Genomic DNA, 72,089 nt, shown 5'->3' with positions numbered 1-72,089 from the left:
GTGCATTAATTCTACATTTTATCCCATATTCTGTATTTTCATTGTTTTCAAGAATAAATATTTTTATTAATTAATTTTGCATTTTTAGGTTGTAAATAAAGTTTGGATGAATTACGGAGCAAAAAGAGCAGAAAAGTGGTGGAAGCCAAGAGGAATCACACAAGGAAGCCGCGAGGAATGATGTTTGCAAGAGCCGGATCAACTAGAGGTGGGATTGAAGAGGAAGAATTGTCCTTAAAGAAGATATGGGCTTGGCATACCCAAGGCCCAAAACCCTTACCCTTACCCAAATTCATTTCCATATCCATACCAATTTCCATGAGAGCCGTCATATTGGATCCATCACATCATCCAACGGTCGCCTCATCACCGAGCATCAAATCTTGAAGCTCCTGTCAAACATCATAGTACCTAACTCCAATATAAGCCGTCAGAATTGTTGTATCACGCATCCAACGGTCGCTGCAAGACTGTTCCATCTTAGCCGTTCGATTCAATCCAGATGTGATCATCCAACGTATCATCTTCGCTGGACATCGAATTTGCTACAACCGCTCAACACTACAACACCTATACCCATCGCCAAACACTCCCCTCCTTCTTTCCATCGAACCCATCTTCTTCCTCCCACTCCCTCTGCAACTACTCCACTGTCACCACCTTCTCCATCATCGCCACCACTCCCTGACACCACCAAACCACTCTACTCCACCCCAACTACAACCCATCTCCTTTCCCATCATTTCCCTACCTCTCTACCTATCTATTTCATCAATCTCTCTTCTTTTATTTCTCTGAAACCCTAGGAGAGAAATTAATGAATTAGGTCGAGTTAGAAAAGCAATTGGAAGGCATGGAGAGGAGCAGGAGAGTCAGAGAATAAATGGGTCGACCTTCTTGAGTGATTTGTCACGTCAAATTAGGTAAAGTAGAAACCTAATTTCAACTGTTGAATTTGGGAATTTGGGGAAACCCTAAATTGATAAATTGGGTATAAATATGATGTGTAGGTGTATGTTGTAACCATGCCTTGGCTAGCCAGAGCTTCACCCAAGAGGACTGGACTAGCCAGTGCCTCAACTGTGCTGTTTTGATTTGTTCTATCAATGCTCTGTTTAAGTTCAATGTTTCAATTCCAGTTATTTAATGTGTTAAACATGTTCTAGTTTAATTTGCCAGGGTTTAGATGAAACCCTAGCTTAACATTTGTTATTCATGCTCTTTTCAGTAGCCATGAGGTGTTTAAATGCTCATAGTGAAACTCCATCTTAGGGCTTCAACACTAGCCTTTCACATTGGATTTCATGCATCCATTGTAGTTAGAATCATCTAGTGTTGCTGAACTGCAACTCATGCTTAATTTTATATGTTGTTCTTTTGATTAATTGTGCTTTAGCTAGACAGTTAATGCTTAGGAGGAGTACCTTAGTTGTGATAGGAGATTTCATATCAAAATGACCCTTGCTATATAGAGGATTGACATCCCTCTTGCTAGTGGCTATAGAAAAACAAATTTACTATTAGTGATGAATAATCAGTGTGAGTTAGAGGTGGATTCAAAGACCTTGGTATTTTGTTTACATTTGTTTTCAAATTCTTGCTTCACTGTTTGATTCTAAATTCTATACTTCACTGCCTTTGGCTCATTGCCATTGTAACTGTCATTTGCCACTGCCACTCTTTGCTTCATTAGTTCACTGCTCAGAGAATTAGATTAGGAAACATCAACTCACACCCTAGTCTCTGTGGATTCGACCCGTATTTGCACAAGCTACAACCGACACCGTGCACTTGCGGTATAACCATGTAGGCTTCCCTTATTCTCTTATTTTACACACATTCCCAAGCCTACCAGGAGAGCAGAACCGCACGAATACATGGCAAGTGGTTGATGCAAGTGAAGTAGGATACCTGAATTTAATTACCAGATTCACTGAATAAAAAAATATCATAGTCAATTACCTACATTTCTACAATTGGTAATTATATGATCATTTGGAGCTTAATTGCAAGTATGGTATTTTAGCTAAAAGGGAGGCAAAAAAATAGAGAGGAAGCAAGATTCATACTTTATCACACAGTAGTAGGTTCATATGGAATGTGCAGGCCAAAGTCCAATGATCACGGCTGAATTGGTTGCAAAGACAATGCTAGCAACAACAGAACACACCAATGCAGCTGTAAAATTAAGAACAGGAGTATCAGAATGAGAAAAACAATCAAGTCTATGCATAGTGGTGCGGTATTGCGGATGCTTGGGTCTTGTTACCCGCAACAAGGTTGTTATAATAAGGCTACTTAAAATGCTCAAAGATGCAAGAAAAGGAGAAGGCAGAAGGGAATAGGCTTTTTAGTTTAATCGTACAAAGTACCTTTGATAAGACCGAGAACAAAGAGCAATAGGAAGATAGGCACGAAGGATATAAACTTTCATAGCTTCACTCCATCTTTATTATCTTTTTTCGATAGGAGTTAACGAACAGATCACCGGGCGATGACGAATAATAAAAGGATGAGATCAAGAAAATTTCAACATTAACCATTACATTCCGTACCACAATCAAGCCACCAGATCCATGGTAACCCATCAACAAACCCAACCAATTCGAAATCACAGCAACAATTACTAAAACCCATTTCGAATCAAACCCTAGAAACATCACCATTCAATTTCATCTCGTCCATTATCTTCTCTGCAAACCCTAATTTTCGATCTTTGAATTGAGCTCAACTTCACGATCTCTGTCTAACCCATAAAAAAAGACAGTATACACAACATGTTCCCCTCTTCTTATCGAAATTCATCTTCATCCATTCACCACCGTCTTCACAATCCCATCACCAGTATACTCAATCAAGCCACCAGATCCATGGTAACCCATCAACAAATCGTGGATAAAACTGAGAGTGAAGAGGGATGAATTAATAATGGGTAGAGTTAGCAGTTAGAGGTGGAAATGGGAGCTCAACAATTACAGAAAATATGGATTTGGGACTAAGTTTTCCCCCAAAAATGGGTGCGCGCCTGTACTTTTGTGACGTTGGGTTTCTCATGGAAAAAAATTGAAAAATGGGTCTCGTAGTAGTTTTCACATCTGAATTAAATACCAAATAAGTAGCTACGAAAAGGAGACTTTAAGCCCACAACAAAGCCTGGCGGCTCACTACATATACACAGTTTTCTCTCGTCTTCTCATCCTTGCACGGTTGCACCTCTTTTGGCAAGGTTGTCGGTTAAGAAATTTATTTCTATGTAATTACGACAAAACTCTATACAACTCAAAATACTCTTAATTCTACACCATCTCGTTTGGACAAGCCAAGGATATCGTTCACAAAAGAAAGCAAAACAACTTTGGAGTTGAAAGCAAAACAGAGATATTGAAATGGCTTCGAAATAGTGCACTCATCAATAAAGGCCATAACTTCAGCTATAAAATTTGAAGTTATACCTAAATCACCAGCTGAGGCACCCACAAATGTACCTCTATGATCCCTTGTCACAAAATCAAATCCTCTCATTCCATGATTACTTCTAAAAGCCTAATAAGAATTGGATTCAAGGAAGAAAATTGGAAATTTACCTCTTTGATAGAAACGATGTGAACTCTTCTACTACTTATATTAAAAAAATGAAGAATTTGCAAATCATACTAATACTATTCCTCGATCACATTTCTTAGTAAAATGTTAAATTTTTAACTTTCTTACAAGATACGATCTATCTTACAAAAACAAATGTGTTTTGCCAAATCTGATGGTTCTAAATGGACCTTCAACACTGATCGACGGCTTCCATTGCTCTCAAAATGTGGAAAAGTGAAGGACATAAATCGTGGCTCAGAATGCACCATTTACCTACGCCCTTATCCAACGTCACAGATTGCCTTTGACCAAAAATTCAATGACATTGCGTCAACAAGGGAAGGGGAATTGAATGTATTGTAGAATAACTGTTGCGAATCCTAGGCAGGGGAAGAGGAATTGAATGTATCAGTTACTTATTAAGAAGCCTAATATAAGAAGAAATGGACCTCTCTGGGGTTTTTTCAAGTTTCGCTGGAGGCTGAACATGGAAAATCTTCGGTGATTGTTCATAAAATGATCCAGATGATTCATGCCATCATAATTTGATTTTTCTTTTGTTCATCATAGGGTTTTCTACCTAATCGGCGACAGCTCCAGGTAGAAAATGCAGAAGATTTGGTTGTGTAAGTAAATATTTACCAGGATTAGTTTGATATTTTCTTTGGTCAATCACGGGGTTTCCATTCATTGGTTGGTATGTATCTCATTTTGAATCAGTGTTGATATTTTATCCCGTTCACCCAAGGCATATTACCTAGATTAGAGGTACCCAGTGCAAGCAAATAAGAAATGAATTCCATTCTGTTTCTGAGGTCGGTCCACTGCACAACGTACCCTTTATGTTTCTATGTTCTTCATATTGTTTTATTATTTTGAGATAATCTTTTGCACTAATAATCATCATTTTTTCTCCTTTAAAATGCAACATTAGGGACCGTCCCCATTTGCTCTTAATCTCATGGTCCTTAGTAATGCAGGAAGTAACAATGGCATCACACATCAGCTTTCGGCTTAGTAATGTAATATAATTTATCAGGTAAGAGTTAAAGTCAATACACGCTGATTTTTTTTTGATAGACCTTCAATATTGTAAACAACATGAATCCTGTAAGTGATGATCTACTAAGTGTTAGTTCAGTTGCAGTAATTGATATATACTTAGTCTTTTTTCTTCAAACAATGGCATCCCTATCGTTTGTAGTTGTTCGGTTCGTACCATTATCATATTTGTTTCTTTTTAACTTTACTCAACAATTTCGATTGTTTTTTCTTGTAGATTTTATCATTTGGTGGAAATTACAGTCGTTTGGTGGGAATTTAGCTATTTGCAGAGTAGCGTTAAAGGTTTCTACTAATTCAATCTTCTTTCGAGCATGCATGGGTGATCCTTCTACTGGGTACTGCCTAAAGTTGAAGGTCTGAATTCATGTCTTCTTCTTCCATTACCAATTTATCCTGACATTTTATTTTATGTTATTAATAACTCATATGGCAAAATTTCATGAGCCTAACTCACACAAATTTGAAATAAAAAAGATATGAGCAGTAGCCAGTTATACTTAACAAAAATATCTATCAGCATGCTTAATCTGTTTGATTTGGATGATTTTTTTGGCCTTTAGTCTACATCCATGGTGGTTGTATTTAGGTTGAGTTCGATTTTCTTTCATTTACATAAACATAAGCATAGGACGGTTGTAAACTTTTTTTTTTCCCAATTTAAAATGGTTTTTAATTTTTCTGTCGTAGGATAGTGAGCCTGAAGTAATTGATAGTGTAGGTGCTGAAACAGAGGTCTAATACAAATTACACTTGGTGGTGGAAATGGTATATCGAGCGAGGCAAGTGAGGACCGAATTAAATGGGTAGTACTTCCCGTGATTTTGTGGTGATGATTGTCCGTGAAATATTTGTATTTACTTGCCAGAATATTAATAAATCAGCGGGGCATGGTTGTTCTTCTAGAGCTGTCTTCTAGAAGTTTGAATTTTTGTTGATCATCCTGCCTAATTGTTTGTTAAAAACCTTGGGTGTATCACACCTTTCAGAAAATACTCTATCAGAGTACTCAGTTTTAGTCTAAATAGACTAAATGGACTTTGAGGCAGTGAAGACCACTCAAAAATAACATTGCTAATTTAACTTTGGGTGACCAATAATTCACATTGGTGCACACGTTTTGATATTCATATTTAAATAAGAATATGATCAATCAGTTCTTCCTGTAACTTCTCTTGAAGATCAAGAGAAAATATTGGTGTGGCCACCAGTTTGATTGCTGCTTCGCCACCAGTTTTGCACATACCCCTTTTTTCAGTGGATAAAAGTTCAGCAAATCCCAATGATACCAGATTGTGCATGGTGGCTCTGTATGACCTGTCACATGACAGACATGATTAAATCATAATTGAAGATTAACAACGACTCACAAAATGGTGAAAATGTACAAAAAAAAAGTACATGAGTCAGAGACTCAGAGTCGGAGGAACCCGATACATACCTGCAAAAGAAAGAAGAACGACAACGACATCAATATTTATCTGTGGAGATGGATCGATGATGTACTTGCGAGTGGGAATAAGGAATAATGAGTGGGTTATATACTCAAAAATTTGGTTGAGCGTTTCAAAAACCATAAGAATTGATTCCTAATGAATGAGGAGTAATGAGTGGTAAATGGCTTTGAATTGTGATTTTTGCTTCGTAACGGAAAATAAATGTATGCTTGAATTACTAGACGCCGCCAGATTGGGGCTTAAAAAGGGCTTGATTCCCGGCCATGATTTATGTTTTCCATTCTAAGAAGAATAAGAGTCGTTGATGGATCTAAAAGGTACTTTTACAACCGTTAAATGGTTACAAAACCATTTGTTTTTGTAAGATTCTCCAACAGTAACATTCTCATCGTGACCAAACATGTAAAAAATTTCAAAGATAAAAATTTTGAAGCATTGGTTATTTATGATACCTTTACCTTTTTTTTTTAATTTTCAAAGGTAAAAATTTAGATAAAAGGAAACATCCGACAACATAAAAATATGTGGTGCTTATTATTAATGATTTGTCAACTAAATAAGGGTATGAACTATGTTGACCAATATTGCTAACAAAAAAACATTGCCACAAAAATTTATCTTTTTTCAAATAACTCAGCAAGGCCAAACTGTACAAAAAATTAATAATTCTAACACATTGAAAATCCGGATCGTTACCGCAGTCATACCCTAATGTATTTAATAAGCGCAAACAAATCCTTAATGGCTAAATGGTTATGGAGATATGAAAATGAAAAACAAGCATTGTGGAGGAAGATTTTAGCTGAGAAGAGCAACATAGAAACAAAAGTTTTGGTTCCAGATGAGATTAAGTGTACCACTGGAAGAAGTATGTGGAAGATGATTTTGAGCTCTAGAGTTGATTTTCAAGAGTATATGGAGATTAAGGTAATGGGTGGGCATGAGACGCGGTTCTGACATGACCGGTGGTTTCAAAAATATACCCTAAAAAGAAAATACCCGAGATTATGTAAGATCGGTCTTCAAAAACAAAGTATTATGGCTGAGGTTATGGTTGATGCTTGGATCTTATCGTTTAGCAGAGTTTTAGACCCTGCAGAGAGAGTTGATTTTTTTGAGCTGCAAGATGATTTGAATACGGTAGTGTTTGTAGCCAGAAATATTTACAGGAACAGAACACAATCGATTTGGTGATGATGATGAAAACCAGGGTTTTAATAAAACAAACATAAATAAGAAAGACACGAATTTAACGTGCTTACATCCACGGATGAATCCCGTTGGGAGAGATATTTTATTGATGTGATTGATAATTGATTTCGGAGCCCTTTTAGGGTTTGCTGGTGCATTTTCATGTATCACGCATCCCCCCTTTTAGGGTTGAGATTCCTCAATATTCATACAATTGAATATATGAGCTTAACTCTAATTTCGAGATAAACTTCATATGGAAGCAACTTGGTCAGCAAGTCATCCGGAAACTTCTAGAACCTTCATCTAGGGTATTTGCATCGTGTAGGTGGAAACGGGCCAAATTGACATGGGCTAGCGGTTCGACCAACGACCTTGACTTTGACTGGAATGGTTGACTTTGTTAGATTGACTGCGATTGTCTATCTTTGACTGGCAGACTAGCTTGATTGGAAACATGACTGGGGACTGGATGGCTGGTAACATGGATGGAGGCTGGCTGACAGCACTATTGGCAACATGGCTGAAATCAGGATGGCAGCGCCATTGGCAACATGGATGGAAACAAGCTGGCAGCGTGGCTGGAAACTGGCTGGTAGTGTGGCTGGAAACTTGGAGGGAAACATGAATGGCAACGAGGCTTCGACAGCTGACCAGCGGTTGGCCATACATTTACTTTTACGTTTGTCCGATCCTTGACATTGGCGGTTGACTGGTCGTTGACTTTGACCATTGACCGGCCGCTAGACTCGGTTAGCCTGTATACTGAGTTGGTTGGATGAATGGAAACTCTGAACGAGACCCAAATGGTGGTTCAAGTAGCAATCTAGCCCAATATGTAGCATTTTTACTCATGATATACAAAGGACCCAGAAGTTAGGGTTGCCAATGGGTACCCATTACACGGAAACGGAACCAGACCCAGTGAATTAGAGTCCGGTTCAGGTTCCTAGAATTGGACGCATTTACAATATAGGACCCGACGGGTATTGGTTACCCGGTATTTCACTCTTTAATTCACCAATTCTGCGAAATTTTAAATATTTTGCTAGTTTCGGGCTTCATTTTTTTTTAATTTTTCATTTTCACCTTATATTTAATATTTATTTAGAATATTAATAGAGAAATCATGATAAACTTTTATAACAATAGTTAGCATTCAATACAAAAAAAGAAAGATTATGATGTTTTGAGATTTTTTTATAGCATTTTCAATACCCAAGAGGTACCCGAACCGATGGGTAACCGGTATTATCATAGGGTCTGGTTCTGTGTCCACTAATTTAGGAACTGGACCCTGAGCCGTTAAGAACCGTACCCGACTATTATAAGTAGGGTCCGGGTCTGGATCCAATGATACCCGGGAGGATCCGATCCCATTGACACCTCCAGTATAAAGTTTTACAGGAAGGAGAAGATGTTTAAGAATGGGGCTTCTCTTCTAAGAAGTTATATGAGAAGTGCTACAGAGAAAAAGCTAATTGGGAATTTGCAGGATTGTTAGGTAGTGAAGCATATCCCACCAAAGGTGGTCTTTCTGTGTTGGGCTGGTTTTCACGATTCAATACCTATCAAAATGATGCTTGAGCATTGCTAGGAGGGTACATGTGCACGGTATTTCTTGTGTCTTCTGCAATATCGAACAGGAATCGCAACACCATATGTTTATTCACTGTCCATGGGTAGTTGATATTTGGACTTACTTCATTAACTCCTACAAAATAAGTTGGGTGATGCTTGGTTCTTTTCATGGCCTCTTACAGGCTAGGAATTGCTGCAAGTTTTAGGATATTAGAAAAGACTTATGGAAACTAATTCATACGGGAGATTTGGATAGAAAGAAATGCTAGAATTCATGGGAGAAGACTAAAATATAAGGATGAGATCAAAACAGTTATCAAGCAGACAATTCGTATCTGGACTTATAACATGAAGACATTTAGTTCTTATTCGTTAAAGACATTAAGTTCTTATTCGTTAAATCAGGTTTTGTTTCAATGGGAGACCATACTTAATATGTAGTTTGTCGGTCTTTATTTCATAGCTTATTTGGCTTCTGCCTTGTACATTCTGTAAATATCTCTTTTTCTTCTTAATATAAATATATCCTTTCATTATCTTAAAAAAAAAAGCAGAAACAAAAGCTTTGTAATTTCTTTCCTCTCAAGACCATATGGTCCTTGTGTCGGACAATATTCTCTGCACAATAAATTACCAATCAATATCACCTGGTTAAAAAGCTTGTGACATATTTTCCATATACTCCTACTAAGGTGGTTAAATTGGGAAATCTTGTTCTAAATGAGTTCTTTCAAATATCCCTATTAGCGCCACAAAAATTATTACTGTAACAACAAGTATATATCCTGTTATAAACCATTGTTTATTTACTAAGATGTCCTTCGTGTCTAAGTTTAGGTTTTACATATCTTGGGCACCAAGTCTTCTATCTATATAAATAGAGGCTAGACATTGTATTTTATACATACACTAGAAATAAAACCCGTGTCGTAACGGCACGGCATGAAACGATATAATTTTTGGTTATACTAATTTAAATAAATACTATAAACTATGATAAGACTTATTTTGACCCATGAGAACTTTTAGTTATGAAAATCTTAGATAATTGTCATCCAAATATCGGAACTGCCTTGATTTGATCTATGATAAATGTATAAGTGTTTGTTACATTACAATGCAGTTTCATAAAAAAACTACCATATGTTTCCTCTTCCATTTGAAGATCCTAATTGTGGTTTTGATAAGGACATAATTTGTGATTTTATTTACTACGTAGAATTTAAATAAATTTTTACCCTCATCAACTGTGATTTTATAGAACAGGTAAAAATCTGGAACTTGGCAAGGTTTAAAATTTTAGTACTAACAAAATCCTTTGGGTTTAATATGAACTCATCTACTCTAGGATGCGTGCACGATAATTATGACACCTAAAAGTTCCTCAAAAGTTTCCACTAAACATTTAATACATGAGTTTGTCAAATAAAAACCGACACAGGAACAGAAAAAGGTACTCAACCATATTCTTTGTGCACCGTTATTTCAGAAGTACGGTTAGTTTACACACTTGTTCAACACTAATTAGACTCTATTAGAATCAACATGCATGCACATTATTGTTCAAATTTTCGCTTGATGGTACCTTATCGTATTTCACTGGTTACCAAATGAAAAATAATTTCTTTTTTGATAAAGATTTTAATGTTGTTCATTCTTTATAGTTTGATGAAGGATGACAAATTTATTACTAACTATAATATTAACTATTACTAACTCCAAGAGATATTAATGATGATCTTTTTTTTATTTTTTGGCACATTTAATGTTTATTTATGATCATAATGATGAGGAAATCTAATCAATGTATATTATAATTCAAGGAGGTTACAAATCTTACATCCGTCAGATGTCTTCGGTTGGGATGAGACTGTGATGGTCGGATGCAACGTTTGTCTCTCAAAATATTATCCGACCGTTTAAGTTCAAAAACCCATTATATTTTGTATTATAGATAATGAATAAGAATCTCTCTCTTTTCTCTCTTTTTCTGTCTCCTTCTCCTTTTACAGCACGTCATCAGCATGCTCTCTACAGAGCTACGTTAATCATAACAGACTTACCATTGATCAAAAATCGAAAATCGAAGCCGAAACCCAAGTGACGGAAAAAGAAGAATTAAAAAAAATTGTGATCACAAGAAAAAAAATGAACTGATCAAATGAATACTAGGATTTGACGTGTCCACTTCCTTCGTATATGCATATTAAATATTATTAAATTTACGTTTACATTTACATTTCCTCGTTTATGATATACAGGATGCATGATCAAGTTTTTATCAAACTTGTTAGAATACAGGCATCCAACTCACAACCAATTGGCAATAAGTGGAGTAGCTCCTTCACACCTTATATAGACCGTTGTATGGTTGTCCTGCTTTCTTGGGTCTTACTGGGTCTCACGTCTCATACAGGGCTTGGCTGTGATAACATATTAGAATACGGGGATCCAATTCACACCCAATTGGCAATAAGTGGAGTAGCTCCACACCTTATATGGACCGTTATATGGTTATCATGCCTTCTTGGGTCTTACTGGGTCTCACGTCTCATACAGGGCTTGGCTGTGATACGGGCATCCAACTCACAACCAATTGGCAATGAGTGGAGAGGCTCTTCTATATTATATTTTAAGTTTATTAAGGGGACATTAACAGTGTGGCACTATTATCCTCAACACGTCCCTCACGTGTAGCCTCGTTGGGTCTAACACATGGACCTACGTTGTGTGGTGACCGTTGGGTCTACTCACATACGGGCCTAGATCTGATACCATGTTAGAATACATGGCATCCAACTCACAACCAATTGGCAATAAGTGGAGTAGTTCCTCCACACCTTATATGGACCGTTGTATGGTTGCCCTGCCTTCTTGGGTCTTACTGGGTATCACGTCTCATACAAGGCTTGGCTGTGATAACATATTAGAATACGGGCATCCAACTCACAACCAATTGGAAATAAGTGGAGTAGCTCCACACCTTATATGGACCGCTATATGGTTGCCCTGTCTTCTTGGGTCTTACTGGGTCTCACGTCTCATACAGGGCTTGGTTGTGATACGAACATCCAACTCACAACCAATTGACAATGAGTGGAGAGGCTCTTCTATATTATATTTTAAGTTTATTAAGAGGACATTATTAGCGTGGGACTATTATTCTGAAAATAAGTAGATACTTATTTTTGTCTTTATGTTTATTGATCAGGGACTGGGAAAATAATCCATCTTCGGTGTAAGGACTATGGTTACACTATTTCATGTATGTATACATGACTAAAGGACGCCAACAATACTCCTCAAAACTTGGTATAGTGAACTCCGATTCTGAGTACGTTTTTAATTAACAGTAATCTTCTAAATAGTTCTTTATTTTTCTTTATATTATTGGAGGGAGGAATTATTTTTATTATTTATATATAAAGAGGGGTGATCGATTTTGAGTACGTTTTTCTTTTCTTCTCTAATCCCTTTCATAGAGAATGAAAAAGAAATCCATCAAAAGATGATACATAGTTTCTATCTTTCTTAATGAAACTGTAATTACTTGGTGTTATTCTTTCAGTTTTGATTACCTTTTGCCATAACGAATCATATGCATGGTTGAAAAACCTCCGATCAATTAAATTTGGTATCTTCCTCTTTTAAAGGAAGATCATGTGATTTTTTATCCGGTTTCTATTCCCTTACAAGAAACTATTCGTCTAACCGCGAAGTAGATTTTTTCTTTGCGATGACTAGTAAGAAAACATTTTTATTAACTGATTTTGCGATACGATTTTCATGAATCGCACAATCGAACTAGTATCTCTGTCGCCTATATGAGATGCCAATATAGTTTGTTTGTTAATATCGTAAGGTTTCTATTTCTTACCGGAAATCATGGATTTTTCTAAATTCAATAACAAAAATGATTTCTTTATTTTTCTTAAAAAGAATCATATTGTATAAGCCAATTGATTTGGTTTTTCCCTATAAATCCTAAAGGGATAAAGTATAATTATTATGATATTAAAAGAGGAATTGATGCATATTCTTAAGGGATATTGAAGAGAAAAAAATCCTTATGGTAAATCTCCAAATTTTTTGAAGTCGTTCCACTTGTAGTTGGAATACGGTCGGACACTATAGATCAATTGGTGCGCACCCGGCTAGTTAGTCCAAATCATTAATTAGTCCTCGTAGTAACTATTTTATCTTAATATTGATTTCTTTGAATGAAATAAAGTGTCTATAATTTCATTCTTAGGTGAATGAATATCTCGTCGGCCTTATAGGTCATTGGAGATTTATGTTTTCTTGCTATACCAACGAATCCATGGTTGATTTTAAATTTGTACGTCAAGTGGACTACAATTTTATTTATTTATTTGGACATTTCTTTTATGGTTTTTGAAGTCATTATATATCAACGGTCCAACTGGTATTGCTAAAATTTAGATACTATTACGAGTATATGTCCTCGATTTAATCGAATAATACTCTGTGAACTTGTTTTCGTATATGAGATGATTATATTTCCTCCATAATCAGGGGGAGACTTTACATTAACAGACGTTTCTCTCCCATTTTGATCAAATCGAAAAAGGTTGTCTACTAGGCGTGAAATTATCTCATCTAGCTTCTATACAAGATTCTGCCGTTTGAAAAGGCAAACTCAATCACATCTAGCAAGAAAGTAGCATTTTTATATAGCCTACAGATAGCTCCAACAGAGTCTATCATAATACAATTCACATTCTCAAAATTCATATCTCCTCATTTTAATAGTAGGAGGTTATCATGCCCGTGGGCACTCGTACCAGTAAATTTTGGATTTTTCAAAGTATGCATACACTGGAAGTTGTGTGAGTTCGTGATAAGCTAATATGATTGTCGAATATTCTAGTTGCTACTAAAATAATAAAGATGGTGGTAGTTAACCTATTTGCAGAGGAATATTGACATATGTGATTGGTTGGCATACAATCCAAATTAGATTGGATTAATTTCTCGATTAACACAATTTTGGATCCAAGATTTAACACCTTAAAATTGCCAAGATGGTGTAGTCATAATGTGTCATACGAGAAATATGTTCGTTGTAAAACGATTTCAGGGCACTAATCTTAGATCCTAGGATCGTTTCAATAAATTTTTGTTCTCCATGCATGATGTCTTTGGCGTGGTAGTCCTTGAAGGACTCATATTGTATTTACACAATATATGTGGTCGGGAACATATTCGAATTTGTGATCCTTGTAGGATTCTAATTATATTCAGACAGTCACCTGACTCGATTATGTCAGGTTTAACAATCCTTTATGTGTTTTTAGAAATTTTGTACAAAACCAAAAATCTGGATTAGTTGATTGGTGATATCAACTTTATAGGTCTTTTGAGGAGTCCTTAAAAACACCAAAATCCACGCTTTTGCAGCATAAATTCTATTTTCTTTTCTTTCATAAATCTGCAGTAAGAATTATGCTAGCATAAAATCGTCTTTGAGATAGACTAGAATTTTGATGCTCATTTCTGTAATACTCATATAGTTGAGTTGTACTCTTTTCCATTCGTTTCAGGTTTTGTCCCATTTGGTTTTCCTAACAAGGTTTTAACGAGGCAACATCTCGTTGACGTTTAATTTTCTTTCAAAATGTTGATATTTGTGCTCTTTTTCCTTCGTCCAAACTTTTTCCCATTGGGTTTTATTGGCAAGGTTTTAGTGGGGCAATTTAATTCAACATGATGGTCATCCAAGGGGGAGTTGTATCAATTTTGGTTGTTTAGTGGATGCCCACATTTGATTAAACCAAATCAACTTACTCAGATCTCCTGAGAATTTGGATTTCCTTCTCACAAATACAATTTTAGTTTAAATAAGTTATTCATATCTTGGCACTTTGTTGAAGAAACTACATCAACTATTTCTGCAAATCATCTTCGAGAATCTAGCAACCCAAGACACAAGTCGTCAATGTATTTAGAGAAGCATGGAGGCGCGAGAAACCTACTATTAGAAGACCAACACTAAAGAACACTTCATCAAGTTGCAATTTTCTCCACGAAAGAACAATAATCATCTGCATTCAAGAAATTCGTTCATCAAATTGGGAATCGCGACTCAAAGATTTGCAAGCCGAGATTTAACTGAAATGCTCATTAGCGGGAGCACCATCATCAAAGGTGCATTTACTGGACTTATCCTGTTGTACTCTTTTTCCTTCGTCAAGGTTTTGTCCCTCTGGGTTTTCCTTGTCAAGGTTTTAACGAGGCAACATATGTATGTCCAATATTGTTTTAAGTCTTTACATGCTTATACAATTTCAGTTTTTTCTCTTTTGAGTTTTCATGATATCTTTGCATTGACTTAGCCACAGTGGTCATCAGGGGGAGTGTTATAAACCATTATTTATTTACTAAAACGTCCTTCGTGTCTTAGTTTAGGGTTTACATATCTTGGACACCAAGTCTTCTATCTATATAAATAGAGGCTAAACATTGTATTCTATATAGACATAATGAATAAGAATCTCCCTCTTTTTCAGTATCCTTCTCCTTTTACAACATATTTTATGTAAATTTTTGCAAGGATTGTCGTGTTACACGACATTTTACAATTTTATAAAGGGATAAGGAGGAGCCATAATGAGATCCTCGTGTAAATAGAATCAAATATAATTGTGCATTTTCCACCATCCATTGCCACACATTACAAATGCGTCGATAGAAGTAGAGTCCAAATATCCAATAATGAAGTGATCTTGCTGGAAATATCTTCGTTGTCTCTCTCACATTACAGATGCGGAAGAAGAGTTAACAAATAACAACGTGCCCACCAAAAAAAATAGACTAAAAGAAAATCAAGCTTCTTCTTCTTCTGCTACTTTACCGCCTTTCTCTCTTCATCATTTCACCCATCTTCTCCGTTCATTATTACTAAAAAGTTCCTCAAAAGTCAAACACTTCTGAGCCAACAATGTCGGACCCAGAAATCCATCAAACCACACTACTCAAAGAAATAACTGTTGATTACACTCCAGAAGTATGTACTCATACATTAGAAACAAACGAAATCACAGTTCTTTACGACGAAAGAGGTGGATCACGATGGAGAACAAAGACTCGTTACCAGTACGGAACATTTGGAGCTAAGATGAAATGTCCTGATGGCAATACAAACGGTTTGAACTTCAATCTCTATCTTTCGTCATTAGAAGGTGATAAATCACAAGATGAGATTGATTTTGAATTCCTAGGTAATAATAAAGGAGTTGTACAGACTAATCATTATACTGGTGGTAGTGGTAGTAAAGAGCAAATTCATGATCTAGGATTTGATTGTAGTGATGGGTTTCATGATTATGAGATTAAATGGTCTAAAGATTATATTGAATGGTCAATCGATGGGAAGATTATGTTGGAATATTTTCAACACCGCTTACCAAAGGGGGGTCCTGGGGGGCATCGCCTGTTCGAAGAATTTTTTGAACTGACGGTTTTATTTGGCCGATAAAAGCCTGTTCGAAAATTTCGAATCCAAAAGACACCATTGATGTCTGTTGATGAAGGAACCCGACGTTTCGTGAATAGAAACCTGTTGGCGAATAAAAACCTATTCCCAACAGGTGCAAAACCCTTTATAAATAGCTTCTCCCAGTTTCGTTTAAAAAAATAAGAAAAAATCAATCTGTTTTCTCTGTTTCAAAAAGCATCATCAGAAATCAGAAATCTCTTTGTGTGTTCTTGATTGAATCAAGGGGTACAAACCTTGAATTCAGTTTTCGTTGCAGGGCTTTCATTGTATCCTGAAGGCAATATTTCGCATACCTGTTGTAATCGCCAATTGTTATTGGGAGGGTAGAAATATTTGTCTAAAAGAAATTTATACAAGCCTTGAAAGTTTTGGAGTGCAACACTTTCTTCTCTGATTCATTCATCCTTTGTGAAACCCAATTTTTTCCAACAGATTATTAGAAGAGATGATAATGAAGACGGTGCTGAGTTTCCTGGGAAAGCTATGTATTTGTATGCTTCAGTTTGGGATGCTAGTGGTATTAATGAAGGGGAATGGACTGGGATTTATGAAGGAGATGATGCACCGTATGCTTGTATGTATAAGGATGTTCGTGTTCCGTTGTTAACTGCGGTGGTGGAGGCATCTGAGGATAGGGATGGGGTGAGTTGTTTTTCTATGTTTTGCTGCTTTTAGCTTCTAAGGTGTACTCTGTATTTGTATGTGTGTGTCTGTGATTTATTTAGCTGAATTATCTGTTTGTTTGTTTGTTTGTTGCACTAAGAATTCTGTAATTGTTGAACCTTAATTTTCCAATTGTTGTTGTGTTTTTGTGTCAAATGGAGTTTCAGTGAAGAATTGAGGATTTTGTTTTGAATTAAAATGTACCCGTAGTATATTGACTAACCAAAATGCTGTTTGAACTAACAAAGAGAGATAAAAATGATTGATCGCAGAAGTTACAGTTCTCGACAGTGTTGATGGGCGTGTAGTTCCATAGCTTAATAGAAATTGTGGCCGTGTCGGACAGTTGGTTAAAAAGCTTGTTTTATGTGTGATAAGTCCATTCTTTTTCTACTTGCTTACCCACTCCCAAGCAAAGAGGTTTGCCACTTTAGGTCTCTTACTTTACAAGTTCTTTCAGGCTTCCACTACCACAAACACTGTACTACCAATACTTAAAGGAGATCATAACTTGACTTCACTCTCAGCCAACCTAATAGTTACTTTTAGACCATGACTTAACTAGACTTGAACTTTAGAAACCACCCGACATTATTATGAAGTTGGAGTTGATTCTTGTTATATATTTTAGTTGCCGCGTTACTGACTTGAGTCAGAATGACGATGAGTGGGAAATTTTTTACCGGTAAAAAGAAAACTTTATATTTCAAAAAAGAAACAAGGGGAAAATGTCCCCGCTTACAACCATCCAGGAAAGGACCCAAAATGGATCAGAACAACCACCAAATTTTTTAATTGCCATCCGCGTAACTGACTTGAGTCAGGTTGAAGAAAGGTGAGGAATTGCCAATCACGTTTAACGTGCGAGCGTGACACAGCGGATTCTTCCTGGTTAAGGTATTCCATAGATGGATAAACTTCCACCGGCCGCGTCAACTTCAAATCATTTAACCGAAGTCAAGAACGTGTATTTATTTTTTTAAAGAAAATAGCTCCATTTAAATACATCTCTAATCACTCTTCTCTTTTCATAATCATCATCTACAATTTCATCACAAAAAGAAAAGAAAAAAAAAGTTAAAACATTCAGAGAAATTAATGGCAGATCAAGAAACTCAAAAAATCCATCAAGCCGTACTACTCAAAGAGATATATGTTGAGTTCAATCCAGAAGCATGTACTCACAAAATGGAAGCAGAAACAAATGAAATCAGTGTAGTCTTCGACGAAAGATGTGGCTCAAATTGGAGATCAAAAGCTGAATATCGGTATGGTACGTTCGGAGCTAAAATCAAGTGCCCCACTGGCGACACAACTGGTTTGAACTTCAATTTTCGTGTTGCTTCACCTATGCATTATAGACCTATACATTCGATCGGTTTCAACTTTTTAGGTAATAATAAGAGAAGTATTCGAACTAATGCATATGTTACTGCGACTGACAATAGTCGAGAACAAGTTCATGAATTAGGATTTGATTGCAGTGAAGGATTTCACAATTACGAAATCAAATGGTCTAAAGATTTGATTGAATGGTTAATTGATGGCAAAGTCATTAGAAGATATGCGAGAGAAGAGAATCCAAACAAGTTTCCAAGAAAAGTCATGTCTTTGCGTGGGATGGTGTGGAATGCTAGTAGGGTGCAAGCGGGGAAATGGGCTGGTTATTATACTGGTAATGATGTACCTTATGTTTATACCATGAAGGATGTTCGTGTTCCGTTATTAACTGAAGTGCCTGATTCTTCAGACGATTCCGAAGAGGAATGGATGGTTTATAAGTTGCTGGAGGATTAATCATTTTCCAATTTTCTTCATTTGTGTGTCTCATGTTTGATGTATAACTAGTATTATTTTTGATTGTTGGTGCTGTATCTAGGACGTTATTCTAATCTATCTCTTAAATTACTGTAGAGAAATTCATGTTTGTTGGTCAAGGGAAGAGCCGGTCGGGGGCAATTGCCTCATTTGTTTCTGGCTGTCAAAGCCCTTTTATGTTTTTCTTCCCAAAAAAATCTAAATCGAGCTTTTTATTCATTATATGCTTTTAAAAATTTGCCTCCACATAATGGGAAACTTGCCGTCCGTTTCTGACCTATCTTGGCTCAGGCTCTACCATATTATTGCTATTAAAGTCCGCGGGCATCCAACTCAAATTCAATTGATAATGAGTGGAGTGGCCCTAAAAGATTATAAACCGCAGGATCTTAGATGCCCAGACAATGTGGGACTAATAATTTCGACACGCCTCCTCACATGTAGCCTCGTTGGGTCTAACACGTGGACAATTAAATCGGGTGACGCGGAATAAAGGCGCGGTCAATGACTCGATGCAAATAGCGTGCTCTGATACCATGTTAGAATATGGGCATCCAACTCAAAACCAATTGGCAATGAGTGGAGAGGCCCTAAGGATTATAAACCGGAGGATCTTAGATTGCCCAACAAAGTGGGACTAATAATCTCAACACTTGTCAAGATTATTAGTCCCACATTGTCTGGGCATCTAAGATCCTGCGGTTTATAATCTCTTAGGGCCTCTCCACTCATTGCCAATTGGTTTTGAGTTGGATGCCCGCGGACTTTAACATGGTATCAGAGCAGACTATTTGCGACGAGTCATTAGACCGCGCCTTTACTCCGCGTCACCCGATTTAATTGTCCACGTGTTAGACCCAACGAGGCTACACGTGAGACGGCGTGTTGAGATTATTAGTCCCATCTTATTGGGCAATCTAAAATCTTGCAATTTATAATCTTTGGGGCCTCTCCACTCATTGCCAATTAGTTTTGAGTTGATGCTCGTATTCTAACAATTACGCCCTAACAATTACGCCCTACTTGTTTCAAAGAACTAGCCGGTTTACAATGTGCGCTACCCAGGTTGTATATATTGTTCTTCCGAATTTGATTTATTGAGCTAATTACTTGTAGCATGTTAGGGGATGAAAGACCAATGAAAAATCGGGTTGTGGCCCTTTTAGGTGCACAAATGCATCAGTTAGTCCTAAAAAAATAAAGAATGTCTAGTTTTGTGGCTAAGAACATGATGAACATCCATAATCCAAGCCAGATAAGGCATATGAATCATGAGAATATAAGTGGTCAATCAATTTTAACGTGCAAATGTGCAATGTCAGATTCTAGTTGGTGCAATTATTGATGGTATTAAAAATTGCAGCATTATTGAGAACAAATGAGATCCACCAGTAGTTTTTAAAACCTAACTTCAATAGCTTCAATTATTAGCCTCAAGTAGATGGGTTATTCTTTCTCACTCCCACATTGTGCAAATTCCACAAATTCAGCATCTATGACTTGCTATTGGTTCAGCCGACCCCGAATAAACTAATGGTTCAGCCTACCCTGAAAAGTAAAGGGGTTAAGGAGTCTCCATATCTTGAACCAATTTCTTTGTATCGACCGAGTTGCCGGTTATAAGGGCTCCAAACTTTTTTAATTCTTTTTTGAAGAGAAGGAAAGGAGACTGAAGAAAAAAATATTTGAGTACGGGCGCGAAGTATTTAGGGTTACGTTTCGTCTTGATTTTTATTTCTGTGGTTTTCTTCTCAGATTCAGGAGGTATTCAAATATGGAAGCATCAATATCATCATCACCTCGCTAGTTACTCTTGTTCCTTGTTACTTATTGATACCCAGGACTAGGGTTTGCAATGCTTTTTTTTCTTTTGATATCCGAGGCATCAACACCGCCTTCAACTTAGACACCACTATATCGCCATTAGGGTATTCCTGCAAAAACAAAAATATATTACAATTTCATAGTGTTTCCTGGTGTGGATTATGAAGGGAACATTGTCTGTTAAATTCTGTGTATCTTAAGTTTTCTATGTTGTTTTGTGATGAATGAATAGTGTCTCTTTTATTTTTTCAATTCGTTGTTCGGATCTCATGCTTAGTTTCCTTTTGGATGATAAAACCAGCAACATATGCTCCCATTATTCAAGTGCTAGACACCGGGGATGAAGCAAGCATGAAATCCATGAATACAACTGAAGATTTCAGAGGAGGCTAATAGTCAGCAGGATGTTGAGACCAAAGCGAAGAAGGTGATTGACGAAAATGATGGCTTGAGATTGGATGTTAAGGATAAAGTTGATAGAAGCAAAGAGACTGGTAAGTGCACTTGCCTTCAATTGAAGTTTTTTTTTTCCTTCCTTCATTTGAATGAATTATTATGGGAGTTTTCGTTTCTGAACGTGGAGGGTGGATGAAGCTAGTTGATGGTTTGTTCTATCCATTATTTTTGAATGGTTTTTTGGAGACCATCCTTTTTTGGGGACCATTGTTTTATTTTGGGTAAGACATTAGAAGTAATTCTAGGTCACCCCTTATCTAAATATTTATATTAAATACCAAAATTACCATCCTGACTATTTTTGTATAATGATTAGTTAGTGTGATTAATCATTGATTAAGATTAAATTAATAGATTATTTTTTTTAAAGTAGAATTATTGAGTGACTAAAGTGATAGAAGAACAAGAAGAAGATGGAGAAAAAAATTATTTTGAGATGGGTGAATATGGAGAATAAACATCCTCTGGGTACCGAAGTATGTTTGTAACTTAGTGAATGTTGTTATGAATGGCCTAAAATATCTTCAAAATCAAAATTGTAACAAAAAAATTTCAACCAGGTCAACAAAGTTCGGTTAGATTATATGAAGAACATGTAACCGAACTTTTTTGCAAATGCAGTTCGGTTAATAAATCCAAAATCACAGGCAACCGAACTAGAGCTTTAATGGAGTTTTTGATTGTTTGGCTAGCTGATGAAAAATCAAATGTAACCGAACTACTATGCTTGAGTTTACAGAGTTTGTTCGGTTCAGTCGAATCGACCACATTGTAACCGAACTTTAAACAACAGAGTTCGGTAAGTTTGCAAAAAAAAATTTTTTTTGCGATTAAACCGAACTCAACATTTGGCTATACAGAGAAGAGTTCGGTTTTGAAATTATTTTTGCGAGTTAACCGAACTCATTATATAGGTTTTCTGAGTAAAGTTCGGTTAGGATTTTTTTTTTGCAATTAAACCGAACTCAACATTTGGTTATATAGAGAAGAGTTCGGTTTTGAAATTATTTTTGCGACTCAACCGAACTCAGGTGTTCGGTTAGGTAAAAAAAAATTCTTAGCCGAACTGTTCTTCGTGTTCTTCATTTTTAAAAGTTCGGTTGTAAAACTAGAGTTTTTTTCAAAATTATCCTAACCGAACTTACTACTGTAACCTCCAAATTCAACATATTTTGATGATTACGGCTCAAAATTTCAATCAAAAACGAATTAGAAGTAATGGGTTTGTGGGAAAATATTTATGGATAGGTTTGTTTATAAAAGATTGATTAATCGACGATGAAAACTCAATGAATCGACGACGATGAAAATTTGATGATTTTGATTAGATTTGTATACGATCAGGTTTAGATGATCATATATTGATGAAGAAGAGAAGAATAAAAATTGTAGAATAGAGGAAGAAGAAGTTGTAGATTAGTTATAATTTTAATTAGGTAAAAGGGTAAACTAGTCATCTCCACCTTTTAGAACGCCCCTTATAATTATAGGGAAGGTGGCCTAATCAAATCATGGTCCCCTCAGAAAACCCATGGTCCCCAAGAAACAGTTCTTATTTTTTATTACAACATGGACGTATCATATGCTAAAGGGAAATTTAGGCGGAGGCCCAAAAAAATAATATTCTTATTGTCAAGCCCACAATTAATTTTTAGTTCCGTGACACCCATAATTATATGAAATTATACGGATTATGCATCCGCATGACAGGTTATGCATTAGGGGTATAATTGGCAGCGCAACTTGGATATAACATATCTAAAACTCCGCGCCTTGGAATTTTACAAATTTTATATCGTTGGAAATCTTTTTAAGAGATCTACGCAACGAGTACAAACAAGAATATCAAAATTTTGTTTTTCACGAAAAAAATCGGAGGTGATCATCATTTTAAGCAAAATTTTCGAAAACTTGATACATAACCATTATGCAACCACCAAAAAAATGCATAACACATTCTGCAGACGCATAACAAATTATGCAACCATTTTCTCCACTGCATAACAAATTATGCCTCTGCATAACAAAGTTATGCATCTATAACAAGTTATGTAGCCATTGTATTAGTGCGTAACTACATAAAAGATTGTGCAACAATTTTCTTGATGCATAATGCAGTATGCATCCATATTTTCGGATGCATAATAGGTTATGCATCCATTTTCGCGTCTGCATAACATGTTATGCAGATATTATTGTAGGTGCATGAAAAGTTGTGCAGTCTTTTTTATTGCTGGTTTCAATACTAACAAATAAGCTGATGTATAATGTGTTATGCGACCATTTTCTGAACTGCATAACAAGTTATGCAACAACATTTGTAGATGCATAATGGATTATGCATCCATTTTTGCAACTGCATATATAACAGGTTATTCCCTGACCTTCTCATGTGAATTAATATCCGTTGCCCGTAAACTGAGAGAACAAAAGCTCCTTCGACTGAAATCAACCCACAGACTAGATATCTGCACAACACCACCAGTTCGATCGATTACATGGATGCATAATAGGAATGCTACTCTCATATAGTCATACTTGTATAAAGTGTAAACAAAAATCAATGTGAGTATGTGATGTGCCCATTCCCACCACCAACACTGACTGATTTTAGCCGTTTCCTCAACCCCAACCCCATCTGGCCATCACCCTCCAAAAAGCAGTAACATGTCATCAGCTAAAGAAACCATTAAAAGTGAGCATCAAACAATGAGTCATTCCCAATGGATGCTTTGGTAATTCAAAAGTATGGACAGAAAACATTCTTCACACAAAGGAAAGGTTGGAATCTACTTAATTCCCAACGTACATGATTTTCCAAGTTTCCAGAATTTTGATTTAAAAGGAACCCATTTGCCATCTTTAACCAACACGTTCAGTAACTATTATCACAGAACATGAACCATCCCTTTCATAGAACACCTAAACAAACCATTTCTAAACAAAAACATAACTAGTTGTCTACTACATTTTACCATGACATCTCCCCACATATCATTATCCTAGCGTTATGACACTTACCGTTCCAATGAAATTCACTTGGTCATCTCAGCAACAATAAGAACAAGAAAATCAAAGATCGACTTGCACTTCTGAAAAAGCTTCAAGGAATTAAGAAACTTGAGCAATATAATAATGAAAAGTTTTCAAATCCAAATCTCCAGAAGTTAAACAAACAACCAATGGCATAAACATATTTCTTTCTTATATTTATCCATTTTTTTTGGGTTGTTCCTTCATCTTCACTTGTTTTAGTTGTAACACCCATATTATCCAATCTTGACGACGATGATGATGTCGAGAGTAATAATAAAAGTTTTATCGATTGTGTAGAGCTCATTCACGTTAATCTCTAAATGCATAAACCTAAAAAATGTTAAAACTAAGAAACGCAAAAGCTAAATCGAGATGAATTTTGAAACAATGAAACAGAAACCAAAAACAGAAATGCTTACAAATCAAAACCTAAAATCTATGTCGATTTGATTATATATTGCCTGAAATCGACCAAGTCGTTCCAGATTTGGAAGAATATGAATTGATTTTTAATTATTTAGCTTGAAACATAACAGATTTGAAAGAATATGAATCGATTTCGGCTGTAACCTTTTCTTTCTCTCTTTCTGCTGCTCCAAAACTAAAAAAAATAAATAAATTTAACTTAGCCTTGAAACAAAGAAAACAAAATTTTAGAAAAGAGATGGGCCTGGGAAGAATTTTCACCGATATATTGGGTGCGCGCCAGAGGTTCTGCGCCCGTGAATTTCACGGTAGGAAAAATCTGAAAAATGGGTTTGACTGTAGTTTTCACTATACTAAATAGATGCCCAACATAAGGGTTAGTAGCCAGGCCTAACTTTTGAGTTCTTTTCTATAGTGGCTTTTCCAGAATTTGATCTGTTAAGGTCAATAGTTATCTACATTGATTCACACCCCTATGGATATTTTGCTCTCAGCTGGACACCTTTCTTGAATTTGGTGATTGTTAGGGTCTGGTTGCCATTACACAAGGGAAATGATATGCTTTTGTTGTTTCTCAAGTGATTCTGAAAGTATTACATCTATCTTTCATGTTATGTTTAGTATGCGGAGCTCAGTTTGTGAACTGAAAGTTCTTTGATGATTCTGGGGTAAGTAAGACGACGTGGGTCTAGTTGGAATAATAAAACGTCAAAAAATATCAAATTCTTTTCTTTTATTATGTTAATATGCTTCAATATAAATACATCAAGACGTTTTGAACGGTCTGATGTGGAGTTAATAGGTTGTGTTAGATACTTGGCTGATTATAATTGGATTATGTGTAGTCAGTGACTCGGTCAAGCTACGTGGTTGGGGTCGCTGGGCTCGGGGATCGGCCCCCAGACGGTCCAAAGTAGATCCCCAGCCCGTACAGCATTGGTTTAGGGCTAGGGAGGAGGCCAGCAGAAACTCCCAAGAAGAGCCACCACTCAAAGAAGAAGAAGTTAGAGGAAGGAGTCAGAGTAAACAAACCTATTTCTTTCGATTTGACAGAGTTCTGTAAGTGCATGCTGTTGACTACTACATATTGTTTTCTTTTTACACGGGTCGTTCTTTCTCATCATTCTTTCTGGTCCTTGCTCTATTATTTTGTGAAAATTGCAGTGGCAAAACATGCTGAAAGAATGGCAGATGGAACAGCAGCCCATCAGTTTGATTATATGTCCCCTAAACCTTGGTTTCCTGAGACAATTGTGGTATGTTTCACTTGTTGGCTAATATTGATGTCCCTTTGGAAAATATATCTAAACCGGGTAAACTGATCAATTGTGATATCGTTTTGCAGAATCCTTACGAAGCTTGCATTAAATGGTAGTGAGGGCAGCTAAAGAAAGTCTGAGAATCTGGGGAGTTAGTCTTGTAATGTAGGTTCTTAAATTATCTATGTGCTATCTGAAGGAGACTTTGTAATGGTTTAGTACGTCTTTCCAGAATGGTTTAAGAAAAAATTAAAAGAATGCATTTTGATTTTCTAGAAAACAGAAAGTGTTTGTTGTAAACCCAAAATGACTGGACCTGGGTGATAATGTCCTTGTGGAGAGGTATTTTTGTAAATTATTATATAGAATGTTTAATGATGGGTGTTGCGGAAATCAGAATTGTGGAGTATGATGGAACCTGGACTGCATTCTAAGCTCAGATGTTAAACTAAAAACATTTGGATTTGGAGTATATTTTTAGAGTATTTGAGTATGCGCAAACAAATGCTTTGTAATTTCCTTTCCAAGAACAAACGGCCCTTCAAGTGAGTTGGTACTGATGGGCGTGTGGTTCCGTAGCTTAACGGAAATTGGGTTACCGGCGAGTACTCTCTGCAAGATAATCTTTTTTTTAACGTGGGCGTGTAGTTCCAAAGACAAAGTATCTCTGGCTCTGTGGCTAAGGACGGTTCCTATGAGTATAGCAAACTGGCCAGTTTGCCAGTTTTATACCCACTATGGAGCTGGCAAACTAGCAAACTGATCTGGTTAGGTGGTAAATTTTCCACTTAGTCAGGTGGTAAATTTACCACTTAGTCAGGTCAGCTCGAGACCCTACCGAACGGTGGAGTCTCGACCGGGCGGTGCAGTCTTGACAGGGCGGTGTAAACTAGACCTCTAGCAGTCTAACTTCCCCCGCTAAATAGTTATGTATTATTTTCAAAATTCTTCTCTCCTATTTTTTCTTATTTTAACATTACTTTTACTTTGTACGGGTCTCACCAAATATATTAAAACCTTATAAATATCTCACATATACACACAGAGAATACTTTTACTAACAAGGGTCCTACTTATCATATCAAATATATTATTTTATCTAGGATTTGCCAGTTTTACCTAGTATTTGCCGAGTGCGAATTCTTGCACATTCTTTAACGAGTGTATATTTCACATTTCAATCTCTACCTTTGATTTAATTTAGGGAGTTATGTAACGAGGGTCGTGATTCTAAACATGGAGGATAATGGGGCCATCAATTAAATAATCAACCAATCAGAAGAATATGTGAAATATACACTCGTTACAGGAGTGTGAACAGATTTGGACTCGTATTTGCCAGTTTTCCCACACTGGAGAAACGGATTTGCCAAAACAACTTTTATGCCATACCCGATAGAAATCGGCCTAAGAACATCCATATTCATGAGAGAAAGAAGTCGTCTATCGATTGTAACGTGCAAACGTACAGTGTCAGATTCTAGGTGGTTACAATTATTGATGGTATTGAAAAATATTGCATTATTGAGAAGAAATGAGATCCACGAGTAGTTTTTTTAATTTGTTCTAAAGAAAAAAAAATGCACAAGTAGTATTAGGAGTCGTGGGAAATTTCAATTATTGTTGAAATTTCTCTCTTGTTTACACTGGTTGAGGCCTGGCCGATCATTTTCAACCAGCAAATGCGACATAGCAGATTCTAACATTTTACACTATACGCTGAGTATTTTAAAAAGAAAAATGCACGAAGTGGTACACAAGTTGTTTATTGTTATGTGTGTTTCGCGTGTTTAACCCCTGCTTGTCTTGCTTCGAGGATTTTACAAATTCCTATGGATGTTATTAAATTCCACCAAGATTACCGATCAGTTGTCGGAATTATTTTGTTTTATACTTCCTCTGTTTCAAAAAAGTGTTACTTTCACTTTTCCCGAAACGGAAGTAGTTTCAAATCGATGGGTTCAAACTCACGTGCAGCAAATTCCACAAATTCAGCATATATGATTACCGTCTATTGGCTCAGCCTACTTGCCCTGAATACATTGGTAAATATCCATGATAGTTGAAATTGAGTCGCACACCATTGTGTCTAGCCTATCCATGTTGCCAAATGCCTTTTCCGTATCAATCTTGCAAACCACACTAGGTATATTAGATTTCAGTCTTGACTCTTGAGTCGATACACTCACCGAGTCGCCGATTAGAAAGACTCCCAGTTGCAATGTTGATGGATAGATAAAATTAGCACATACTATTTCACTTCATTCCAGTAATTGATTAAATTGAAAAAAAAAATAGAGAATCCTTAATGAAAAAAAAGAAGAAGAAAGGAAAATCAACCAACTCTAATTATACAACAACAAACAGGTACGCCCACAAATACAAAACAAAATAGGTAATCAATAGATCAACACACTAAATCCTCAGAATCCTCCTCCGGCAGCGCAGTTAACAGCGGAACACGGACATCCTTATACATACAAGTATAAGGTGCATCAGATCCCTCGTAAATACCAGTCCATCCTCCTTCGTTAATACCACTAGCATCCCATATTGAAGCATACAAAAACATAGCTTTCCCAGGAAACTCAGCACTGTCTTCGTTATCATCTCTTCTAATAATCTTCCCATCAACTGACCATTCAATGTAATCTTTGGACCATTTAATCTCATAGTCATGAAACCCATCACTACAATCAAATCCTAGATCATGGATTTGCTCTTTATTCCCAGTACCATCAGTATAATGATTCGTCTGTACAACTCCTTTATTATTACCTAGGAATTCAAAATCAATTTCATCTTGTGCTTTATCACCTTCTAGTGAAGAAAGATAAAGATTGAAATTCAAACCGTTTGTATTGCCATCAGGACACTTAATATTAGCTCCAAATGTGCCGTATTGGTAGCGAGTCTTTGTTCTCCATCTTGATCCACCTCTTTCGTCGTAAAGAACAGTGATTTCATTTGTGTCTAGTGTGTGCGTACATACTTCTGGAGTGTAATCAACAGCTATTTCTTTGAGTAGCAGAGTTTGATGAATAAGATGTTCTGGATGAAATTCTCGGTCCGCCTGCAAAGAAAAAGTTACTTAGAATATTGTTGGAAGGGACCATGTAGAAATAGAATTATACTAAAAGCTATAAAAAGGTACCGGAAAGGTTAATATTTTCGAGACAGTGTCCTGTAGGAGACAATCTTAATCTAATATCTTCCCTTGATAACTAGTCCCCATTGGGTCCTTCAAGCATGCCATTTAGTTTACAAAAAAACTGCCAACCAAATCCCAATGTGAATAACATGTCTAACTTTCAAGCAACAACAAGGTAACCAGCTGCAAACCGTAGCAGTTTTGAGAAAACATTTTTCCTGACACATTCTTCCGGCAGGTATTCAATCAACCAACTCTAATCCTCAATCCCAACATTGAGACTGTTCCTATGCTAGAGAGAGCATAGCAGAATACTAACCTTCTATATCCGAACAGCATAACTCTGGAACTTGTAGAAAGAATAATTCTCAATGAGAATGAGAACTTTCCAAAATGAACAAATTGAACAGAAATTTGCCCCTCGGTGGGAAGCATAAACAACATACAAAACAAACAATCTAGTTCATTCTCCAACTATAGTTGAAATGCATATAACAGTTTATAGTTTTGAAGTTCATATCTGTTCTGCGACTATGCGTGAAGTATCCAGTCTCATTCTCTATCAGTTTATCAATCAAAACAGTGAGAACCTAATAACATAAATCAAACTGTGCACTCAAAACAGCGGACTCAAAACAAAGAGAGGCCACAAGGACGACGTGATGCAGTACGACTTATCAGATCCTAAACATGTAGCGCAGAAAACCACATTTAACAGATATGATACTTTTTGATCTTTCTCTTTTGCTAACTCAAATAGCATTCTGGTTACTCAATCAACTATACTACTAACACATTTTAATTCAAAACGAGAACCCCAATTCACTACAACTGCATCAAATAAAGTAAGAATGTTCTCAACTGAATATAAGAACCAACAATCAAAAAGGTTTACCAAAATCTTAGAATCAAAAATCAACTTACCACATCCACGGAAGTCAACAGGGGAACACGAACATCCTTATAGACACAAGCATAAGGTGCATCACCCCCTTCATAGATCCCGGACCATTCCCCTTCAGCAATAGCACTAGCATCCCAAACCGACGCATACAAAAACATTGCCTTCTCAGGAAACTCAACCCCATCTTCTCTATCAACCCTCCTAATACATTTCCCATCAATTGACCATTCAATAAACTCCTTCTCCCATTTAATCTCATAATCATGAAACCCATCACTACAATCAAATCCCAAATCATTAATCTGTTCGCTACCATTCGCAGTACCAGCAGTCATATAATTAGTCTGTACAATCCCCTTATTATTCCCTAAAAACTCAAAATGAATCGCATCTTGTGATTTATCACCTTCTAATGAAGACAAATAAAGATTAAAATTCAAACCATTTGTATTACCATCAGGACACTTGATGTTAGCTCCAAAAGTTCCATACTGGTAACGATTTTTTGTTCTCCACCTTGATCCACCTCTTTCGTCGAAAAGAACTGTGATTTCATTTGTTTCTGATGAATGGGTACATAGTTCTGGAGTGTAATCAACAGTGATTTCTTGGAGTGTTACAGTTTGATGAATTGATATTGTTTCGGGGTCCGCCATGGATGGTTCAGAAGTGGTTGACTTTGGAGGAACTTTTTGTATGTAATGGTGGCTGGAAAAGATGGTGATGATGATGAGAGAAAGGTGGTATAAAGTAGTAGTTGAAGAAGTAGGAAGTTTGATTTTCATTTTCTCTATATCTAATGGGGCCACGTGGTGAACACGTCCTCTGCATCTAAAATGTGGGAGTGACAACGAAGATGGAGATGGTGAAGAAAATTCCAGCAAGATTAGATCAACTACTCACTCATTATTATTTGGACAGAAGTCTCTGGTTGTGTCGATCGGATCGGATCATGTCGACTGTTTTGTAGTGGGTGGTGGAAAACTGACTACAAAGTTAAGAATCACTGGGGTTACTTTACTGGGCCGACTTTGTAAACACCCATCAATGTGGTATAATCTTTTTTGTCGTTCACACTTCACACACGGTAAGCATCTCCAATAAGGGATCAGGGTCTTAAAATTATACGACACATTGACACCTAAGATTTAATACATTTTTCGCTAAAGTTTCATCTCTGGTGTAATTGTGAAGGTCATAAAAAACGATGACATGACTAAATGGGGTAAAGGAGAGAGTCTAGGTTAGACGTGCTCTACGATTTTGGGTCTTAAGTCTACATCATTATTTGTTTTTAAATTTAAACAAAGTTTGTTAGATATGATCCTAGAGATTGGAGATAAATTTTAGGTAAAATTTTATCAGTTTTGTTTTTATCTTATAGCAATGACTCACTAAAAGAAAGTGTTTATAAGACCTCCATATAGGATGACCTTGACCTAAAGTATTGGAAATGCCCTTAAGCGATTTTATTTTCTTTTCATGGATTTTAACGAGATATGTCAAATGAATATTTTCCCAAACATCATCCTCTTTTATAGAAGAAAAAATCGGTTATATCGTAGGTATGGACTATATGTGGGGGACTTAGGATTATTAAAGATAATCACTATTAGGAGGTTGGAATTGGGATAAAATAATGATATGGACTAATAGACGGTTCCTGATGCTACATCTCCGATTTCAAAACAGGGAACCATTATAGATGATAAGCATAAGGTAGTTGATCTAACAAATACCCAAGGTGAATGCAATTTAGGGGTTACTTTACTGAGATATAATTTTTTGCCGACTTTGTAAATGTTAGAGCTCTGCTCGGTCGAACTCGCAAGCATTGGTATCTCAAGCTTGTTTGTCAAGTTAAGTTGCCAAAACTATAAGTCTTGATTTCTAGTCTACTTATAGCTAAGTCTCGGATTAGGATAGAAAGTGTAGTCGAGCTTTAGCTTCAAGGTGTTCATCGATTGAAGACGAAGAACTACTAAGGAGAGCTTGTGGAACTTCAGCAACAAAAGGTATGTGGAGACTTGAACTCATCTATCAATGAGAAGTATATTTACTTTATCTCCTATTTGAGACAAACCGATTATACACATTTGATATTTCGACCTGGGTTTAACTCGCTGAAAAGGCGAGGGTACCCAAATATACCTCAAGCTAAAACTTTTCCTACCTATAAGTCCTTTCTCTGAAAGTGATAGTCTATGGACTGAGTCGAGACAATACAACTAATCCGTTCACACTTCGTGTGATCGTCTATGGATACGATATCGAGACAATACAACAACGAAGTATGTTTACTTGATACAAATGTTCGGACTTAGCCAAACACAATAGGATTGCTTATCAAGTAAATAGGAATTAATATTTGTGTGATTTACTTTAATTATAATAAAACAATTATAATGCGGAATATAAAAGTAAATGACACAGCAAAGATTTTGTTAACGAGGAAACCGCAAATGCAGAAAACCCCCGGGACCTAGTCCAGAATTGAATACTCTCGGGATTAAGCCGCTACACAAAATTACACCTAACTTCGTATAGTTGAGACCAAGTAACTAACCCTATAGTTCACTTAGTTCCGTCTGTATTCCCACGCCTCCGACTTGTGAATAAGTACTTTGAACAATCCCTTTGGTTCGTATTCCAAACATTAAAGGAACAAGAAATTTGTTTGGTATCAACTCTATTCAACTAAGTGATATGAGTCGGACAAAGGCTCTTCCGTTTATCTTAACATAAACTCCTTCGTCGGGTCTAGATATATCTTATGTTCAATCACCCAAAGGTAATCGTTAAGATTAATCCAACAACACCTTTAATCCGAAGAACCGTGTTGATGCCGATCTACTCAATTAATCAATCCAATCTACCACAAGGATAAACCGATTATTAATTGGATCCTCTTTTACCGAAACAAGTATTGTGCACACCAAAGATTATAAAACCCAAGTCATATCTTCAATATCTTATTTGTCTTCAAATCTTCTTAAATCTTCAATAAAAACCTGCACACAATCACTTGAATCTCTTGTGATCAATCACGCACAGAATGGAGTCTGTTAACAATGGATTATCACAATATCGTCTTTAGAACTAACAACAGTCTAAAGATCCCTGTCAAAACTCTGAATTAGTTTGAGTGAATCTTATATCAGAAGAGAAGATTCTCAAAAATAAACAAACTAGGTGCAATCAGATTTCAACCACCGTTAGTCAATCAAATCAATCGAAAACAAAGATAAACCGCAATTATCTAGTTTCCCACCAACGGGTCACGCTAGAAGTTCAGCCTATCACCCACAATCAGATGGCCAGACTGAGGTAACAAATAAAACTCTTGAATGTTATCTTCGTTGCTTTGCTATTATTAAACCACTTGAGTGGTCTAAGTGGTTGTCGTGGGCTGGGTGGTGGTACAACACCAGTCATTATTCATCCATCAATATGACACCATATGAAGCATTATATAGTCGACCTCCTCCAACCATTTCAAGTTATCTACCTGGTTCCATAGCTGTTCATAATGTTGATCTCAATTTACGAGCTAGAGATCGTGTTTTGAAACTCTTAAAATTTCATCTTCAAGCTGCGCAAACTCTAATGAAGACTTTTGTTGATAAGCATCGAACTGAAAGAAGCTTGTTATTAATCACTGGGTATATCTGCGTCTCCATCCTTATGGACAATCAACTGTATCCAATCAATCTTTCTCAAAGCTTTCTCCAAAATTCTATGGACCATTCCGTATTATTGGAAAGATAGGAGAAGTTGCGTATAAGCTACAACTGCCTGCCGCAAGTAGGATTCATCCAGTTTTTCATGTTTCTCAGTTGAAACTTAAACTTGGTTCTTCTGTTGTTACGTTCCTAGGCTTCGGTCTGGATTAGCAGGTTCCTCAACTGAAGTGGATGCCCTTGAAAGGGATGGTGATACTGGACTAAAAGAAAGGGTTCTTAACAATCGTGCTATAAAATAGACTAAAAGAGTCTTAGTCCCAAGTTTTCATCCCTTCTAAGATGACAGGTCATTCTCGTGAATCTTGCTTTTGTTTTGTCTGTATTGAAGTTTTTCTTCTCTTATGAGTTTACTGAATGAAGACTTAGATCAACAAGAAAGAAAAAGGAGATATAGCAGCTCGGTCCAGACCTATCATTGAATCGTTCCCAGTAAGAGAAAACTCTTCTACTTTGTTTCGTTGAATGGAACTTATACCTTTTTTCAAGACAATTTTACCCAATATTATTGACTATGATAAATGGGAACCTGGGGATATTTTGGATAGACGCATGTAAAAAAAAGGGACTCAAGATGGCACCAAATGGTTAATTAAGTGGAAAGATCACACTACTGAAGAAGCAACATGGGAGGATGCAGATGAGTTAATCTTGCGTTTTCCAGAACTCAATGCTTGAGGACAAGCAATTTTTCAACCAGGGAGGGATGCTGCGACACCAACTCTCTCAGTGGTTTACTTAAATTAGAACTATCATATTTAGTTAATGTTTATTAGTTTAAGATAGCTTCCTTTAATTCAGTTATTATTACGTGTTTATCAAGCAAAGTAGAACTATAAATACTTTCTTTAATTTTGCTTTACAACACAAGTTTAATCAATACAAATTCAGTTTAACTGTTTTTCTTCTCTTAATCTTTGAAGTAGAGGTTGCTAACCCCAAAACAAAAGGGTTCTATCTAGGGTTCTTGTCTTCTTTCTAGGATTCTAACTGTTGTTTGGTCAAGCACCCTAACATCGTTCGTCGAAAAGAACTGTGATTTTATTTGTTTCTGATGAATGGGTACATAGTTCTGAAGTGTAATCAACAATGATTTCTTTGAGGAGTAGTGTTTGATGAATTGATATTGTTTCTGGGTCCGCCATGGATGGTTCATAAGTGGTTGACTTTTGAGAAACTTTTTGTATGTAATGCCAGAGATAAGTAGTGGTTATCTTCCCACTACTTATTTTGGTTTACCTTTAGGAGATAGATGTGGTGAAGTTGCTAAATGGGATAAGATCATTGAGAAATTTATTCTCAAGCTTGCAGGTTGGAAAAAACCTCTTCTTTCTAGAGCTGGTAAGATAACACTTATTAATATTGTTTTAGCAAGTCTTCCTGTGTATTATATGTCTTTATTTGTAATGCAAAACTCTGTTGCTAAGAAGATTGAGAATATTATGAAGGATTTTCTCTAGCATGACAATAAGGGTAGGAGGAAATTGCATTTGGTCAAGTGTTTAGGATAGGCGGGGTGATCATGGGCCGGTATGGACCGGTTTTTGCCTCATACGCATCCAATCCATTGCACTACGGATTTGCATCTATTGGATGCACGGATGGACGGATTGGATGCGGATAATCCAATGGATTTGTTTTAGTTAAAATTTATAGGAAAGAAAATAAGCTGACACAAATGACTCCTTATAAAACCTACATATCCTACATATGTATACAAATATAAATATGTCATGTCCAACACCCCAAGCAAACATCTTAAAAATTTCTAAGTGTTTCATAGTGTTAATACCCAAATTTCGGTTAAGGTTCTACCCGTCCTAGATACTACACATGACCCCACAATACCAATAATAGTAAGAGAGAGAGTTTTCTTTCCATTGTACCTTGTCCTTTCTTTTATAGACTTTCCTAAAAGCCCCTCTTTTACTACCTTATGACACATGTCCTAATACCTCTTAATTACTTTTAATGCCATTCTTTAGTCATAACCCCTTCCTTCCTCGTTAATTCCTTCTTTATCCTCCCATCCTTCATGGGTATCTCCTGTTTGGACTTGGGCTTAGTCCCCAAGTCCCCATACTTAAACTCGGGCTCACCTTCATTCTTAGAGGCACTCCCAATTTACTAAGGGGATATTTTTTCATGTATCAACACATAGTATTTTCTAGAACTATAGAAATTCCCTTAATTTGATGGATATAGATGTCCAACGAATTTTCAAGGTTGCATCCGGGCCCGATCTGTTGTCCGTTGTATTTCAAAAATACCATCTACATCCAACCCAATTAACGAATGGTTCGGGCATCCATCCGCAAATGTACGGTTGGTCCCGGTTAAATCCGCGGATTACGGGCCAAATGCTCACCCCTATGGTTAGCTCTATCAAGGAAGAAAAAGGCTGGTGGATTGGGTATTAAAAATCTTAAGCAGGTTAATCATGTTCTTATCACAAAATGGTCTTGGAGGTATGTTGTAGAAGATAAAGCCTTACGGAGACAGATTGTTGAAGAAAAATAGCTTCTGGAGAGGTAGTTTAGGCCTCTAAAGTACCTACTTGCACTAATGGGAAGTCAGTTTGGAGAGCAATAATGAAGTTTCATCCTACTTTCTTGAAGCATATTAAAATCAAGGTTAACAATGACATTATGTGTAGGTTTTGGGATGATAATTGGCTTTATCAAAATCCAATTAAAATTTGTTATCCAAACTTGTATGGTATTTATAGAGCAAAGAATATAACAGTGCCTGAGGTGGGTTCTTTGGTTGATAATGAAGTGGTTTGGAATCTGCACATTCCCAAGAGACTAAGTGATGTTGTTAGAGTGGAGTTGAGGCTTTTAAATAATGCTAATTTGCATAATGTTAGATTCAACTATAATCAAGACGATGAGCTGCAATGGTCCCTTACAAAGAATCACAACTTTTCAGTCAGTTCTGTTTATGAAATTCTGACAGAACAAGACACTTCTCTGTCATCAGGTCCAATTTTCCATTTCATTTGGAAGCTGAAATGTCCTCCAAAAATAGGGTTCTTTCTTTGGATGCTTGCTTACAACAGACTTCCTACCAGGGATTTACTCAGAAAAAGAAATATTGATGTGCCTATAGACTTTCTTTTCTGTAATGAGACTGAATCTAGTTCTCATCTTCTGCTACATTGCAGTTTTGCTAGACAAATCTGGAGTGACTTTATGAGACATCTAAACTGGTTTTTCTCCATGCCTGCTGATATTGTGTCTATGCTTCATGCTTGGGGCTTATTGTAGAGTAACAATGTTGTGAATGCAGTGTGGAACTTAATACCTGCTGCGATTATGTGGAGTATCTGGAAAGAGAGGAATGCTAGAGAATTCTCTGACAAAGGGAGCAATGCTAGGGCTGTAATCAAGAAGGAAATTTATAATCTGTTTTCATGGTCTTTGGCTCTAAAGGATTTTGAGAATGTCGACTCTGCTGAAGTGGTAGCCTATTACTTTTTATGCTTCTTTTTGTTCCTTTTCTTTTCTCTTGTACTTAGGGTGGTATAATCCTTTTATACCCTCTCCTTTTTTGATCAACATATTTCTTCTTTGCCGATCAAAAAACAAATGGTGGCTGGAAAAGATTGGGATGACGAAGAGGGAAAGGTGATGTAAAGTACCAGTTGGACAAGTAGGAAGGCCCGTTTTTTTTTTCATTTTTCTATGTTTAATGGGCCACCTGGTGAACATCTTCTGCACAAGGTTTGAAAAACGACCGTAATCTTCGGGAAAAAAACGGCTGTTAAAACGGTCACGCCTATGTAGCGTGTCCGTGAGAATCGCCAACACCCATATTTATATATTACCGATAAATAGAAAATAACGGTGTTATTTAGAATCGTTATAATCGTTTTCACGCATGTTGTAACTGTTTTTCTAAAATTAAATTTTACGTTTTTTCCTTCTAAATAACATTTTAACACAAGTTTTTTAGACCATTTTTCCGGTTTTCACGTCAGTTATAACTGTTTCTTAAGAAAAAGGAATATCAAAATATTTTCTTTATATTTTAAATTAAAAATTAAAATATTACAATTAATATTTTAAAAATAAAAAAAATATATAGAAAACGTTATAACAACGTTATTAGACCCGTTATAACTGTTTTCATGCACATTGTAACCGTCAGATAGGAATTTCAAACCATAATTCTTTTTTGTTTTCTATTTAACCGTTATAACGCCCGTTATTTTAGAATAACATATAAAAAAACGCATTTTTCGTAAGTAACGCATTTTTTGCCAGAAACGTGTTCACACCGTCAAAACATGTTATAACGGTCATCTCAGTGGCCGCGACCTGAGCCCTGGCCTGTTTTTCAAACCTTGCTTCTGCACTAGTAACGTGGGAGTGACAACGAAGATGGAGATGGTGAAGAAATTTCCAGCAAGATCAGATCAACTACTCACTCATTATTGTTTGGATGGAATGGTTGTGTCGATCGGAGCAGATCGGATCATGTCGACTGTTTTGTAGTGGGTGGCAATGGGTGGTGGAAAACTGACTACAAAGTTAAGAATCACTGGGTTTAGTGTTTGTCGAATTGGTAAACTCCCCTCAGTTTGTTATTCCCTTCGTCCCTAAATAAATGACATATTTATTTTTAAATTTTTAAAGTGACATATTTTTTTAAAATTATGTTTTTTAATCGATTGTCGTTGGTATAAGAAATATGTATGTATATATATATATATATATATATATTTCTTGAAGGTAAAAAAAAATGTAGAAAGCCAACAAAAAGAATAAGAAACTACAAAGTAGAGGAAAACTCATTAGACAAGTGATACACGAAGGAGGATACAGAAACCACTGATTAGACAGATGGTTTTGAACAGCATAAACTGCTAAGGAGTGAGCCAGGAAATTGACCTCCTTTTTGATAAAGCTAAACTTAACAAAAGAAAAATGGCTCAACTTATCCTTGATTATGCCAATAGTATTCTTTGTACGTCCAGGGAATTGGTTTAGAGTAACAGTATCTTCAAGCATACTAATCTTTTCGCGCTGTAGAATAGTTTCTTGAACAAGATTTTCGATATTGTTAGAAAAGTACTCAATAATGCTATAGAGTTCAGGTTCCCTATCAAGGGACTTCTCAAGTTCATCAGTAAACTGAGCAATTTTATTTTCAAGAGAACTAACTTTAGACACTTGAACATCAAAAATCTCAGCAGCTCTTTTTAAGGTTCTGGTGAGCTTCATCTCAGATTCTTAGATAGTGTCAACTGTCACATTAGAGGGAATGTTATCAGAGTCTGATATCACGAAATTTCTACCTCGGGATTCGGAAGAATACATTAAGGAGTTATCCTTTGAGGTAAGCCCAAGATACTTGGTAAAATCAAAATCTTTTGAAGTCATTTCTATGTGCGTAAATTTGAGATAAATGCCTATCCACAGAATATGATTTCTACAAACACATACTTATGGGGTCTTTAACGTATTTGCCTGCTCTGATACCAATAGAAAAAGCGGAGGGTACAACAACCACACCAAATATTTTTTTGGCAATATGTATGGACTAACTCCAGTATAATTCCAAGAGAATCAACTAGACAGTCAGACTCAATCAACAAAAATATATCCCAGAGTTATATCTTTGTTTCTCAATGCAATCAGCAAATCAAACAGATAGGAATCCGTAAGCCTGATTATTATGAGAAACAACTTGAACGATATCAAAGACCAATGTTCAAGTGTCAATCAATTTCAATCAACAACCAAAGGTCGGATTTACCAATTGTTTGAACTGCGCACAACTTGTGGTATTTCAATTATATAAACAAATATAATGCGGAAAAGAAATAACACAGACACCCGAAGTTTTGTTAACAAGGAAACCGCAAATGCAGAAAAATCCCGGGACCTAGTCCAGATTTGAACACCACACTGTATTAAGCCGCTACAGAATCTAGACAACTACAAGATAACTTCGGACTAGAATGTAGTTGAGCCCTAACCAAGTCTCACACCGATTAAGGTACAATCACTTTCCTTATGCCTCTGAATCCCAGCATGACTATACACACTTAATTCCCTTAGTTGATCTCACCCACAACTAATTAATACTTGCAACAACCCAAAAGACTTTATAAACAAATTTGTCTCCCACAGAAAAGTCTATTCTGATAGATAAATCTATCTCCCACAGAAATACCTACGATGTTTTTGTTTCGTCTTTTGATAAATCAAGATGAACAGGAACCAATTGATAATACGATCTTATATTCCCAATAAAAATCCTAAAAATATCAATTACCTCACAATAACTTAACTATATGGTACTAGAACAAGTTATTGTGGAATCACAAAGAACAAGACGAAGAGCTTTGTGATTACTTTTTATATCTTACCTATCGGAGATAAACCTCGAGCAAACCTTATAGAAGATTGTACTCAATACGATAGAACAAGTAAGATCAGAACACGCAACTACAGAGAAAATAGTTGGGTCTGGCTTCATAATCCCAATGAAGTTTTTAAGTTGTTAACCTATAATGGTTTTAGGAAAAACCTAGGTTAAAAGATAATTGACTCTAGTCGCAACTAGTATCACACATGAGGTGTGGGGATTAGGTTTTCCAGTTGATAGAGTTCTCCCTTATATAGTCTTCAAATCAGTGTTTGATAGCTTTAAAATAAAGCAATCAATATTCACTGTTAGATGAAATCCTGATTTAAGATTCAAGCTGAGTTTGCTTAAAACCAAAGAAATGTCTCCCACCGTTAGATGGATTTAGCTTGTTACACATAAATGAATTATACTTTTATTTATATATGGGTAACCGTACCTAAACGTGTATATTGAGTTGGATCAACAATAGTTAACCGAAGTTAGCCATATGAACACTTTTATATTAACCACATTCATCTTAACACTTCTAGATCAAATGATAACCAAATGAATCTAATTGTGTTACTCATAGAGTTATTCAATTGTTTATATTCTCATAGAAGATTTAGACACGGCTTGCAAAGATTGCATTCCTTAATATATAAATTTATTTTTCATGAATATGAAATCATACTTAGCCGATTTTAGAACTTAAACCAACTCGATTTTCAAACGGGTACGCAAACTTAAGTTCCGGACTTTGTTCATGTCCGACAGTTAGAAAACGGGTGCGCATACTGTCGTTCCGGACGTAACTCAGGTAAAACAGTTCGCAAACGGGTATGCAAACTTAGTTCCAGGACTTTCATTGTTAAAACCGCTCGCATACTGGTACGTAAAATTGGTTCCCCGACTTGAATCATTCTACAATAGTTCGCATACTAGTATGCATACTGTGTTATATCCAGACATTATGTTAATTATTCTAAACTCCCATTTTAATCATTGAAACATCCTTAAAAGACGACAATATCTGTCTCACACAAACTATTAGATTTTAAGTAATTTTCAAGTGATCGAATGATCAATACAAAATATTCTGAGTCTACATCAAATGACTGTCTCACCCAATTCATGTAAGATGTTTCAAGGCAATTTCACATGATCATATTTGGACTCATTATTTAGTTTCCAACAAATAAATTGTTTCCAACTAAACTCTTCATGAATAATGATGAAGGTACCTAAAGAAAAAAGCTTTCCAACACATATTTCGAGAAAGATACAAGCGAGTTAAACTCATCTCAAAATATCAAATGTGTATAATATAAAAGCATATATAGTTATATGACTTAGTCTCAATAGGAGATAAAATAGAATAGAATAGAGTGATAGATAAGTTTTAATCTCCACATACCTTTTGTTGATGAATTTCCTTCAAGCTTTCCTCAGTAGATCTTCGTCTTCAATCGATAAACGCCGTGAAGTCTAAAGCTCAACTACATATTCTATCCTAATATAAGTAGACTAGAAATCAATAATTATAGTTTTGATCACCTAAACTTAACAAACAAGCTTGAGATAGCAACACTTGCGAGTTCGACCAAGCACTGCTCTAACAGATATGGAGGTACACTAGGGAGAAAATGGCATTGTGGAGAAGAATTGTGTAACAAAAAATCAACAATAATCTTGAGGTTCTAATTCCAAGTGATTATTTCAATCCAATGGGTAGGAGTGTGTGGAAGAATATTCTTAATTCGATCTTCATCTTTTTTGCAGGAGCATCTATACTTTAAATTGAATAATGGTAAATCATTAAGATTCTAGTGGGATAATTGGACTACAAGGTATATACTTAAAGATAGATTTCCTGCAATCTACAAGGCGTGCAACACAAAGCTGTCTTCTGTGGCTGACATGATACATAATGGAATAATATTTTGTAGCTGAAGAAGGAGTCTTCAGTTGAACAGTGGGAGTGGGATATGTCGTGCAATGAATTGGGGCCGGTGCATGGATTGAATGAAGATGAAGACACAATGGATTTATTTGGAGGATTTAATGTCAATAAGCATTATGAAGTGCAACTGCAAGAAGAACCAGTTGGGGACTTTAATAATTTTTTATGAAAGAAGAATGTTCCATCAAAGGTAAGCTTTATGTTATGGGCTTATTTTCATCATTATTTTTCTACTGGTTTTATGCTTACTCACAAGATAATTGAGGTTGAAAGTGAGAATTGTTTGTTTTATGGAAATGAGTTGGAGACTGCAAATCATATGTTGTTGCAATGTGATTTTTCATATAAGGTGTGGTTTATATTTTTAGAGGGTTTTAATTTTGCATGGGTTGCTCCAGGTTCATTATTGAATCAGTTTGAAGCATGGCTTAATAATTTGCAAGGCAGGGAAAAAGGATATTTGGTGGAAAGTAATATATGCAGTAATTTGACATTTGTGAAAGGAGAGGAATTCAAGAGTTCATGGAGGGAGAGCTAAGGATGTGGAAGGTCTTTGTATTGTTATTAAATAGTTAATTGTGCTGTGGTTATCAGAGACAACTGTTTTTAAATACATTCTTGTAGGCTATGTCTTATTTAACTGGAGTATTGTCATAAACATGTAATGTATGTTTAAGACTTATTCTGAGGCTGTAATTTTGTATAGCTTTTTTATTTAATATAACCTTGTTTTTTAAAAATAAAAAACGATATAGATACGAAATTAGTACCATTGGATACATCTCCAAAAGTTATGTGAAATGGGATACTCGAGCGTGTCATTCGGATACCGGGCGAAGAAGAAATCATCATAATAGTGAGAAGGGAAAAATAGTCTTTTTGCAGGTAACCGATTCGACTTCCCTTATCCTATAGTTGGGTGCTTTAATAAAGATATTTTCCCTTATATATATTTATCAAAGAGACATTCATTTATTCTCTTTTCTTCTTCTTTCTTCTCATTCTTTTTTCTCTTCAGTTCCTCTGCTATTTTGCTTCCGTTCGATGTGGGTGGTTCGAGTGAGACTTTGATTTGAGAGAATCATTTGATGATGATGTGTAGATGATGAAGGGGATGTTGTAGATGTGAATCATGATGAAGAACACTTAGGGTTTGAATCTGAGAAGATCAAAATTAGGATTTACGGATTCGATTATTACTCTGAAGATTTGGAAAATAAGATATAAAGTTATGGCTAGTTGTGAAAAATCGAGGGTACAACAACAACACCCAATATTTCGTTTCGACAATCTGTATGGACTAACTCCAATAAAATTCTAAGTGAATCAAAAAGACAGTCAGACTCAATCAAGGAAAATATATCCAAGATTTATATCTCTGTTTCTCAATGTTATCAGCAAATCGAATACATGGAATTTGTGAGCATGATTATTATGAGAAACAACTTGAACGGTACCAAACACCAATGTTCAAGTGTCAATCAATTGCAATGAACAACCAAAGGTTGGATTTACCAATTGATTGAACTACGCACAACCTGTGATATTTCAATTATATAAACAAATATAATGCGGAAAATAAATAACGCAGACACCAGAAGTTTTGTTAACGAGGAACCTCAAATGCAGAAAAACCGTGGGACCTAGTCCAGATTTGAACACTACATTATATTAAGCCACTTCAGACTCTAGCCTACTATTAGAGCATAGCTCGGTCAACCTCACATGCGTTGTTATATCAAGCATGTTTGTCAATGTTAGTGATCAAAACTATAAGTCTTGATTTCTAGCCTATTAGCTAAGTCTCGGACTAGGATAGGAAAAGTGTAGTTGAGTTCAAGGACTTCATGGCGATTCAACGACAACGACGAAGATCTACACAAGGAACAGTGGAGATTCATCAACAAAAAGGTATGTGAAGACTTGAACTTATCTATCACTCAAAAGTCTATCTATACTATCTCCTACTTCTTATGAGACAAAAGTCGTATCTATATAGACTAGATCATGCACACTTGATATTTCGAGCTGAGTATTTATTGCTTATCTTTTACTCGAAATCATGTGTTGGTAAAGCGTTTCACTTTGATCAGGTTTATCTTCACCTAGTGACGAAAGTCATGAAAAGTTTCAATCACTATTTGAGAATTGCTCTGACGTGAATCGGTCTGTGAATAACGGCTACATAGCGTCCTCTGAGAATGTCTCAATGGTTGAAATGAGAGTTTAGATTATATAACCATGTATTCCTTAAACCGAAGTTTTCGAACTTTGTTGATCAAGGGTAATCGGAAGGATTGTGGAATTTGCTTGCCAAGTCCGGCTAGGCTATCCAGTGTCCATCTAGGTTAATAATTAATTGAATAATTAGGAAAGTGATAATGCTTTTGAGCTGGATGAAATAATTCCAGTATACGACCTTTGTCATAGAAAGCCTTATTGTGAAGGTTTACAATATGAACGAGCTAAAGCTTTTTATTACATTTCATTCAAAAAATGAATCACTTTCATTCTATTTCTCTACAGAGTGTTCTGCATTTTAAGTGTTGCTTTAGATCCAAATCGACGACAGGCAGAAAGCTTTGGAAAAGAAGTTTGCAACCGCTACATAGTGATCACCTATAAGTTCCGCTTTGGATATTTGTGATGCCTTAAAAGAGATTCTGGTAGTATGGGGATTCATGTAACGTTCTTGTAGTCGTAAGTTTCCTTACAACCACAATCCACTTAAACTAATCCATCAATTAAGTGATCATTACGAATTTTTACTTGATTAATTGAGTATTGAGAATGTTTACAAGATAGATTCCAGTATTACAATAATTTTACTTACAACCTAGATTCACTTTCTCTCTCTCTCCCTGTCTCTTGATCAAGACTTACCTTAGAATCCCTCCAGAAGCAATGACCTCTCCCCTTTATATAGCGATTTACATAGTGGGTGACAGCTAAGAAACCCATTATTTTCGGGATCACTATGCGACATATTCGCTCATATACAATCGCTCACCTTCGCATAATTCTTCACGCTTTACCCGTGACTTTGCTGACATCATCTGGTGCGTCGTCTCAACTTTGCTGTGTGCGACTCTCTTCGTTTAGGTTGTATTTACTTCGCGTAATTATTAACGTGTGTGATATTTAACTCCTACACTTGCCTCTTCTCATATTGCTTATTCTTCAGAGTGAGCGATATGAGAAATTCCCCTCTTGCAAATCGCACATGCTTGTCTTTTTTCATTTTACTTTGCCGATAATTTTCCCTACTTCAAGTTCTCCTTATGTATGTGTGTCCTTTTAACCACTCATCTTTCGACACGTCTTTTTTAACCGTATGTTTTTATCCGTTCATTTCTTCGAATTGATGAGAACAAATCTTGAAAAACGAGTCACTCTTTCCTATATATTCTCTTCTACCTTACTCCCTTTATTTCTTTCATTCTTCTTCACCTTGTCTGCAAATTTATACTCTTCATTCCCGTTCTTTAATGGATCCTGCTGGTAAAAAGATGGAGATTGAATTTAACAGATTAAAAACTGACTTCAATCAGAGGAGTTACGAACTCTCTCTTCCTCCTTCATATAATTTCGTATCCAAACTTAATCTTGATCTAATCAAATCTGATCAATGGAATAATGGAAAAATCATCGTTGCGTTAGGTCAACTTCAATTTCTACCAATTCCTTTATATAACCCTGAGATTCCTCTCTTCTATAGAATTCTTGCTGATGAAAGATTCGCACGAGGAATATTTTAGTTGAGTGGTGATGAAGTGCGGAAAGAGGATCATCGTGATAAAATTATAGATCCTGCTGAGTATACTCTCGATAATTTCTTTAAGAATATTACGTTGTTGTTATGAAAAGTAACGTGACTAAATGGGTTGTTCGCATAAGGAGAGTAGATGGAGATGAGAAAATTATGCGAGATGTTGATTGGAATTCAAACTCTAATCGTGCTGCTCGCAGATCCAATTATTCTAGTTGGCTTAATTTCCATGTCATCTTAGAAGGGTCCTTTATATCTGGTAAAGCTGCATATGGTGCTGACAATCCTTTGCCTGAAGATTTCCCTCTTTACCAACCTTTGGAATTTAAATTACTCGCAAATGAGGAAAAGAAAGTAGCGGTATGTGATCCCCTTAATCCAATTTGTAATTTCTCATAACTTTCCTTCTTATATCTTATTTCTTCTCTTTCGCAGGATGCCAAAAAGTTCAATATTTCGCGCAAGGTATCAACTTCGCAGAATAAGGAAGTAAGAAACAAACTTTTTATTTTTAAAATAATGTTGCCTCTGTTTCTTATCTTGATTATTCGCGTAGGTGAATCCTTTGAATGACAAAACTTTAGGCAAAGGCAAGAGCATTCCTAAGAAACCCACGTCAAAATCTGTGTCCAAGAAAACTTCGTTAAAAGATAATGTCTCTAGGAAACGTGCGAGATATGATTCTTCTTCAAGTTCAGAATCTTCAGATAGAGATACTTTTGTTTCTGAATAAGAGGTATCGATCGATTCGTATCGGAAGAAGTTGTCTGATCTTTTCTCTGGAGATGCTCTTGTTACTCTTGGGGATGATGAAATGGATCTTGCCTTCAAAATGGTCTCAAGGATCTGTACTGCTTCTGACATGGGGGGATCGATATCTTCGTGGAGCTTCCTCTGCGATAAACCCAGATTTTCAATTTGCGATGAATGGCTTGGTAATATTCTGCAACATTTGCCTTTTATCTTTTCCTTATTATTTCTTCTTTTACTTATAATGCTTTTATTTTCGCAGAGTGTCCGCATATCTTATGCGATTTCTTTAGACAATAAAAGAAAACTTTGCAGGTTGCAAGATGAGAATGCCAAATTAAAACATGAGAAGTCTATTCTGTTGGATGCGAATGCGAATCTTACATGCGAGAATACAAAACTTAAAAATGAGAATTTAACTAATTCTCAATTGGTTCTCCAAACTCGAGAAAGAAATAAGGAACTCATTGGTATGCAACTTATATTTTTCACTCCTTTTGTTTTATGCGATCGTTCGCATTTCTTACTTAATTATCTTCGCAGACCTGTATGACCTTTCAGATGAAGCAGCTAATCTTCCTGATGCTGAAATTCTTTTAGAACACCTTAATTCATCTTTAAATAATTATCCTACTCGAGGATTTGAAAACCTTAGCTTGGAAGAATTAAGATTAAAATATACTACCCTTAGAGAATGCCATAAGAATGCATTATCCGCTGCCAATAATTTTAAACGACGTTTTTATGAGGAGAGAGAAGCAATTCAAGTATTGGAGGCGAAGAAGAACAAACTTATTATTGAGAAAGATGAAATCGCTCTTAGGGGTGCGAAGGCACTAGAACAATTTAAAGAATCCATTATTGATGTTAAAATAGAACGTGATTCATTTTTTCGTGAGAGGGACACGCTTATTGAGGAAAGAAACATAATTCGATCTCAACTCCTTATAGAAAGTGAAGCTGAGTTTAACTGGGATGCTAGAATTCTGAACGATGCTAGAAATAATCTAGGTGTATATGTTATTCTTCACATTGAGCATTCTACACTGGTCGCAGACATTATTTCCAATTATGAAGGTCATTTGTTGTTCTTTGATCTTCATTCATATTCTTTAAGAATAATTGTCTGTTATCTTAACTCTTCTGTTGATGCTTCGCAGAGAAAGATAAGGAATATGAAAAGAGAGTTGCAGAGATAGAAACTCGCTTGGTCGCTAAAGAAGAAGAATCATCTACTCGTAACTCAAAGTATCAGCAATTGAAGGAAAATTGGTTTAACTTAGTCCAAAACAACAATAACGATGCTAATCGCTCTCGTGAAGCTGATGTTAAAAGAGTTTGTCTAGAGAATGGTATTCCTTTGTCGAAATATAACTTTCCAGTGATTCCTGAAAATGTACCCATTCTTGATATCCAAGTTACTGATGGAGAAGAAGATTCTGAAGAAGAAATTAGTGATTCTGAGACTGAGCGAAATGAGAGAGATAAAAATTGACTACTTCTTCTTGTTGTAATAATATTTTTTTTTATGTTGAATATTCTTGTAAATTCTTGTAAATTCAGTTTTCATATTTTTAATATAATTCTTCTTTTCTTCGCTTCATATTTATGACTTCTTTGTATGCATATAAGACTAACAAAATGGGGAAAATAATTCTTCTTTTGCATTCCCATTCTTTCCTCTTGTTATTTAGCAGATCTTGATAGACCAAGTATGATTGGTATTCTTTATCATGAACTTCTCTTGGTGCGAGCACATTTTAAACTTTATGAATAATTTATTTTCTTGTGTTTTCTATGAGGTCTTATTTTTTCCTTCCTATGTAAAGGTCTTATGCTGCCTCTGTTTATGTGCGACGACATCGCAGGCAGTTTTTACACCATCGTGTATTGACCCATTGATCTCGTCTTATCATTTTCTTGTATTATTTCCTCTTCAGGTTAATTGGCATAAATATCACAAGTCTCAATACTCGTATGAGTTACAAGTCTTGTGACATTTACGACTTTTGACACAATTCAGCTCCCTAATGGAGGGTGTCGTCCTTATCTTCCCCCTGATTTCCCGTTCAAGGAAGCTTACCTCTATCGGGTTAAGATTATGGCTCTTCCCATCCAGTTTTCAACAACCAGTTGATTTCGCAGTCTCGCATACACTACCTATGGGGTTTATGGCAGCAAGGTCGCACCCTAAGTGGGGTATCTTCGGACCGAGTGCATCATAGTCAGGACTTGTCAAGAGTGGAAATGTACGCTCCAGACGTCCCGGGCACTCTTGACTCAACCGTGTACCTCGGCGCCCTGATCGAGTTTCTGCACTCCTTGGGAGAGCCTTTCTCACCTTAGGCTCTCGATCTAAGATTACTATCTTAGACTGAAAATTTAAGGTATCTCTCCCGGATGGGCATTATCGTTTTATTCTCACCCCAAATCTCCACAACTAAAGTTCCGGGGTCGGTGTAGCCTTCCCTTGAGTCATTCCTTCTAGGTTTATCCAACTATGACGTGCGATAGGTCTTACTATATTGCCTCTTGCATATAAGCGAACTAGGGTGCACGCCACATTTGGATTTCTAGCCATTCTGATAATAAATATCATTTTCTGTAGCCTTTTATAAAGGTCTTATTATAAAGATTTCTCTTTTTGTTTTCTTATTATGGATTTACCATATGAAATTAAAATTTCTCATTCCAATCTTTAAATTCGTACAACTGCAGTACATAAATGCTGCTATCGAATCATCTTGTTCGAAGAAAATCAGGTACGCTATTCATTCTACTCATTTACCTTCTACACCTTTTGAATCTTCTTAAGTTCGCATATGTTTTCCAGAATATTCATTCGCATGACCATTGAGTTGGATTGATGCGAAAGTCATTGAACCCTCCAATTTTTGGTATTTTTCCTCCACGCTTTTTCTTTCCATAGAACCTGTGTTGCTAACTTTGATTAACATTTTTTTTATTTATTCGCAGAAGAATCTATTCCAGCATTTCGCATACTTGCCTCTCCAACTTCATACACCGCATCAACCATCAATCTTTCTGCTCTTTGACAATCTGCCGCATATTTTTTGAAATTTCTTTGCTTGAACTCTCTTGCTTCGCATTTTTCAACATCAATTTCTTGGAAATTTTTACTTTCAATGGTATCTCCTCTTATACTGCCAACGCCCTGAGGTAGAGGAAACTTGATGCATTGATGAAATGTTGATGCAATAGCTAATATTCCATGCAGCCATGGTCTTCCAATGAGAGCATTATATGGCGGCACGACATCCACTACACAGAATGTGACATCTGTTGGTAAATTTTGTAGAAGAATTCTCATAGTCACTTCCCCCTTTGGTTTGTTCGCAGAACCATTAAATCCATAGATTTTGTATGTTAAAGGTAACTCATCATCTCTCCCTCTCATTGTTTTATATGTATGGTAAAACAGAATATCTACAGAACTTCCAGTATCTATAAGTATCATATTTATCGCCCAAGTATTTTTCTTATTTTCTTCTTCATCTTCTTCCAATGGCTTCGGGTTAATTCCCAATCTCACCACTAGTGGACACTCATGTGATGATCTTCCTTCTAGTATTTCATCTGCACTGAACGAGATTTTCTGCCTTTGCTAGTCCTTCAAAGTTGATATTTTTGCCAGGTTGATAATTTCCCTTCCTTCAGCATCTCTCGCATATACTCGACTTAATACATTATCATGAAAATCTTCTATGTTTCTGAACGAGTGTATGATCGAGCTACAATATAAATTCTCTGTCCTTCTCCTTTTCATATGTATTTCCTTGAGGTGGAGGTGGTGGTGGTGGTAAATTCCTTGGCTGTTTTAGTAAGAAATGGTCCAACTTTCCTTGCTCAATTATTCGCAATATAATCTTCCTTACAATTCTACAGTTGTTTGTTGTGTGACCATGAAATCTATGATAGACACAAAATTCTTTACTCCTCCTTCCTGGTGGTGGCTCTTCGCCTACATTGTGTGGTTCTGGAATATCATCCATTAGGAGAGCGGCTTCCCATACTTTATCCACTGTAGTGTTCAACTTTGGCAAATTTATCTGTTCCCACACTATTCTTCCAGTTTTCTTGTTATAATGTGTTTGCTGTCCTGCAGAGCTTCCTGGTTGAACTGTATGAGTACCTCCATAATTTTGAAGTTTCTTGTCTCTGTACTCTTTATCAAACTATGCTTGATCTGCACTTCCCATAGCCACTAACTTTTGTTCCATCTCTGCATTATTCCTTCCTTGGGTTCCCTGCGATGTACTCGCAACAAAATTTGTCAGCCTCGGAAGTAAACTGGTATTTCCACCTTTCAAATCAGATATTGCAACTGGGTGAGATTCCATATCTCTTTGCTTTTCCTCAAGTGCTATGTATTCTTCTTGAAATTCACGCAACTCCGATATTGTTATTGTATCCTTTATTCTGAATATTTGGGTATATAATAGATCTGTTGCAAAGAGAGCATTAATGAATGAAAGCATAAGATGTCGCTCATCCACCCGTCTTCCCATTTCACTATACATGGTTCTCCAACGTGTTGTTAGATGACGCAAACTCTCATTTGTTCTTCTGCGAAGTCCGAATGCAGTCTCAATCCCTGGTCTTGATAGATTATTACTTATGTACTGCCCCTAAAACACATTTTGTAAATGATGAAATGAACCAACGTATTCTACAGGTAGTCCTTCAAACCATTTCAAAGCTTCACCTGCTAGGCTTGCAGCAAGATATTTGCACATCACTGCATCATAATTTTCCCACTGCAATAAAGATCTTGCATAAGCTTTCACATGTTGTATCGCACATGCACTTCCATCAAATATACTTGTAAATGCCGGTAAACTGCACTTAGATGGTATCGGTGCTCTCTGAATTTCCTTTGTAAATGGAGTTTTTCCAGCTTCCTCCACTGCTTCCTCTAGTTGTCTTCTTCCATCATTTCTTTTTGCAGTCATCATTTCTCTTAATTCTGTCATCTCCTTAAGAATTTCTTTGTTGAATGATTGATCCAAATCTTCTTGCATGGGTATTTTTAATCTTGCTTGTCTCAATCTATTCTCACGATTGTTTTGGCGTATTTCTTCTTGTATTTCATGTTGTTCAACTTCTTCTCTTCTTCGCCTACGCCTTTCAGTATTTGCTTCAACTTGTACTCTATCACGTCTTTCTTCGTTACCTGTGCGATCATATCGATGTCTTGATATTTCTCTTTCTTGTGGAGTAACTCGATCTTGTTCTGTATCATCTATGTGACGACGTTCGCGTTTCCTAACTCGATTATCGTAATCAGGTTGACGCAATCATCTTTGTAATTCTCTTTCTTCTAATTCTTCCCTTCTTCTCTGTCTATCTCTCGCATATGCAGTCTCTCGTTCGCGCTCATATTCGTCTTTTAATATTTATCTACCATGTAATACCATCTGTCCTTGCCTTGGATCCTCTTCTTCCCTTTCAAAATTAATATGTGCGCGACCAAGAAGTTATCGTGGATGTTCATACTGATTAGTTTCTAAGTCAATTATACGTCTCCTTTCCCTTTGATCTTCCAAATTTTCATTTTCTTGCGAGTTTTCTTCAATGACTTCCATGTGATGCCTTCTCCTATCATTTCTTCGATTAGATTGACTTTGTCTGGAGGAACTTCTACTTGATCTTGACCTTGAACGGGTAGCACTCCTTGACCTTTGTTCTTGTAGTCTAAGATTCTCTTCTCGTAAATCATCATTTTGACGGATTAGATTCACACGTTCTTCTAATTAGTAACCTTTGCCTAAGCTCTGCAATCGTCATATTTCCTTCACTCGATGTAACTGGTTCTTCGTTCCCAATTCTCTGTCCTTCCTCTGTGAAATTCATCATCGCAGTATGGACACTCACTCTATCATAATCTATATCATTATTCTGTCCTTGTTATCGATGAGATCCAATTGGAATTTCTGTTCTTTGATGTTCTTCCATTCTTTCCTCTTGTTGCTCAAGATTTGTAACTCGTCTTCGTTCAGCAATTCCGTTACTTGTTCTAGTTGTCATTCCTTGTTTAACAACAGACTCGATCCTTACCATTTCTAAATTTTTAGATCTCAATTTTTTTCTTAAAATCTATGATATACTATCAGGAATTATCATCCAAAACTGTTTTCTAGAGCCAAAAATGTAGTTGTAAGTTTCCTTACAACCACAATCCACTTAAACTAATCCAACAATTAAGTGATCATTACGAATTCTTACTTGATTAATTGAATATTGAGAATGTTTACAAGATAGATTCCAGTATTACAACAATTTTACTTACAACCAAGATTCACTTTTTCTCTCTCTCCTATTTCTTGATCAAGACTTACCTTAGAATCCCTCCAGAAGCAATGGCCTCTCCCCTTTATATAGGGTTTTACATAGTGGATGACAGCTAAGAAACCCATTATTTTCGGGATCACTATGCGACATATTCTCTCATATACAATCGCTCACCTTCGCATAGCATACTTCTTCGCATAATTATTCACACTTTACCCGTGACTTTGCTGACATCATCTGGTGTGTCGTCTCAACTTTGTTGTGTGCGACTCTCTTCGCTTAGGTTGTATTTACTTCGCGTAATTATTTACGTGTGCGATATTTAACTCCTACAGTTCTGTTACGATGTTAGTGTTTATAACATAACTAATGATACGATGTCAATGACTTAGTTATGCCTATTTTCTACCAACTTGGAATCATTTTTCTCTTCTGGTGGTAGGGTCATTTTATACGAAGGTTTTTTCTCAAACGAGGATGTGATCACTTAAATTTTTCGGCGACTCTTTAGATTTTTTTGTTGTTGTTATTTGTCTTCAGTCTTTTATATTTTCTGTCAGGCTCACAGCCAGTTAAAAAACTGAAATCAAAAATAAGAAATTCTGAGTACTCCCATAATTCCGAGCATTTTGTCTTCGTTTTTCATTATATATATTTTGATGGAAATTTACTTTTTCCTTACTTGAGCTGGTTTCCAGGTAATCTCGTATTCCAATTTCAAGTCTTTACATTTTTTTTATTTTTTAAATTTTAATTAGGGTTTCTCAGAAAAGAATACAAGAATTTTTGTGGAAATTTCCTTACTTGAGCTGGTTTCCAGGTAATCTCGTATTCCAATTTCAAGTCTTTCCTTTTAAGAGCTCTTACTATGTTTTTGTATCAATTTTTGTTGACTTGGGTTGCACTATATATATATATATATTTATATATCATCAGATCAAACAAGAATAGAATAACCATTGTATTCTCTTATACTGTAGGAAGCTCCATAATTATATTTATTTTAATTTATGACGACCACGGGCATCATACAACCCCCACAAATTGGCTGTGCCGGTGAGGATATAACCACCAACACTGATGTGACAGTGATAGAGATGAAGAGGAAAAGAGCCTATTAAAGAAAAGATTGTGGTGGTGATACAAATACTTCAACAGTGACTGAGAAGAAGAAAAGAAAATATTGTGGTGATACCTCAACGGTGATGGAGACGAAGAAAAGAGCATATACAAGAAAAGATTGTACCGTTGGTACAAATACGCCAACTGTGGTGGATATCAACAAGAAAATAGCATATAGAAGAAGGAATTGTTAATATATATCCTTATTTAAGGATAACATATTTTTTCCTACTATATAGGATCTTTGCTTTATCATAATATTAGGCTCTATATATACATGAGTTGTGTAACCAGAATTGATAAGATTATCATAATAAGAATTATCTTCTTCTTGATCCTATATTTGTGAAGATGGTATCTATGAGCTAGGGTTCTTCAATCATGGGTAGTGATTCAGAATTATACCAAAATAAATCAAAACAAAAAGGGCAGATGGAAAACAAATTTTCTCCTATTATCCTTCAATCTGAAGGTGCAGTATTCAAGCCTGGGATTGTTCTTGATGAAACAAACTATTATTTGTGGTCACAAATCATGGAGATGCATATTGCTGAAAAAGAAAAAACCTCCTTTATTATGGGAAGGACAAGAAAACCTACCGAGGAAGATCCAAGATATGAGAAGTGGCACACAGATAATCAAAAAATCAAGAGATGGTTGGTGATGTCTATGTCACCTGAAATCATGAAGAGATATATTCGGTTACCTACTTCTAGAGAGATTTGGGATGCATTATCTAAAGACTTTTATGATGGAGATGATGAGATGCAGGTATTTACTCTAAATCGACGAGCGTTTTCGGCAAAACAAAATGGCAGAGCACTCTCAATTTATTATGGAGAACTAACTGAAATATTTGGAGAGCGGGATCATTGTGACAAGGTGGTTATTGAGAATTATAATGATATTGAAGCCTATCGAAAATCAATTCAGCGCCTAAGGGAGCATATATTCCTTGCTGGATTAGATGAAAGTTTTGAACAGATCCGTGGTGAAATCTTGAGAAAGGATATTATTCCTGAATTGGAATCATGTTATGCACTCGTTCGTCGTGAATCTGTTCGACGTACAACGATATCAAAAGAATAGGAAGAAGTTGAACCTGCTTCTACGGAAACTCGAAACCGGTACAATCAAAAAGGGTCTTTTCAGAGATACTCAAAGACTAAGGTGGACAAGTCATCACTTAAGTGTACACACTGTAATCAATCTGGACATACAATTGACATGTGTTTCGAGTTGGTTGGATATCCAGATTTGTGGGATCAACATCTGGAGAGGAAGAAGGAGACAAAGAAAAATTCTGGTGCTCCAATGGATTCAACAAAGAAAGGAAAGGATTCCATGGTAATATCTTCATCAGTAGCAAGGACATGTAACGATGGTAAGTTTTTAAATGTTTCTTCACTTGTTTCGAATAATTCATGGATAGTTGATTCCGGTGCCACAGACCATATGACATGTGATTCTAAAAAAATCTCTCCCCTTAAACAATCCTTACAAAAAACAGTCTCTACTGCAAATGGCTCACAAGATCCAATCACTACAAGAAAAGTCGCTTTTAGTGGCAATACATTGTGTCATGAAAACCAATTTCTTCGTTACAAAAAGAATTGAGCGGCACAAAAAATTTCGTCACCTATAGCGAGTCGTTGAAAGTGTTCTGTGACGTCCATAAGAAATTGTCACCGAATTTTTTGATTAGTGACATAAGTCTTTTTGCCATCAAAACTATCTTTTCGTGAGCAAATAAAATTGACACTGTTCACTAATTTTGTGATGAAGAATTTTGTCACTCTAAGTATTTTTTGGTGAGGAAAACATTTTACCACTTAAACTAGTTTTAGCGGCGGAATTTGTTCGTCTCAAAATATACTTATAGTGAAGAAACAAAATCGTCACATAAAATGATTTTAGCCGCGAAATTTATTTTGTCTCTGAAAAATTTATAATTTAGCTGCGAAATAATTTTTGTCTCAGAATAAAAAATGAATGGAAAAAACAAGTTGTCTCTAAAAATAACGACCAATTAGAATTGTCTTTGTATGGTGAATAACGAATATCATTGTCTCCAAAACAACTTTTCCAACCAATATCATTGTCATTTTACCGACAAAATTACCAGTCTCAAAAGTTATTACAGGCTATCACCAAATTTTCTTTAGTGATAGCCTAGACTATCCCATCATTATCAAGAGATTTATTACACATTACGCAAATATAAATAAATAAACATTGTGAACAATACTTGTTAGCTTCAAATTTATTAAAACAATATCCAAACTAAAAAACATCTGATTATCACTTCCAATACAAAAAATGATGCTAAGTTTAAAACATTTGACAAGTGAAAATTTTACTGTTGCTCTTGCATTACGTTTTCTGTTGTTCTATCAGAGCTAATGTCGCTTGGATCACTTCTGCGCATCATATTTTGTTGTTCACGGATCATGCTTAGAGTGAATATTTCATTTTCTTGTAATTTTTTGATCATCTCATTTTGTGCGCGTAGCTTGAATTCTGTCAGCATGTTTTGTATCATACCATGAAGTGCTTCATCATCAGAATCAGCAGTGGCTATAGTACGTCAGCATCTTCGCTTTCTCTTCAAACTTCAGCACATATTTCTGCCTTAGTGGGTGGTGTAGCTCCCTTTGTAACAACTCATTGATTTTATCCTATAAATAATGTAAATAAAATTAGTACAAGCAAAGAGTGACACTAGTGATTGCATCTGTGCTAAAGGGACTAAATAAAACTTTTTCATGTATGGTAAGCAAGAGTGAAACTAATGATGACCACAACATCACATGAAGGTGCAACAATAATGGTTGGTCTTTAAACAAGCGTGAGAGTTACTGGAACACAGTCAGACGATGAGCTTAGAATTCACGAGGGTGTGGTCATTAATAAAAATAACAATCAAATTCGTTTTTCAATTAGATAATATAGAATATTGAGTTTGCACTTAATCGTGCCCATGACAACTAACAGAAATAAAACATTAGTATTGTATACTCACCTATAAATTCCTCTAAGAACTTCTTTAACATTTGTAGAGTAGTGTCCAGATGAACTCCTTCTGAAAATGGAAACCAAATCAATTTTCAACTTTAAGTTTTAATACACTAATCTACGGGGGAAAAAACAGATAGTACAAATATGCATAACTTGACCCTGTCAATCAGGGAATCTATATCGAGGACTTGTGTTTCACTCCAAGACTTGTACCTGAGTGCTTCTATAGGACAAACTATTACCACAAACTCGTTTGCGAGTTTGGGGGCCATTCTCGCATAGAGGCTCTCCATTTAATTCTGAAAACAAAACAACCAGCTTTCCTTTGTTAGCATCCATCCGTACATCTAGTCCAATCCCCGTGTCAATCCCACGTTCTTTGGTGTGGATGTTGTATCTATAAATACAAAGTGGATCATTTTTGTATGCAGGTGATGAATCTCTTGTAAGTGTAAATCAAGTACAGTAGTAAAAGGCTCAAAGCACTTCACAAGCTGCTGAGGCGCAAACCATCCTGCAAAAATTATTATGAGTCTTTGCTCTATAGCCTAAGGGTATATGTTTCTGCAGTTCTGTAAATGCTGTGAGCATGTAAAATGGCTCCTCTACAGCCCAAGAGTTAGGTCTCTGTGGATTAAACAGAGGAACTTCTGTTTCCATGACAAAGGAATTGGCTCCTCGCCCTTCTTGCCAGAAAGGGGGGTATGAACTTATAAATCGTAGTTCTATCCAATATCTAGTTACTAGTGAATTCACATACTACATTTGGGACAGAAATATAGCAGAAGATGATAGTAATAGGTGCCAATTGACTTAAATTTATATCTTTCCGTTAAAAATAAGTGAACTAAATAGTCATGTATATCCAGTCTCCAACTGTAGGTATGCAGATTATGAGTATTTCAGTAGCCCAATTCTGGGATAGAAAGAAGTAAAATTCTATTGAAGCAGGGTTTACTTAGAAGATCAGTTAGCCATATCAATAATCAGTTGAATAATCTTACTCAGCTAACCGTTAAAATCTATGAAAACAACACAATACGGGAGGTAGAGAATGATACAGACCCCAGCTTTCATCTGATTGAGGTCACCATTTGTGTGTACAAGCAAGTAATTACGCAACTTTGTATGACCTGAATCAAACAACCAAAAAGAAAAACAATCAAATATTGAGTAAATTATACACTGTAGAATTAAACACAAACATTCAGCTTATGTGAATATTGAGAGCACGGATTAACACATGCCAAAGCATCCTTGTGCTGGGGAGCCTTCCATAGCTTGTCAATATCCCGATCTGATTTGCAACATTCAACTATCAAATTTAGAGGTGTGGGTGTGAAACATGAAAGAAGTATCACTACTTTGTGATTCAGTGAAGCAATCATATCATATCTTATCCCATCCTATCATATCCTATATGAATTGGTGGTATCATCGGATTTTAATGTAAACATTAGATTGGCACAGAAAAATAGTGACCTTTTAAGAATGACAAGAGTGATGACTTCTTGAGTCCAGTTGAACTCACTGCCATTATGCCCAATTTCGTGTTGCTGCAAATTAAAAACACAACAAATCGATTCAATTAACAAGACAAAGTTACAAAATAGGGGTTTTGTATTAAAAAAAATTATGAACATAAAATCCTAAAATCAAACAAATTGAAAAGATGAACAAATGCACAATACTTCATGTACTCTGAAAAGATGAACAAATGCACAATACATCAAAATAGGGGTGTTGCTCTACTATATCCCCTCCCACTTCTTCCACTTTGAATACTTGAGGATTTCGGACTGCATTGGATCTAGATGTGTTTGATGAACTTCTTTCTCTCCTCCTTCTCTGGGAATCACCAGGGATGATTTTTGTTCGCGATTGAGTATGGCCGATTGGTAAAGACGGACTTCATTTTTCTGGATGGAAGGAGATTTAGAAGAGAAAAGGGATTGCGGAGGTGGTAGAGAGTCCAGATTGAGTTAGGTTTTCTTTTTCTTTTGGCCGGAGTGAGCGGAGGTATCGAGAAAGGGATGGAGAAGAAAGTGAAATGAGAGAACAAGAATTAGGCTTTTGATGAAAACTTTGGATGGCCAGATCTTAGCCTGAGATACAATCAATACGGATTATGAAATCTTTTGAATGGTAGAAATTTGTCCTGGAGTTTTCATACGGATTAGGGAAAGTGTACGTGTGATATGCACCAGGTTCTAGTGAGAGTTCGTATTTCGACTAGTCAAAAAGGTCCTGAAGTATGGTTCACGTTAATATATTTAGAGTTATGATGTTGATTTTGACTATCCAATGATACTTTTGGCTCGCACTTGTTAATTTAGAATTCTGATATACATTTCAGCTATTCATAGATATCATGAAGCAAAATTTTGATTCATACTAGTACATAATTATAGTTTCGGAGTAAATGTCAAGTAGTTGGAGAGGTAATGAAGGAAATTTTGGTTCACAACTCCTCAATCAAAAGAAATTTGGATATATTAGAGGAAATTTGGATAATTATAGTGAGATCGTAGGATTATTGAACGAAATGAGAAGATACCGAGAATATTTCAAACCGAGTTTACAAGTTTTTGTCATACTGGCAACATTGGAGTAAGGAGGTATTGGATTGTAGATTCTTAGGTTACAAGATAATTTTTTGGCACAGTAATACATTTATGCTTGTAATTAATTTTGAATTTCATGAAAATTTCGAGTCATCGTAAAAAAATTGATTATGGATAATAGTATGTTGTGTACATATGCATGGTGTTTTTAAAATTGAGCCCGTTTCATCAAATTGTAAATACATATTTTAATATATTCTTCATAAATATTGAATTAAAGCGAGATCGCTCTAGGGAAGGGTCAGTGAACCATAACAAATGAATTATGAACCATGGTTCACCATATCAGGTACCAATATCATAACACCGTCAAACATACAAAAATGATACAATGCCATCAATGATAAAAACTGAGACGGACCTTAATAAAAACGATTAGTTTTAGTAATTATATTTATGAAAAATTACTTCGAGGAATAAATTTATTTTCGCTAATTTATAAGTTTTTTAAATATTATGTTTTAGGTGATAAAATATATTGTTACCAAAAAATTATTCTTCAACAGCCATGTTTTTTTGACACCATAAAGAATTCTTTGTGACGATAATTTAATAATCACTGACATCAAGAACTGCGGTAAATTTATAGTGTCCCTGAAAATGACTACAACCAAAAAATTTAGTTCGTCACAGGTGTTCTTTCTTGTGACGATTAGAAATAGTTACTATATAAATATTTGCAACAAAAAATGTTGATGGCCACTAAAATTAAATATAGCGTAAAACTTTTAATTTTGTTACTGTAAAATTAGTTAGTGGCGAATTAATTTTGTCACTACAACTTTTTTTTTTGTAACGAAAGTTATAGATCATCACCGAAACGATTCTATGTCAACTTTTTAGCATCGTCACAATAGAATTAAATGGTGACGAAAATATATTATTACAAAAAACTTATCAGTGACTAAACTTTATTTTGTCTCTAAATGTAGTCACTAAAAACTATTGAGTGACGAAACCTGAGTCCCGTCGCAAAAAAGCTAACAACAGTGACAACCAATTTTTTTGCCACAATAAGTAGGCTTTAGCAATGAAATATTCTTTGCTGCAAAAACTGTTGTCACCAAAGCCTCATTTTCTTGTAGTGAATTACTGGTGAAGGGTCAATATCTCTCACTGAAACTTTAAACTTAGATTCTGTCTTAATAGTTCCTACATTAGACTGTAATCTCCTATCAGTTTCCCAAATAACTAATACTTTACATTGTGTAATGATATTTTGGTCTGACTGTTGTGTTTTTAAGGACATCACAACGAAGCAAACGATTAGTTATGGTGTTAAGCGTGGGAAGTTGTATTATCTGGATTTGGTGTCAAGTAGTTCGGATAAGCCGCGTCAAACTCTTCTTGATGATGGTTCTGAGGGGGACAGACAAAAATCTCAAATTTTGTTATGGCATTGACGATTGGGACATGCGTCGTTTGGTTATTTAAAAAAATTATTTCCTAGTTTGTTTGCAAAACTTGATATTTCTAGTTTTCATTGTGAAGTATGTGAACTTGCAAAAAGCCATCGTTCTTCTTTTTCATTATCATTCAATAAGAGTCCAGTTCCTTTTATGATCATACACTCTGATGTTTGGGGGCCATCTAAAACTACTCCCTGGGTGGTTCAAGATGGTTTGTTACTTTTATTGATGATTGCACTAGAATGACGTGGGTGTGTCTCATGAAAAACAAAAGTGAAGTTACCGCCTTGTTTCAAAAGTTCCATAAGATGATTAACACACAGTACAACAAACAGATTCAAGTACTTCGTAGTGATAATGGTGGTGAATATATGGATTCTGACCTTGAGCATTATTTTGAGGGACACGGGATTATTCATCAAACTACTTGCTCTAATACGTCTCAGCAGAATGGAGTAGCAGAGAGAAAGAATCGTCACTTACTGGAAGTGTCCCGTGCTTCGTTGATAGAACCACATATGCCACTGATGTATTGGGGAGAGGCACTTACTTCTGCAGCATAGCTTATCAATCGAGTGCCATCCAGTACCATTGTGTTTCAAACACCCCATCAAGCTCTTGCTGAAGCAGTTGTGGCTCCAACTGTTCCTAATCTGCCGCCTCATGTGTTTGGTTGTGTAGCTTATGTTCATCTGCACAAGAACCAACGTGATAAGTTGGCTCCTAGAGCTCTGAAGTGTATATTTGTGGGATATGCAACAACTAAAAAGGGATATCGTTGCTATCATCCTCCAACCAAAAGAATGTTTGTTACTTTGGATGTTGTATTTCATGAAGATACTATGTATTTTTCATGTGAGTCTGAACTTCAAGGGGAGTACCATAAGGAAATTCAGACTCTTAACTTTGATGAAGATATATCGGAAATTGATGTATCTATTATTGTCAACTCTGATGATATGGTAAGAGAATCTGTTGATGAAAGTTCTTCACGAGAAGAAACAGAAAGTACAGTATTAGATCGTGATATAGAGATTCAAGATAAGGTTATGATAGAAGAGATTCCAGAGTCTACGTTACCTCAAGAACACCAAACCAATCGTCTGCTACGGATGTTCTTGAAGAATCTAGGAGACAACTTACACAACGTGTAAACAGAGGTATTCTTAAACCCAGATATGAACCTGAAATCTCTAGTAAGGTTAAGTACCCTATGAGTCATTATATCTCTCACCATCGTTTATCTAAAGCTAATAAGGCATTCGTGAATCAACTATCTATTGTTTTTATTCCTAACAATGTGCCGGAAGCAATAGTTGTCCAAAATGGAGAGAAGCTATAGAAGAAGAAATGAGGTCCCTTTTCAGAATGATACTTGGGATTATGTTGATTGTCCAGAATGAAGAAAAATTGTGGGGTGTCGTTGGATTTTCACCATTAAATACAAGGAAAATGGTGAGATTGAACGTTATAAAACAAGATTAGTTTCTAAAGGGTACAACCAAACTTATGGTATCGACTACACAGAAACCTTTTCTCCAGTAGCGAAAATCAACACAGAACGAGTATTGTTATCGTTTGCTGCAAACTTGGATTGGCTTTTGCAACAGTTTGATGTAAAGAATTCCTTCTTGCATAGTGAATTAACTGAAGAAGCTTACATGGAGCTACCACCTGGTATTTCATTTCCAGGATCTCATGGTAAGAAGGTATGTAAGCTAAACAAGTCATTGTATGGACTAAAACAATCTCCAAGGGCCTAGTTTGGCAGATTCACCAAATTTATGAGGAACTTTGGATATCGTCAGAGTAATTATGATCATACTTTGTTCATAAATAAAAGGAAGGATAAAATTACTGCTCTTATCATATATGTAGATGATATGGTGGTGACAGGAAATGATCTAGAGGAGAGGAAATCTTTGCAAAGATACTTATCAAAGGAATTTCAAATGAAAGATCTTGGTTCATTGAAATACTTCCTTGGGATTGAAGTTTCTCGATCCAGTGAAGGAATTTTCTTATCACAAAGGAAATATGTTCTTGATCTGTTAAAATAAGTGGGCATGTCAGCATGTCAGCCAATCCATACACCTTTAGAAGAAAAGCTAAATCTGTCTATTGAACCTGATCAAGTTCCTGCTGATAAAAGGAGATATCAAAGACTTGTGGGGAGATTGATGTATCTATATCACACAAGGCCATATCTTGCTTATGCACTCAATGTTGTTAGTCAATTCATGCACAATCCAGGTGAACAACATATGGATGCAGTATTACGTATTTTGAGGTATTTGAAGTCTGCTCCTGGAAAAGGAATTTTATTCTCTAAAAATTAAGAGTATAGAAAGGTTGTGGCATATACAGATTCTGACTATGCAGGAGAAATAGATGGCAGATGTTCTATTGCAGGCTACTTTACCTTTGTGGGAAGTAACTTAGTTACTTGGAGAAGTAAGAAACAAAATATTGTTACACGATCAAGCGCAGAGGCTGAATTCAGAGGTATGACAGATGGCATTTGTAAAACTTTGTGGTTGAGGCTTCTCCTTAAGGATTTGGGGGTTCCTCTCAAGGATCCTATTACTCTGTATTGTGATAACAAAGCGGTGCCTTATATTGCTCATAATCCTGTTCAGCATGATCGTACTAAACATGTGGAGGTTGACAGGTTCTTCATCAAAGAGAAGCTGGACAACAACATTATTGAGCTGCCACCGGTTCGGTCTGAAGAACAACTTGCAGATATTCTCACACATGGAGTGTCATGCAAAAAATACTTGAGTTTTCTGGACAAGTTGGGCATGTGTGATATCTATGCACCAACTTGAGGGGGAGTGTTAATATATATCCTTATTTAAGGATAATATAGTGTTTCCTAGTATATAGGATCTTTGCTTTACCATAATATTGGGCTCTATATATACATGAGATGTGTAACCAGAATTGATAAGATTATCATAATAAGAATTATCTTCTTCTTGATCCTATATTTGTGAAGAGGAATAAGTGCCTTACTCATGATTTGATTGTGGATGAAACCAAGCTTCTGGTGATGGAGCCGAAGAAAAGAAAAGATTGTGGCGATACAAATACTTCAACAGTGATGGAGGCAAAGAAAAGAAAAGATTGTGGTGATACTTCAACGGTGATTGAGACGAAGAAAAGGGCATATAGAAGAAAAGATTGTGTTATTGGTACAAATACGCCAACTGTGGTGGAGACCAACAAGAAAAGATCCGTGACAGAGAAGAAGAAAAGAGCTTTTAGGAGTAAGAAGTGCCTTCCTCATGATTTAATTGTGGATGAAATATTGACCAGGCTTCCAGTCCCGACACTGCTACTCTCTGCTCTGGTATCTAAACTCTGGTATCACTCCATCCATAATGATCATAAACGCTTTACTCGTTCTCATTTCCTTCAGTCGCAGAAACACCCCCAAGTTGTCCTTAGTCTCTTAAATGTCAGGGAAAAATGGATTGTTAAAGAGAGTATTCCTACGTACGGCTGTCACTTTTTCAAAGTGTATGATCGTGAAAACGAAAATGCTCTACAGTTTGACAAGTCTCTAGGTGGTGTTGTTGGTCGTGATCAATGTGAAATGGTCGGTTACTGTCATGGTCTACCTTGTATAGCTGATACTCAACTGCAACTGCTTACATGATTTCGGACCCAAACAGGAAAGACTTTCTCTTCATCTATCCGGCCGTCAGTGCCCGCATCACCTGTCACGGGTTTGGGTTCGATCGCTCAGCAAACGAATACAAGTTGGTAAGTATTTTTCGTACTTTTCAAAAAGAGCTCAACTTCGTGGTGTATACATTGGGAACTAAGTCATGGAGAAACATCACTGCTACAACCACGCCCATATCAGGTCACGGCGGCCGTCCTGTTACAAAGATAAGAGCGCCCACGGGTAGTGATAAATCAGCCATCTACTGTGCCACTATCGATGGATGTCTGGTTTGGAAGATAGTAGCAACTTTGGGGGGAGTAGGATCTAACGATATCCAGCATGATGACAGTAATGCTGTTAGTAATGAGGTGGAGATGCTACTGTCGTTCAATCTCCGTGATGAGAAGTTTCAGTTCATTCAGCTACCAGCTAAGATTACAACGGGCATACTTGTCGATTATCCTCATCTTCTGGAGTTCAAGGGATTTCCTTGTATTGCGCGTGTCGAAAAAATATCAAGGAATGTAAGTGATTATCCTCATCGGTGCCGTGGTGATCATCAGGGAAGTAGTAATAATAGTTGCTGCTGCTGTTGTAAAATTCATTTGTACGTATTGAAGGATACTGTCAAGCAAGTGTGGGTTAAAGAGGAGAGTTTTGATGTTCGGATAAATTCTACTCCCACATGCTCAAGGAAGCTGGAACCAGAGCCCTGCTGTTTTTGCTTCGGCAGTGCTACTACACTTCCTACCTGCATCTACAGTTTCTCAGATCAGATGTTGCTTTACTGGTTCAAAGGAAAATATCTTCAAGTTTACAACTTACGTTCTGAAAAACTTCAGCTTGTAAGGCCTTTTCGTCATAGAGAGGATGTGCTCTTTCGAGCTAAGATAGAAGAAGCGCGGCACATCTATAGTTCTGGTGATAATGATTTTTATCGTTCCAATTTGGATTATCAGCTGCACTGTCATGAGGAGAACTTCGTTTCTCTGCAAACCTTCATACCAGAAGGAGTCGAAGGAGTTGATGCTGATGATTTTTCTAAGTTAGATTTGGAGCCATGTTTGGGATACATGTTTATCTACAGATGCTCCAAAGTGTATTATCCTTTTTTTTAATTAGTACGCATATGTACTAACTTATCTTGATTACTGTCATCAGATTAGTAGATTAATCTAGTAGTTAAGTTTTGGAGTTATGAGCATGATTTATCAAGAGAACCTGGAATTATATCTCAGATTATATGATGAGCATATCAGGTGAAATCATCATAAATTGCATATTATGTTCGGAATTTATGTTGGTCTATGGATTATACCTAGATTTCTTTTCCTCAAAAGGGTGATGAAGTGCGCGGTTCAATGAGGTTGAGATTTTATACAGTAATATGCAGAATTCTGGATCAGTGATTTTGTCCTCTCTTTCCTGGCAGAGGTGGGAGATAAAGGTACACAGACTGAACTTAATAGTCTTTTTTTTTTTTTTCAGTTTTCATCTCAATTCTATCTGTAGATGCTAAAGCAAGACCAGATTATTTAAATAAATGAGCTGCACGTGGTTGCAGGTACTCAGATAACTAACAAGTGTCATTAACCGTTGATACCGTCTAAACTCGGACTGCCCTTAATTCTAATGTTTTAGTTCATCTTTTCAACTTCATGCTCGTTATTTCAAGCCACTGGGTCATCTGACCTCCAATTCTCTGAAACGTGGACCAACTCATCCTCTTTTTTCATCGTATGTATATGAAAATGTTGAACTCTTGTTGAGAACTCGCAGATTTGTGTCAGACTAGATAGGTTAAAATCCTTGCAGATGTATGTCAGCCTAGATAGATTTAAGTGTTGAATTGTTTAGTACTCCCTCCGTTACTTTTTAATAGGCCAGTTTTTATAAATAAATATTTCAAAAAAATAGGCCAGTTTCCTAATTGGGAAAGTCAAATGTTACTTTAATTTTCTGGGACCATTTTTCTTTTAACTTCTTTTGATGACAAGTGTTATGTGGACCATTTCACTTATTTCTTTGGCTGACAAGTGTCATGGGGACCATTTCACTTCACTTTTTTTTATTGACAAGTATGTAGAGGACCACTTTCAATAATTAGTTCTCTTAATTTCCTTAATTTTCTCAACAAAAAAAAACTGGCCTATTAAAAAGTAACGGAGGGAATATATAAAGACATGTTTTTTGTTGCTGTTGTTATATTTAGGGCGCATTAACCATGTTTTTTGCTGCTGTCAAGTTTACTAATTTAGGCTTGACCAAATGAAACTGGCATGACTGTTGTTTGTGGTACATGCATTTATGGTTTGTTTGTTTCTTCTTAAATTGAAGAAGGATTCTTCAGTATATCATATATTCTTCACACTAGAGGTGCATTAGTTTGTGGTTATCTAATAGTCACATGGGTACGAGAGTGTGAAGCACTAAAGGTTGACGGCCAGTGTACAGGGATATTTTGAAATACAATGTGTCGTACTGTCGTTGTCACCCAGACTTGTGTACATTTATATGTTTCAGAACTTTTTTGATCCAAAAAACCACTTTCTCGTGTTCTTAAATGTGCTAAATTCAACCCCATGACCGAACTCTCTGTATTGTAATTCAGAAATTGTGAACAATACGATTTCTTGGCAGTGTTGGATTGTGTGCTAAACTTTACTTTTGTTGCTGGCAAGGATAACAATATAAGTTTCCTGTCTTCAATTGGCGAGGCTTTTTTGTTTTCCTTACCTTGGTATCACTATCTGTTTTGCAGCCATGACCTGAGCAACACTCGAGAAGAAAGAGAGATCAGTAGAAGTCAGAAAAAGATGGAATTGTGTACTTATTTTAATGGCAACTGCAAGATGAAATTTAGCTTATATAAAGACAACTCTTTTTATTGATGTTTAGAAAATCTCTCAAAACTAAACACAAGCTTTAATCTTGCTCATATGATCAACCACAACTTTGGTGATCATATATATATAGAACTATGAATTCCTTTTCCTAGTCCTATTACCTTATTACATGTCTTTCCTTTTCTTAGAACTAGATGACTTCTAATTCCCTTAGGATTACATCAATTTCCTAATCTTGTCCTAACCAACTTGTTAGTGACTTCTATGTTGAAGTTTAACCAACATTCTCCCCGTTAAGCTTCAACCTTACCCGTGACATATCTTGTACTCCAATCAGTTGTCTCATTTCTTCAAACTTGATCTGAGCTAATGCCTTTGTCAATATATCTGCTTTCTGCTCAGTTCCTGGTATGTGTTCAACGTTGATGATCTCCTTCTCGATACATTCTCGTATGAAATGATACCTTTTGTGAATGTGTTTCGTCTTCCCATGAAACACTGGATTTTTAGTGAGTGCAATTGCAGACTTATTATCAATCTTGATGAGAACTTTTTCAGGTTCTCTTCCTTTGATTTCACCCAACAGTTCTTGAAGCCATATTGATTGTTTAGCTGCTTCTGTTGCGGCCATGATCTCAGCTTCACAGGATGAGAGGGCTACAGTGTCTTGCTTATGTGAACACCATGTAATAGGTGCTTCTCCTAGATAAAATATATGACCAGTTGTACTTTTTCCATCATCTTGGTCAATATTATGACTGCTGTCACTATACCCAACAATTCCTTTTGATCCTCCTCGACCATACTTCAATCCACAGCTGATTGTTCCTCTTAGATATCTCAATATCTTATTTATTACATCACCATGAGACTTGCGTGGACTCTGCATATAATGGCTTGCTATTCCCACAGAGAAAGCCAAGTCTGGTCTTGTGTGTAACAAGTATCTTAGGCATCCAACATTTCTTCTATAACTTGTTGGATCAGTCTCAGGTTCTTCTTGTGCCTTTGAAACTTTAAGTCCAAACTCCATTGGTATCTTAGTTGGATTACAAGTTTCAAGTCCTGCTTCTTTCAGAATTCTCCTTGCATAAGCTTCTTGTTTAATCTGAATCCCATCTACTCCTTTATGGACTTCTATGCCAAGGTAATAAGTGAGATTTCCGAGGTCTGACATCTCAAACTTTGATGACATTTCTCTCTTGAACTCATTGATCACCTTAAGGGAGTTGCCAGTCAAAAATAGATCATCTACATAGACTGCAATCACAAGAAGCGTTCCTTTTTCTTCTCTTTCTGTATACTGATGTTTCTTTAGAGCACTTAACAAATCTGATTTCTCTTAAGATTTGATCTAACTTTGTATTCCAGGCTCGAGGAGCTTGTCTTAGACCATATAGAGATTTTGATAACTTTTAAACCTTATGCTCTTGTCCTTTTAATTCAAAACCTTCTGGTTGTTCAACATACACATCTTCTCGCAATTCACCATGTAAGAATGCTGTCTTAACGTCTAAGTGGTGAATTTCCCATGAGTTTGATGCTGCTTCTGCTATTAAGAGACGAATTGTCTCTAGTCTAGCAACTGGTGCGAAAACTTCATCAAAGTCTATGCCTGATTCTTGAACGTATCCCTTAGCTACAAGTCTTGCCTTATATTTGTTGACAGTACCATCAGCATTCCGTTTTATTTTCAAGATCCACTTAAGACCAATCACTTTTACCCCACCTGGCTTATCAACTAGAAACCAAGTCTTGTTTCTGTTGATTGAAATAATTTCTTCTCTACATGCTTGTGTCCATTTAGTCGAGACCTTTGCTTCCTGAAAATTCCTTGGTTCATCATTAACATAAAGTAGCATAATCTCACATTTTTCTACAGCTTGAAGAACATAATCCTCCAGATACTGTGGCTTTTGTATCTGTCTTATTGATTTTCGCAGTGGAATGGGTTGAGTTATTTCATCGATCTCCTCTTCTTCTTCTTCTTCGTTATTCTCAGTGTTCTCATTATTCTCTTCTTCTTCTTGATTAACATCATTGTTTCCATTGGTATTAATGATTATGGGTCCTTCGCCTTCATCAATTACTTGACCCCATCTCATGTGAAACATTCCTGGATCCCTACTTGGTCCATCATTAGTTTCTTTCCAGTTCCAGTTTGCTTTTTCATCGAATACCACATCTCGACTCACTATTACTCTTTTCGTTGTTGGATTGAATAATATGTAAGCTTTGGATCCAGGCTCAATTCCTAGATGCACAAGAGTCTGAGATCGATCATCCAGTTTCTTAAGAGTTGCAGAATCAACTTTTGCATATGCTTTGCAACCAAAAACTCTTAAATGATCTATGTTTGGTTTTCTCTTTCGCAAACTTTCATATGGAGTCATGTCTTTCAGAGCTTTCGTAGGTATCCTGTTTATTAGGTATGTGGAGTGTCGTACAACTTCTCCCCATAGATAATTAGGTACCTGCATAGCCTTTAAAGAACTTCTTGTCATCTCCATTAGAGTCTTGTTTCTCCTCTCCACCACTCCGTTTTGTTGTGGTGTATATGGTGCTGTGAGTTGCCTTTTGATTCCATTTGACTCACAGAACTTGTTGAACTCTAAGGAAGTGAACTCTCCTCCTTTATCAGTTCTAAGCATTTTGACCTCCTCTTTTAACTCTTTTTCTATCAGATTTCTGAAAGCTTTGAATCTGTCAAATGCTTCACTCTTTTCTTTCATAAGAATAAACCACATATATCTTGAGAAGTCATCTATAATAACAAATATGTATTTTTTATTTGCAAGGTTTTATGGTGTAATAGTACCACATAAATCAGCATGAAGAAGCTCTAATGTCTTTGAGGCTCTGAATGTTGTTGCTTTTGGAAAACCTTGACGCATTTGTTTCCAACTAAACATGATTCACAAATCCTTGATTCATCGTTTATCTGTGGTAGCCCTCGAACCATCTTGTTCTGAGACATTGCCTTTAATGTTCTAAAGTTTATGTGTCCTAACCTTGCGTGCCACTTCCATGTCTGATCTTCAAGCCTCATATTCAGACACAATGGCCTTCCAATCATGAGACTTATCTTGTAGAGTCTATTCTGTGAGCGTGAGACTCTAACTAAAAGTCTTCCACTTCGGTCATGAACTGTTATATAATCTTGTCGCATTATAACATCACATCCAACTTCTGTAGCTTGTCCTAAACTTAGAATGTTGCTTTGTAAGTTTGGGATGAAGTAGATGTTTGTGACAAGCTTATGTTCTCCGGTCTTGCTCTGAAATAGAATTGATCCTTTCCCTCCAATTTCTACAGAAGATCCATACCCAAACTTCACTTGTCCTTTGATTTTCTCATTGAGTTTAGAAAAGTAGTGTCTCTTACCACTCATGTGATTGCTGGCTCCATTATCTAAATACCAGATTCCTTCTTCTCCATCTTTTGATTCGTAATTCTTTGGTATTAGTTTCCCTTCTTTTAAGAATACAACTTCGTGCATAAAAAGAGCTGTATCTGCTTCCCTTGTTTCATTCTTGTTTGTTTCTTCCATATTTTGTATTCTTTCCTTTGGTTTTGATCATTCTGACTTGTTGTTCTATCTTGTGAGTTAAACCTTCCTCCCCTTCCTCGGCCTCCGTTTCCTCTACCACCTCTTCCACGAGCTCTTCCTCTTGTCGCAGAGTTTTGTTGGTAAGAGTTTGTGTATAAGAGTTTTCCTTGAGTTTCTCCATTGTTTTCTTCATCAATGATTCTTTCTTCATATGCTTTCAATCTTCCAATTATATCTTTATAGCTAGTCTTATTTAAATCTAAGACTTGTTCGAGAGAGGCTATGATATGAATATACTTGGATCTTGATAAACTATTGAGAAACTTCTTTACCAGTTTATCTTCATCAATGGATTGTCCAAGTGACGCAGCTTTTGAGGCTATCTCTGATAGCTTTCCTGCAAAGCTATCAATAGTATCAGTTTCTTTCATCTTCATTCTTTCAAATTCAGAAATTAAGGTTTGCCGACGGGCTTATTTAATTCGATCAGCTCCGAGATTACGTGCATTTATTGCATCCCAAATTTTCTTTGAAGTTTCATGTTCACCAACTTGTAGAACAAGACATTCTGGTATTGCTTGAAAGAGTAATCCAATGTCAACATTGTTTTTGTCTGGGTCCAATGTACCAGGATCAATTGTTTCCCACACCTTGTAGATTTTCATCAGTACCTTCATTCTCATGACCCATACTGTGTAGTTTGTGGCGTTAAGGATTGGAACTTGTATTGATGGTGGCATGAACTGTTTTGCACCCACAATGGTGGTTCCGTTTTCCATGGCTCAGAAACAAGCTCTGATACCAATTAATGGCAACTGCAAGATGAAACTTAGCTTAAATAAAGACAACTCTCTTTATTGATGTTTAGAAAATCTCTCAAAACTAAACACAAGCTCTAATCTTGCTCATATGATCAACCACAACTTTGGTGATCATATATATATAGAACTATGAATTCCTTTTCCTAGTACTATTACCTTATTACATGTCTTTCCTTTTCTTAGAACTAGATGACTTT

General features: G+C 36.2%; 2 protein-coding genes and 2 long non-coding RNA genes across 6 annotated transcripts; 2 read left to right on the top strand and 2 right to left on the bottom strand.

The window, feature by feature from the left end:
• Positions 1 to 18,156: 18,156 nt before the first annotated feature.
• Positions 18,157 to 18,855, top strand: LOC113272953 (probable xyloglucan endotransglucosylase/hydrolase protein 32). Its single transcript, XM_026522735.1, has one exon. It carries the CDS (start codon positions 18,157 to 18,159, stop codon positions 18,853 to 18,855), a length of 699 nt encoding a protein of 232 aa, XP_026378520.1.
• A 1,497-nt stretch (positions 18,856 to 20,352) lies between these two features.
• LOC113274154 lies at positions 20,353 to 26,211 on the top strand. 2 transcript variants are annotated; one of them, XR_003322833.1, is made up of 4 exons: positions 20,353 to 21,194; positions 25,468 to 25,677; positions 25,783 to 25,874; positions 25,964 to 26,211. It is a non-coding gene; the product is annotated as an uncharacterized LOC113274154 (long non-coding RNA). The 2 variants fall into 2 exon arrangements; XR_003322832.1 differs by having other exon boundaries at positions 25,464 to 25,677.
• Positions 26,212 to 28,107: 1,896 nt separating this feature from the next.
• LOC113276275 lies at positions 28,108 to 30,850 on the bottom strand. The gene is made up of 2 exons (XM_026525852.1): positions 29,953 to 30,850; positions 28,108 to 28,950 (listed from the first exon to the last, which is right to left on the bottom strand). Exons 1-2 carry the CDS (start codon positions 30,715 to 30,717, stop codon positions 28,285 to 28,287), a joined length of 1,431 nt encoding a protein of 476 aa, XP_026381637.1. The 5' UTR covers positions 30,718 to 30,850; the 3' UTR covers positions 28,108 to 28,284.
• A 25,359-nt stretch (positions 30,851 to 56,209) lies between these two features.
• LOC113274152 lies at positions 56,210 to 58,990 on the bottom strand. 2 transcript variants are annotated; one of them, XR_003322830.1, is made up of 5 exons: positions 58,658 to 58,990; positions 58,449 to 58,522; positions 57,180 to 58,099; positions 56,971 to 57,030; positions 56,210 to 56,626 (listed from the first exon to the last, which is right to left on the bottom strand). It is a non-coding gene; the product is annotated as an uncharacterized LOC113274152 (long non-coding RNA). The 2 variants fall into 2 exon arrangements; XR_003322831.1 differs by having other exon boundaries at positions 58,695 to 58,990.
• Between the last annotated feature and the right edge of the window lie 13,099 nt (positions 58,991 to 72,089).

The sequence above is a fragment of the Papaver somniferum genome, chromosome 4 (assembly GCF_003573695.1).
Source record: "Papaver somniferum cultivar HN1 chromosome 4, ASM357369v1, whole genome shotgun sequence".
NCBI lineage: Eukaryota > Viridiplantae > Streptophyta > Magnoliopsida > Ranunculales > Papaveraceae > Papaver > Papaver somniferum.
This window is presented reverse-complemented; position numbering and strand designations above follow the sequence as displayed.

Coding starts and splice junctions, on each gene's coding strand:
- LOC113272953 (XM_026522735.1), top strand. CDS start 18,157: ATGGCAGATCAAGAAACTCAAAAAATCCATCAAGCCGTACTACTCAAA.
- LOC113276275 (XM_026525852.1), bottom strand. CDS start 30,717: ATGAAAATCAAACTTCCTACTTCTTCAACTACTACTTTATACCACCTT. Junction 28,951..29,952: donor TGTTGACTTCCGTGGATGTG/GTAAGTTGATTT, acceptor TTTTCTTTGCAG/GCGGACCGAGAATTTCATCC.